Here is a 70271-nt window from a genome sequence, read left to right on the forward strand (position 1 = left end):
GGGTTTTACTGGGCGCTGGTCCTGTGGATGTGCCTGTGTCACCTGTCCTGAGACCCCAGACATTCAGGAGGAAAGCAGCGGTTCAAGTCTGGCTGGCATGGCTCAGTGGTTGAGCATCGACCTATGAACCAGGTGGTCACGGTTCCATTCCCTGTCAGGGTACATGCCCGGATTGTGGGCTCCACTCCCCAGTAGGGGGCATCTAGGACATCATAGTGAGTGGTCGACAGGTGGACTGTCTGCCCCTGGTGGTCAGTGCACATCATAGTGAGCAGTTGAGCAGCCTTAGTATACATTAGCATATTATGCTTTGAATGATTGAACGGCCAACTGGTCAACCAGACACTTAGCATATTAGACTTTTATTATATAGAATATTAAAAATCTCTGTGCTTGTAGATTTTTTTCAGGTTTTTTTTTTTTTTTTTTTACTTTATTTTTATTTTGACACTATTCCTCTCTCCCTTCTGCTCTCTTTAAAAATCAATGGAAAAAAAAATCCTTGGGTGAGGATTAACAACAACAACAAAAGATTGAGGCCCTAGGATAGTTTTCCCTCTTGCACATTTAAAAAGAAAATCTTTATTATTGAAAGCATTATGTAGGTCCCCCCCAACCTCTTGCAGACTCCCCCCCCCCCAGGCCCTCTCCACCCCATTGTCTGTGTCCACGGGTTATGTATACAAGTGCATTGGTTGATCTCTTCCCACCCACCCTCCTCTGCCTTCCCTCTGAGGTTCAACAGTCTGTTCTATGCTTCTATGTCTCGGTCTATTTTTTTTTAAAAAAATATTTTTATTGATTTCAGAGAGGAAGGGAGAGGGAGAGAGAGATAGAAACATCAATGATGAGGAAAGAATCATGGATCAGCTGCCTCCTGCATGCCCCACACTAGGGATCAAGCCCACAACCCTGGCATGTGCCCAGACTGGGAATCGAACCATGACCTCCTGGTTCATGGGTTGATGCTCAATCACTGAGCCAAGCCAGCTGGGCTCTGAGTCTATTTTTTATCTTCAGTTTATTTGGTTCATTATTTGGTCCCCATATGAGTGAGATCATGTGACACTTGCACGCTTGTATCCCACAGTCTGTCAGAGTGCGCATTCGGGGTGGAGGGCTGCTGGGTGCTGGCGGAGGCCATGGGGTGCAATTCTGGACTGAAGGTGCTGGACATCGGGGGAAACCGCATTCAGGATGCCGGAGGGAAGCGGCTGTGCGCAGCTCTGAAACGGCCCAGCTGCACCCTGAACACACTTGGGTGAGTGGGCTAGACCACTGCTCCCTCCTGGGAGGGGACAGACAGCACATGGGCCCGCACGGCTCAGAAGGGGGGACACGGGGAAGGACAAAGTTCTTTAAACTTCTCTTTGCTGTCCAGCTGGTGTGGCTCAGTGGTTGAACATCAATCCATGAACCGGGAGGTCACAGTTCAACTCTGGTCAAGGGCACATGCCAGGGTTGTGGGCTCGATCCCCAGTGGGGGGCGTGCAGGAGGCAGCCAATCAATGATTCTCTTTCATCATTGATGTTTCTATCTCTCTCTCCCTCTCCTTCCTCTCTGAAATCAATTACATATATACACTGAGTGGCCAGATTATTATGACCACTCCATCAGTACTTCACTGACACTTCCAAAAATACTGAATATTGAAAAATTCCTAAGCAAATACTCTCAAGGTTTTATTATTATTATTATTATTATTATTATTATTATTATTATTTGCATCACTTCATTGTACTGATGGGGTGGTCATAATAATCTGGCCGGTCATAATAATCTGATCACTCAGTACACACACACACACACGAGGCCCGGTGCACAAATTCATGCACCAGTGGGGTCCCTCACCTGGTTTGCAGGATGGGGCTGAAACCAGCTCTCCGACATCCCCCAAGGGGTCCTGGATTGTGAGAGGGTGCAGACCAGGCCAAGGGACCCTACCGGTACATGCAATCAGGGCCGGGGAGGGACGTGGGAGGGCATGTCCAGCCCATCTCACTCAGTCCCAATTGGCCAGACCCCAGCAGCAAGCTAACCTACTGGTCAACTGTCTGTCCCCTGGTAGGTCAGTACATGTCATAGCGACAGGCCAACTGGTCAACTGTCTGACCCCTGGTGGTCAGTGCATATCATAGTGAGTGGTTGAGCAGCCTTAGCATATCATTAGTTTATTACGCTTTGATTGATTGAACGGCCAACTGGTCAACCAGACACTTAGCATATTAGACTTCTATGACATATGATATTAAAAATCTCTTTGCTTGTAGATTTTTTTTTAGTTTTTTTTAACTTTATTTTGAAACTATTATGGATATCCCCATTTTGCCCACCTCCATGCAGCCTCTGGCCCTCACCACACTGTTGTCTGTGTCTATGGGTTATGCATATATGTCCTTGGCTAATCCTTTCACTTTCTTTCATCCAGTCTGCATCCCCCTTCCCTCTGAGATCTATCAATCTGTCTCATGCATCCGTGCCTCTTGTTCTATTTTGTTCGTCCATTTATTTTGTTCTCTAGATTCCACATGTAAGTGAGAGATCACATGGTATTTGCCTTTCTCTGAAAGCTTATTTCATGTAGCACCGTATTCTCCAGGTCCATCCATGCTGTCCCAAAAGATAAGTGTTCCTTCTTCACGGCTACGTAGTATTCCACTGTGTAACTGTACCACTTTCATTTCTGATTTCTCAATGTCGGAGAACTTCCACTCACCCTTTCTGCCCGCCCCACGCCAGGCTGGAGAGCTGCAGTCTGACTTCTGCGTGCTGCAAGGACCTCTCCTCGGCGCTCAGCGTCAGAAAGAGCCTGGTGAACCTGAACCTCCTGGGGAATGACCTGGGGCCCGAGGGCGTCAACACACTGTGGAAGTCTCTGCAGAAACCCTCGTGCAAACTGCAGAAACTTGGGTAATGCCCCTGGCTTTTACATCCCCCCTTGAAGTGTGGGGAAGGGTTGGGTAATAGATATTAGGGTCTAGTGCACACATTTATGCACCTTGAAGGAACTATGGGCTGTGAGGCTGTGGTGGGTATAGGGGTGGGTCTCAGCCCATCCTCTGCACTCCCACCCAGCCCCTACCACTGTGGCCCCCGGTCCCCTCTCTGCTGGTAGCCTCGCTCCCGCTGCCACAGCTCCCACATGCTGATGGTGCTGGCCTCACTTGCACCCGCTGATGGCACAGAATGATTGGGGCCCGCACGAGCAGCGGGTGCAAGTGGGGCCAGTGCTGTCAGTGGGTACGAGCAGTGGCTGCTGCCCTGATTGACACTCAGGAACAGGGGGAGGTGGGGAAGCCCTCAGGGGGAATTGGGGCTGGCAGCCACTGCTCGCACCCACTGATGGCGCTGAGAGATTGGGACCGGGTGGGACCACAGCACAGGGGAGCAAAGAATTTTCAGTAACCACCAAAGGCTTACCCTGGTGACAGTGACTGGCTCCCCGCCTTGGTCTGGTGCCCTCGCTCACCTGCTCCACCATCCCGCTGCGGATGATGCCCGCGATGTTCCGTGTGTGTGTGCCCCCTGGTGGTCAGCACACATCATAGTGACCGGTTGTTCGGTTATTCCACCATTTGGTCTATTTGCATATTAGGGTTTTATATAGAGAGATTCTGTTTATTTCTTTGTTTTAACTTTTAAAAAAATATATTTTTATTGTTGATAGTATTACAAATATCTCCCATTTTCTTCCCTCCTTACCCCCCTCCTTCCCCTATTCACTCCAGGTTTTCAGTACCCAATTGCCCATGTTCATGTGTTATGCATATAAGTATATAAGTTCTTTGGTTTATCTCTTTTCATCCTCCCTCCTCCCCCCACCCCACATCAAGGTATGTCAGTCTGTTCCATACCTCCCTGCTTCAGGTATTATTTATTTTTTAAAATATATTTTTAGCTGGTTTGGCTCAGTGGATAGAGCATTGGCCTGCGGACTGAACCCATGAGGGTCATGGGTTCCATTCCAGTCAAGGGCACATGCCTGGGTTGCAGGCTCGATCCCCAGTAGGGACCATGCAGGAGGCAGCCGATCAATGACTCTCTCATCATTGATGTTTCTATCTCGCTCTCCCTTTCCCTTCCTCTCTCTGAAATCAATAAAAAATATATATGTATATAAACAAATGAGGACAAACAGGTGAGCTTTTGTATTTATCCCCTTAGCCAATCATCTCTTCTAATTCTCTATTTTTTTTTTTTTTGGCTTGTTTTCTTGCAGGCTGGAGAAAGACTTATACCATCTCGTAGAAGGGAAGTTGCAGGAATTACAGGAGAAGGGGCATTTTCTGAGAATCCTGTGTAAGTGGGATTTCAATGAGCTTGAAGATAAATGGTGGTGGTGACCAAGGATGCGATGCCCCTGCTTTTCTGTGGAAGGTTCTGGAACACAACCACCAGGAGGTCCTCACCGATGTATTGTTCAGGCGCCTCTGTTTGTGGGATGAATGGGCTGTCGCCTCTATTGTTTTTCCAGTGTTGTGGGCAGCATATTAAACGCCCAACCTCCAGAATCCTCATCAAATACTGTATTCGACCCCAAGAGCCTATGTTGGCTTTAAGTTTTGTTTTTTTGTGGGGTTTTTTGGTCTTTCTTTGGTGTAATGTTTGAAATTCTTGAGTGTGTTGCAAAGATTCAATAAAGCAAAGCATATAAAAATAGATGGAGGAAACCCAAAGCTTCATTTCCTATGGACTGAGCTGTGGTAATGATGTAATTATTATTTCATAATTATTGTACTGTGATTAAATAAGGCAGATGGACTTCCAGAACCACTCTTTTCTCTTTTCCCCCCTATTTTTAAAATTTATTTTATATTTTATTTTCTTCTCTCTTCCCCCTATATTTTATTTATTTATTTACAACCACTCTTTTTTAAAAAAAAATATTTTTTTTACAGAGAGAAAGGGAGAGGAATAGTTAGAAATATCGATGAGAGAGAAACATCAATCAGCTGCCTCCTGCACACTCCCTACTGGGTATGTGCCCGCAACCAAGGTACATGCCCTTACCAGAATTGAACCCGGGACCCTTGAGTCTGCAGGCCAATGCTCTATCCACTGAGCCAAACCAATTAGGGCAATTTACAACCACTCTTAATCCCCATCATGTTTTTGGAATTTTCCGTTGGTCTAGAATTTTTGAATTTGTCAGAGTCCCTTAAATTAGGTCGAAGTATTTCAAAAATGTTTAGAATACTCGAAGATGGCTTCAAAGACGTGTCTTAGTCATATCAAAGTGAGTTGGGGGCCCTGGGATCAACAACACCAGGCCCCCCCTGCCCACACATACCCTTCGGAACGGGAATGCCTGTCATGGGTGTGTGCACCTGGCTCTCAGGGGATCCACACAGCTTCCTGGCGACAGGGAGACTGGCATTGGAAGACTCAGTGTGAGGACAGATCCACCTTCAGCTTGGGGTGGGGTGGTCCTTTCTGCACCACTGTGCCTCCACTGATACCAACAGCTCTGCCCACTGAGGTGTCACATGGATTCCACGCATTGCGTGCTAGTGTCTTGCTGGATCAGAGTTCAGTTCATGGCCGTATGCATCCCTCACACCACACACCTCCCACCTCCCTCCCATCAGAGTATTTTATTTTTTAACTTTATTTTTATTGTTGTCACCATTACAAATGTCTCCACTACCCACTTCCATCCAGACCCGCCCCCCCTTTCTTCTGGCCATCACCAGACCGTTGTTTGTGTCTATAGGTTATGCATACATGCTCTTCACCTTCTTTCATCCAATCCAAGAGAGAGAGAGAGAGAGAGAGAGAGGGAGAGAGAGAGACGGAGAGAGAAACATCGATTTGTTGTTCCACTTACTCATGCATTCACTGGTTGATTCCTGTACTAATATATGACCTGGCGAGGGATTGAACCCACAATCTTGGCATATCAGGATGATGCTCTAACCGACTGAGCTACCCAGCCAGGGCTAGAGTTATTTATTATTATTTTAAAATATCTTTATGATTTCAGAGAGGAAGGGAGAGGGGGAGAGAGAGAGAAACATCAATGATGAGAATCATTGATTGGCTGCCTCCTGCATGCCACCTGCTGGGGATTGAGCCCACAACCTGGGCATGTGCCCTGACCAGGAATCGAACCGTGACCTCCTGGTTCATAGGTCGATGCTCAACCACTGAGCCACACGTGCCAGGTGAGGGCTAGAGTTATTTTGATCCTTCTCTCTGTTGCTTTCATAGTGGCATGTGCTACCCTTGTATGTCTAAGTAACTACCTTAAAGCCTCAGACTCCTGTACAAGACGACATTTGCAAGGTTGTCCATTTAGTGGAATTTATAGCATCAATTATTAGAAACCACCTGAATGCCTGTCATTGTGGAGGAATAGAGCATTCAAATGAAGGACTTACATGCACACTCCCATTGTATGTGTCAGGTCAAAACACAGGGTAGATAGATCGATATAGATCTATCTATCTCTATATATCTTTATCTATATCATAGATATATAGGGTGTCCCAAAATGTATACACACACTTTGAATAATTATAAAGGCAGTGTTTGCCCGGCCAGCATGGCTCAGTGGTTGAGCATTGACCTATGAACCAGGAGGTCAGGGTTTAATTCCTGGTCAAGGGCACATGCCCAGGTTGTGGGCTCCATCCCCAGTGTGTGTGTGTGGCGGGGGAGGGGGGGGGCATGAAGAAGGCAGCCAATCAATGATTCTCTCTCATCATTAATGTTTTTCTCCCTCTCCCTCTTACTTCCTTTATGAAATCGATAACAAATATATTAAAATGTATTTAAAAGCAACAACAAACCCAACACCTACAAATCAATGTTCCTCTCTCTCTGTGAAATCAATAAATAAAAATTTTTAAAAAAGGATTTACAACATGATTTAAGATACAAAACTTTATTGAGGGTTTAACATGTCATTGTGAAACAGGGAGGAGCAGTTACCTCGAAGGCCCCTCCATGGCTTGCCACAAAGTCACAAGGCAAATAAAACCCACATTAATCCACAATTTATAAAATACACCTGAACGGGGTCCCAGAAGAGTCGGGGTCAGTAATTTGCGGCTCCTGGGCACAGAGCAGGTACACGTGTGTGTGTGTGTGTGTGTGGAGGGGGAGGACTCCGATACTTATCCTTGGAAGCCGCTGTTGAGTCTGACAGTCCAGGTTGCTTGCAAGCCCATGCCTGCCCCTCTGGTCCTGGGTCTGACCCGTTACTGATGGGTGATGGTCAAGCAGGGGTTTCTCTCTTCCTCAGCCACCAGGAGTTCCTGGGTTTCCTTGTCAAATTCAGCTTTCTTCAGCCTGGCAAGTAGAGAAGGGGCTCTATTTCACTCATGCGCTTCTTTCCTTCTCTGTGTCTTTTTAAAATATATATTTTTTAATTGATTTTTTACAGAAAGGAAGGGAGAGGGATAGAGAGTTAGAAACATCGATGAGAGAGAAACATCGATCAGCCGCCTCCTGCACACCCCCTTCTGGGGATGTGCCTGGAACTAAGGTACATGCCTTTGAGCGGAATCAAACCTGGGACCCTTCAGTCCGCAGGCTGATGCTCTATCCACTGAGCCAAACCAGTTAGGGCCCTTCTCTGTGTCCTTTAAAAAATATATATTTTTTTGATGAACAAAAACAGATCCAGAGACAGAGAAGCATCAATCAGACCGGCAAACCTCAGAGGGAAGGTAGGGGAGGGTGGGGGTAAAAGGGAGAGATCAACCAAAGGACTTATATGCAAGCATATAGGCCTAACCAATGGACACAGACAACAGGGGGGTGAGGGAATGAGTGGGGAGAATGGGGGGGAATGTGGGGATAAGGACACATGTGTAATAACTTAATCATAATATATATATATTTCAGAGAAGGAGAAAGAGAGAGAGAAACATCCATGGGCTGCATCCTGCACGCCCCCAACTGGGATGGAGCCCAGAACCCGGGCATGCGCCCTGAACGGGAATGAACACTGACCTCCTGGTTCATAGATGGATGCTCAACCACTGAGCCATGCTGGCCGGGCTGTATTATGATTTGTACCCTCACAACACCAGTGCCACCATTCACTGGGCGCTCACAGGCCACGAGTCACTGCGTTCCGCCCAGCAAGGGATGTGAGTCTTTCACTCCTGCACCCCCGCACCCCCACCCCCAGCCTGGGAGCCTCGTTGGCATTTAAACGCAGTGAGACTAGACTGTGGAGGTTCCACACCCGCCCCCCTCCCCTCAGCTCCAGGCCCGACCCCACCCACGTGCAGCACAGGCACCACTCACCCCAGAGTCTGCAGCCCGCACTCCGGGTGCCTCAGGGCAGCGCACAGCAGCAGCACCCCGCAGCGGTCCAAGGGATTCCCAGCCAGGTTGAGTTCTTTCAGGCAACGGCTGCCCGTGAGAACAGAAGCGAGGTCCTCACAGCAGGCGCTGGTCAACCGGCACGCGTCCAGCCTGCAACAGACCGCCGGTGAGAAGCGCCCGGGTCCCTCCGGGCGGAAGCGCAGGAGGTGGCACGTGAGCTGGACGTGCAGCCCAGGCTCGACCCTCGACTCTGCGCGCACCGCATCCAACTGTCCCGCACTTGTGGCGTCGGATTAGGGCTCTGAGGTAGTTTGTGTAATCGGCCACACCCTCTCTGCTCCTCTCTGAAGGAAGGCTCGTGGCAACGGGACTTTGCAGCTCACCCCACTCGGGGTGAAGTCTGTCGCCACCCCTGCATCTGGGCGGGCATCGCCTGGCTTTGGCGAATATGACACGGTGGAGGCCACCTGAGGTGAGCTCTGGGCCGACACCTTGCACATTTCTCGTTCTCTGGGATCCCTGAGATGCTGGTTGTGTCCTTACAGAAGTCCATAGGTGGGTGCTCTGACCACAGCACCCGGAAATATAACTGCATGTGGGGGCGGGGTCTTCACAGAGGCAGGTAAGTTAGGGTGAGGCCATTAGGTTCTGCTCTAACCCACCATGATGGGTGTCCTTTTAAGAAGAGGAGCCCCGGGTGGCTCACTGGTTGAGCTTCAATCTATGAACCAGGAGGTCATGGTTCGATTCCCGGTCAAGGGCACATGCGGGGTTGCAGGCTCAATCCCAGCGTGGGCTGTGCAGGAGGCGGCCCATCCATGATTCTCTCTCATCATTGATGTTTTCATCTGTCTCTCCCTCTCCCTTCCTCTCTGAAAACAATAAAAAAATATTTTTTTTAAAAAAGACTCTGTTTTGGAGTAGGTAAGTTTAGCATGACAGCTAACTGCTATGTGCCCCGATGGGATTTTATTTGTCCCTCTCTTGCTGTCCACCAATCCTCAGTCTTTGGCGCCCCACCAAGATGTAGCCATGCTATTGAAGAGGTACCCACCCAAGATTCTCTAAGTGGCAGTTGGGATGCAGCAGAGCTTCGCACAGCGGCCTCACACCGTCATCTTCTATGTTGTTGTGCCCGATTTGCAGATTTCTCAGGTTTGGGTTTCCCGTGAGGATGGAGGCGAGGTCCTGACAGCCATTGGCAGTTATGAAACAGTTGAACAAACTGCAAGAGAACAGTAGTGATGCCACTTTCCGGGTTACTACTTTTTCTTAAAAAAAATCCTCACTCGAGGATATATTCATTGATTTGAGAGAGAGGGAGAAAGGAAGAGAGAAAGAGAGAGGGAGGGAAAGAGGAAGGGAGAGAAAGAAACATTGATTTGTTGTTCTACTTATTTATGAATTCATTGGTTGACTCTTGTATGTACCCTGACTGGGGATTGAACCCACAACCTTGGGCGTATCAGGACGAAGCTTCAACCAACTGAGCTACACAGACAGGGGCCGTCTTGATTCTATCGTTACTATTCACTGAAGTCTTTCTGTCCTTCTACATATATGGCTCCTCCCAGTCCTCAACCTCATCACAGATATGTTAAATCCTTATATTTGACTAGTAGCCCTTTGCACGAATCTGTGCGCCAGTAGCTTGCTGCCGCCCTTCAGTAGCTTTCCGCCCGCTGCCCACCCTCCTGTAGCTCCCCCCACCCCCTCCCCCTTCATAGCTTGCTGCCCTGCCCTCTCCTGTAGCTCTCCCGCCACCCCGCTTGTAGCTCACTGTCCCACCCTCCTGCTGATCCATGATCCTGTCCTTTCCCAGTCCCACAGTCGGTCATTATGCTTCACAGTGTAACAACCATTTGCACATTACATCTTTATTACATAGGGATGTCCTGCAGGTTCTCCATTACTTATCCTACTAGGGAAAAATAAGGATGCTTGAATCTGTAGATTGGAGTCTTTCTCCAGTTACGGAAAAATTTTAGCCATTAATTCTTTAAATAGTTTCTCTTTCTAGGATTCCTATTAAATGTGCCATACTTTCTTGCTTTACTTCTCATAATCTCTTCTCTCTTTGCCTCTTTTTCTTTCTTCATGCTGCCTCTGGATAATCACTTTCTAGCTTCCATTTTACTCATTCTCTCTTTAATTGTGTCTAATCTACTGTTTGAACCATCTAGTAAGTTTTGATATCAGTTATACTGATCATTTCTAGATATTTCATTTTATTTGTTTTCTCAATTTGCCAATTTTATTTCAGTTGATGGTTCCCTTTTCTTAATATATTTAAACTTATTCTTTTCCTTTAAACAAAGTAAGCATGATGGTTTTTTAGATAATAAGGCTGATTGCTCCAATTTCTGGAGTTTGGTAGGTGTGTTTGCTCATAGTGCTGTACTTCCTGTGTTTCAGGTCATTTTCACTATGTGTGGTTTTATTGACCTTGAAAGATCGTTTTAGGAATAAATTGATGCCAAAGATGATGTTATCCTGTTATCTACCTCCATGGAAGATGTGTACTTGTTTTTTCCAGTTGCCTAGTTTAATATTTTAAAATATTAATGTATTATATTTTATATATAATTTATATGTTATAAAATGTATAAAATACATATTCTGAATAAATACATATCTCAAGGATTTTTGGACAACCTCAAGTGGTCTGCATTTAGTCTACACAGACTACTTCTACATCAGCTTCTGGATGTTTTTAATATTTCAAAATATTATATGTGACTAGAGGCCAGGTGCATAACATCCTGGGGGTGGGGGTGGGGGTGGGGTTCACCTGGCCTGTGCCCTCTCACAGTCTGGGACCCCTCAGGGGATGTCCTACTGCCGGCTTAAGCCTGTGTGGGGTGGGCCAAAGCCGGCAGTCAGACATCCCCCGAGGGGTCCTTAGCATTGCCGCAGAGGTGGGAGAGGCTCTTGCCACCTCTGCTGTGCTTGCTAGCCATCAGCCCAGCTTCTGGCTGAGCAGTGCTCCCCTGTGGGAGTGCACTGACCACCATGGGGCAAATCTTGCATTCAGCGTCTGCCCCCTGGTGGTCAGTGCACGTCATAACGACCGGTCATTCTGCTGTTTGGTTGGTTTGCATATTAGGGTTTTATTATATAGGATATTTTTTAGTATCTTGCAGATCAAGGATTGAACCAGATAACCTAACCCACCATTATGAGATCAAGAATGCCCTGACCATTTTCTCACCTTATTCAACACATCCTTCAAGCAAGGAATACAAAAATTTCTTGAGAGATTAGGTAAAATGATTCTGCCTAATCCCACCAGTCTCTTTATTTCTCAGGGAGAAGCATTTGATGATGAAATGCTATCCCAATGGGTAACCCCAAAACACCACCACCACCACTGGTTATTCAAATATTTCTGTTTTATAACATGAAGTCTTTTCATTCTCTGCTTTCCCCTTACTCTTTTGCTGTCCTTATTCTTTCCTCAAGTATCCCCGATTTTATCCATGTCAATTCCCACCTACATATCAGGTCTCCCATCCCCATGTTTAACTCTTGTACCTGAAATTTCAGCTCTCCTTCTCCAACTGGCAAAACTTATACATCTTGTACAACACACGGCAAAAACATCTAGTCATAAAACTGCCCCTCAGCCCCAGTCCCAATTTCTCTCTCTCAGCCCTTATGTATATACCCCGACGAAGGACCAGTTACCACACATTAAATCCATAACATAGAGTCAAGGTATGGGTTGGTTCACCTGAACACCTCTCCAAGAATCTGAATCAAGTCATTTTTCACCTTCTCAGCTTCATCTCAGTCCCGGACCCTTTGACTTTCTTCATTTCTGAGTGCCTCCCCAAGAACCCAAACCCCTGAGAAGGAGGCTTGGCCTTTCAGGGAAGCCTCCAAAACACTTACCTTAGTGACTTCAGGTAGCAGGATGGCTGTTTCAAGGCCTCACTGAGAAGGTTCAAGTCTTTGTCTTTCAGGTCATTTATGCCAAGGTCTAGGTGGGTCAAGTTCCTGTTACCTAGGACAACGTCACGGAGGTGTTCCCAGCAAGGTTCCCTGAGGCGGCAGTCAACTAACCTGTAGGAACAAATACGAGGGAGAAAAGGAAGGAAAGGTGCCGGGGTCCAACCCCAGCAGGTCCAGGGGTCCCCAAAGGTGTGGACGGAGTCGGCGAAGAAGGAATGACATGGAGACAGTGTTCAGTTGATCAGCAGCCTAGCCAGGATCTCCAGCCAGGATCTCCAGCCAAGTTCTGGTCTGAATCTCCAGAGAGGTTCTGGCTTGGATCTCCAGCCAGGTTCTGTGTCCATGTTCCCTCGCTAGGTTCTCCAGCCAGGTTCAGTCACCAGGTTCTAGTCAGGTTCTCTTGCCAATTTCTGTAGTCAGGTTCAGTCCAGGATCTTTTGCCATGTTCTCTCGCTAGGTTCTGTCTCTAGGTTCTGAGGCCAGTTTCTGTTCAGTATCTTTTGCCATGTTCTCTCCAGCGAAGTTCTTCTGTCTCTAGAGAATGTTCTGTGCCTAGGTTCCGTCTCTCTTGGTTCCGTATTCTAAGTTCTGTGTCTTACTGTCTTATTACATCTGTATTTATACCAGTTGATTCAATCCTATCAATCTCTATTACAAAGGTTAGGGCGTTTCTTATCTCCATTCCAGGGAGTAAAGATTATGTAGCTTAAGCACGATTGTTCGTAGTTAAAGTGATTAATTACCCACCTGGCACTAGTTAAGAGGTTTTATTCCCTTCCTAACTTCAGGGGAAAATCCCTACCTGGGGAAACAACCTTTCTCAGAGACCTTGGTTAAAACACATAGTGCCAAGAAGGTGAGCAAACATATTAAGAACAGTATGCCATATATGCCAGGTCCCTTGAAACAGCAAGCATGGACCGGCTCCCGGCAAATTCCCCCTTTTTTATTTTTTTAAAAGCAGGCATTAAAAAGAAAACCCCGAAATGCTCTCTTGTATCCATTTTAAGAGTAGGATTGGCGCTTTCCACTATTACCTGAGTCCTGATCTATCACCCCAGGGAGAGCTTTGCCAATCCTGCACTTTCCTGGGGTGGAAAGGCTGCAGTGGGGTTAAGGATAAGGCTCCTTGGGCCTACCTCCTCCCATGCCTTTACATTTACCTTTCCTTCCTCAGAAAAGCATGGACATACTTCTTGTATAAAACGTTCTGTCTGACTAGGAGTAACCTTAATTCCTCTGCTAGCAAGCATATGTGTTAAAAGATCAATACAGAGTCTTATTTCTTTAGACTCAGTATGGCACATCTTCTTAATCTAAAGATCAATACAGAGTCTTCTTTCTTTGGACTCAGTATGGCACATCTTCTCAATCTAAGTTCTGTACTATCCACCTTCTTACCCTACTTATCCTCTATAGGGGGGTCTGCAGTACCCTGGTGGAGTCCTATCCGTCCCGAGTGTGGGGGTTCTCAATGGGGAGGGGAGCTTACCTAGGGGAATCCTGTTTCAGGAGTTCCCAAAGGTGTGGACGGAGTCAACGAAGACTATCCACCCTCTTCCTACGGTGGAGTCCTATCCGTCCCGAGTGCAGGGTGCTTACCTAGGGGTCCCTGTTCGGGCGCCATATGCCGGGGTCCAACCCCAGCAGGTCCAGGGGTCCCCAAAGGTGTGGACGGAGTCGGCGAAGAAGGAAGGACACGGAGACAGTGTTCAGTTGATCAGCAGCCTAGCCAGGATCTCTAGCCAGGATCTCCTGCTAGGGTCTGGTCTGGATCTCCAGAGAGGTTCTGCTTTGGATCTCCAGCCAGGTTCTGTGTCCATGTTCTTTTGCTAGGTTCTCCAGGTTCTCCAGCCAGGTTCTGTAGCCATGTTCCCTCGCTAGGTTCTCCAGCCAGGTTCTGTCCAGGTTCTCCAGCCAGATTCAGTCACCAGGTTCTAGTCAGGTTCTCTTGCCCGTTTCTGTAGTCAGGTTCAGTCCAGGATCTTTTGCCATATTCTCTCCAGCGAAGTTCTTCTGTCTCTAGTTCTGTGTAGGTTCTGTGTTCTAAGTTCTGTGTGTAGGTTCTGCCTTCTGAGTTCTGTGTTCTAAGTTCTGGCTCTTGCTGTCTTGTTGTATCTGTATTTATACCAGTTGATTCAATCCTATCAATCTCTATTACAAAGGTTAGGGCGTTTCTTATCTTCATTCCAGGGAGTAAAGATTATGTAGCTTAAGCACGATTGTTCGTAGTTAAAGTGATTAATTACCCGCCTGGCACTTAGTTAAGAGGTTTTATTCCCTCCCTAACTTCAGGGGAAAATCCCTACCTGGGGAAACAACCTTTCTCAGAGACCTTGGTTAAAACACATAGTGCCAAGAAGGTGAGCAAACATATTAAGAACAGTATGCCATATATGCCAGGTCCCTTGAAACAGCAAGCATGGACCGGCTCCCGGCAGAAAGGACTCCATATTTAGAGTATTCCTATCATCCTATACAGGGTGTCCCCCCCAAAAATGTATACACACTTTAACACTGATAACTCATGTGATTTTCAATCCTTTTCAGGTTTAACTGATTTGAAATCATTGGTGAAGCCAGACTAAGCTTTGAACAAAGAAAATGTACCCTAAAGTGCCACTGGACTTTTTTTTTAATGGGGAAGCATAAAAGATAAAGTTTATGGTACAAAACCAGCAACAGTTGACAATACACAAAAACCAAACCGACAGATTCTTGATGTTTGTGATTCTATTGCTTTGTGTTATCAGCAATGCCTAGACCAGAACAGGCATCAGTTTGAAAACAGGCACTGGCAAAAAAAAATTATTCATTTCTGTAGATTCATTAAATTTTTTTTGTTAATCCTCACCCAAGGATATTTTCCCATTGATTTTTGGAGAGAGTGGAAGGGAGGTGGGGAGACACAGAGAGAAACATTAGTGTGAGAAAGACATCGATTGGTTGCTTCCCGCATCCGCCCAGACCAGGGCTGGGGATAGAGCCTGCAACCAAGGTATGAGCTCTTGACCAGAATCGAACTTGGGACCCTTCAGTTTGAGCGCTGATGCTCTATACACTGAGCCAAACCAGCTAGGGCAATTCATTTAAATTTAAAAAATGAACTGTATATTAATAAACACTAGCTTTATAATCATTCAAGGTGTGTGTACACTTTTTGGGACACCCTGTATATATATATGAACTTCTCTCTTATCTGAAAATACATCCCTTTTTTAGCCTCTTACATGATAAAGAGATTAGAATATAAAGCTGACCTAGTCATGTAGAAGTTAATTCTCATTCTACATTGGATTCTGTCTTTGGTCAAGATACTGCTTCCTCATGGATTGGTCATGTGCATTGAATTAACTTTTTCAATTCTGTTATTCTTTCTCTGTAATTATTTAAAAATTTATTGTTGACAGTATTACAGATGTCTCCAACTCCTCCCCCCTTTTTATTTTTCAATTACAGTTGACATACAATATTGTATTCATTTCAGGTGTACTAGTACACTCCATGATTAGACATTTATATAACTTAGGAAGTGATCACCCACAATAAATCTAGTATCCAATTGGCACCATGCATAGTTATTACAATATTATTGACTATATTGCCCAGGCTATACTTTACATCCCCATGACTGTTTTATATATATCAATAGTACTTCTTATTTTATTTTAAATCCTCAACCAGGGATATGTTTTTATTGATTTTAGAGTGAGGAAGGGAGAGAGAGAGAGAAAAAAAAACATTGATGTGAAAGAGAAACATCAATCAGTTGCCTCCTGTACATGCCCTGACTAGAATTGAACCCACAATCTTTCAGTGCATGGGAGAACACTCCAACCAACCAAGCCACCTGGCCAGGGCCCAATTTGTACTTCTTAATCACTCCACCTTTATCACCTAGTCCCCCAACCCCCCTCCCCTCTGGCAACCATCCGTTTATTCTCTGCATCTACGAGTCTGTTCTGCTTGTGTATTTTTGTTCTTTAGGTCCCGTATACCCATGAAATCATATAGTATTTGTCTCTCGCTGCCTGACTCATTTCGCTTAGCGCAATACCACGATAGTTCGTGGCTTTCCAAGGGATGCATGTTTACTTTGGACAATTGTAAGGTACAGCGAAATATGGAGCAGAGGTTGCGAGCTAGTGATGCCTCCATCAGTGGATAGATTTTAGACAGTAGGCCATGGTGTTCAACAGTGGGCACTCCCAAGAGTCACTTACCCCAAGCCCTGCAGAGCACAAGCTGGGAGGCACAGGGCTTCACACAAGAGGGACAGCCCATTGCCCAAGCAGTTGTAGGATAAGTCCAGAATCTTCAGCTTTGTGTTCCTCATCAGGACCTCCTTGAATCCTTCACAATCATCCGCTAAGAGGCCACACCCCACCAGCCTGTGGGGAAGAGGAAATGTCAGATCCCATCAGCTTCTATGTCCCCAATTCACCCCTCTGGCTAGTTTCATCAGAGTCAGGAAGCCCATGTTTTCTGTGCTTGAGTCTCACCCTGAAACCCATCACCGATTCTCTAGACTTGAGACATGAAGTTACTGTTCATACACAGCTTCAAGTTCCCCAATGAAAAGCCCCCAAGACATCACGTGATCAACAAGGCTTCTGCCTGTTCCTAAATCCATGTGGGTCAGCCACAGGGGCCATGTTGAGTTGCTTGACCTCTATCAGGTGTTATTCTTCAAGGTATTGGGTATGTTTGCTGTTCCTCTAATTCCACCCCTCCAACTCCTGAACCCCACTTAGGATGTACTTGTTCACCCTGAATTGTTCTGAATTGCAAAGAACTGCATTACTAGCATTCAGGTCCAGAAACACATCATGTCCATCACCCCTGTCACTTATCCTCACCTCTAACACCATGGTCTTGCTCATCTGTGAACTTTATATAAATAAAATCATATGATATATTTACTAGTACTCTTCAGTGTGTCTCATTTCCATCCATGAGACCTGTGAGATTCATCCAAATTTGTTGCTATCATTATAGATTGTTCACTCTCAGGAAGGGAGTCTATAACGACAGGTCTCTCTCTTTTTTTATTGTTTTATTGCTTAAAGTATTACAAAAAGTATTACATATGTCTCCTTTTCCCCCCCGCCCTTGACAATCCCCTGGCCTCCCCTACCCCTAGTGTCTTATGTCCATTGGTTATGCTTATATGCATGCATACAAGTCCTTCTTACCTAACTGACTATTAGTAGGTATTTACATTTTTCAGATATCATGAATCATCGTCATGAATATTGTAGGTCCTATCTTTTGGCAAACTTATGCATACAGCTCTGTTGGATGTACACCTCAATGTGAGATTGCTAGGTTACACAAGATGTCAGAACCCAAAGAGAGGCAAATGGTTTTCCAAAGTGGTTGTACCAATTTAGAAACTTGAACTCCCCTATTTAACGCTCAAGTTCACGGAAAGGTAAGCTTGTCTATGAAGAATAGAAAAGAGGATGAAAGTAGACAGGTAGGAAAAATGTATGAGGCTGGTGAGCTTGGAGACCTACAGTAACTTCTCTATGTTGCACGCGGGATTGTTCAAAGCATTACACAGCAACTTGAAGTCATCATGGGAGATTCTTGTGTCACTGAGATCCAGGTGTTTTAAAACCGGGCTCTGAGTGAACACCTCAAAGAAAAACCAGCTTTCAGCGGAGAAGGAAACGTTATTCATCCTGCAGAAAAAAAAGAAGGCTTGGTTAGGTTTCTATTCAACAAAACCTGAGAAGACAGCTTGAGCACCTGCTTATTCTCACCTGTGATGTAATATTTTCCACTGTTACAAACTCCCAAGTGTAAGCGAATTAACAAAAAAAGTTGCTTTTCTTCCTCATGCAATGATTCAATGAAGATGTTACTGACTGTTTGGGAGGAGGGTTCCTTTAAGACAATAGCTCTCACCCAGCCAGTGTGGCTCAGTGGTAGAGCAGTGACCTATGAACCAGAAGGTGACAGCTCAATTCCTGCTCAGAGTACATGCTGGGTTTGCAGGCTTGATCCCCAATAGGGGGTGTGTAACAGCCAGCTGATAGGTGATTCTCTCTCATTATTGCTGTTTCTATCTCTCTCCCTTCCTCTCTGAAATCAATAAAAATATATTTATACTAGAGGCCCAGTGCACATTTGTGCACTTGGGGGCAAGGGGGGGGTCCCTCAGTCCAGCCTGTGACCTTTTGCAGTCCAGGAGCCCTCGGGGGATGTCCGACTGCCGCCACCACCGCTGTGCTCGCCAGCTGTCAGCCCAGCTTCTAGCTGAGCAGTGCTCCCCCTGTGGGAGTGCACTGACCACCAGGAGGCAGCTCCTGCATTGAGTGTCTGCCCCCTGGTGGTCAGTGAGTATCATAGTGACTGGTTGTTCTACCATTCCGTCGATTTGCATATTACCCTTTTATTCAGCCTTTGGCTGAAAGACAACAGCACGCTAGGGCAAGGGGAGCACACTTTGGTGGGGGGCACCTAGATATTGCTGCCACACCAATTCTCAGACTAATATCACTCTTGCATATTCCTCTCTCTGGAATCCTTACTCTCCACATCGTGGCAGGGGAGAATCTAAAATCCTAGATTAGAAAGGCTTTCCAGACCACCAGAATCTCAGATTCACTTGCTTCTTTCATACCCACCTCCCACAGAAGAGGATCTACACATTTTATGGTGGGGAACACAGAAACCAACCAAGCCACACGTGACCATATATTCCTGGAGGTCAGGACCATAACTCCTAAGCTCCCTTCATTTTGTGGTATTCAGTACAAAGCCTGCCACCCCACTGGCCCTCAGATATGGGTTGGCACAATGCTCCTGAAGCCGTTTAGGAAGGAGCAGACACAGTAGCTACCAGCAGGGGCTCTGTGCAATCAGCTCCGAGTTCAGAACCCAGCCCTGCCCTCTGTTAGCTTTGTGACCTTGAGCAGCCCATTTCAGTGTGGTGAGTAGGGGTAGAGGCTACACAGCTAGAGACATGGGATGTGAGACTCTGCTCTAGGCTGTAAATCTCCAGGTTGCCCCAAAAGCTAGAAGTGAGATTCATTGATCTCCACAGCAGACTCAGGTCCAGGCGGACCTCCAACTTACTTAAGCTTCTGAAGGCGACACCTGGGGTGCTTCAGATGATTGCTCAGTGTTACGAGGGCCGGCCCGGGGAGGTTACTGTCACTCACTCGGAGTTCTCCAAGGTTCTCATTTGCTGTGAGCATGGAGCAGATGTTATTCCAATAGAGTAACTGGTAACCTGTCCTGGAAGGAATGAGACAGGAAAAGTTCTCCGCGGGTCAGCAGTCACTCCAAGCCGTTCATAACATAGAAGCATCATAAGTGATCTTCCCAGACGCAGGGCATCTGACTCAGAGCAGACTCACCCGTGGTCAGGTCAGCTCATCCTATATTCATGATTCTCAACCAGGGGCCATGTTGTCCCCAGGGGCTGTTGGGCAATGTCTGGGGACATCTGTGGTTGCTCCCACTTGGGGAGAGGGGTGCTTCTGGAATCTAGTGGGCAGAAACCAGGGATGCTCCTCAACATACTAGAATGAACAGAACACCGTCCGCCCATCCCCAAATGTCAATAGTGCCAGACTGAAGAACTTTGGCGTATCTGCCGGGAATTCGATAGGGAAAGCTGGAGCCGTAAAGCATAGGTGTTAATGAACCTCTAGCAAGACACCTACGCTCACACTGAGCCTTGACCACTTCCTCACTTGGACAGCTTTCGAGATATCATTGCCTCAGTTTCCTTGCTTGTAACATGATAATTAAGAGCCACCTATCTCGGGGGATGAGAAGAGATAAATCAAAGAACTTATATACTTATATGCATGGACATGGGCAATAGGGTAGTGAAGACATGGGGAGTAGGTATGGGCTGGGAGGAGGAGGTTGAAGGGGAGGAAAATGGAAAATGAGAAATACCTGTAATACTATCAACAATAAAAAATAAATTTAAAAAGTGGAGGGAGAGAATCTCTCTTATATGATTTTTTTTTATTAAAGTAAGTTAACATTTGGAAGATTGTTCAAAATCCATTTAAAAGGTAATTGCGCCCTAACTGGTTTGGCTCAGTGGATAGAGCATCGACCTGGGGACTGAAGGGTCCCAGGTTTGATTCCAGTCAAGGGCACATACCGGGGTTGTGGGCTCAATCCCCAGTAGGAGGCATGCAGGAGGCAGCCAATCAATGATTCTCTGTCATCATTGATGTTTCTATCTCTCCCTTCCTCTCTGAAATAAATAAAAATATATTTAAAAAAATAAATAAAAGGTAATTGTTAGCTGGGAAGTCAAGAAAGAGTGTGGTCCTATGGAAACGGTATGAGAATTAATTTGAGGACCTATCAGCAAATACTCGAGAATGTGTAGGAAGACACTGCACAGCCTGTCCTATTCGGTCTTCCTAGCACCTCCCAATACGGCAGTTCACATTGTTGCCCTTTTTACAACGAGGCAACTTCAACAGAGAAAGACCACCTTGCGGACAAGGTCGCCTGTTTCCTAAGGAGTGCAGCCAGGATGTGAGCTGAGGTCTGTTTGACAGAAAAAGGTGAGGTCCCCAACCCCAATCTTCTATGAAAAATGCCGGGAGCGAAACCCACTCGGGAATACAGACAGATGCTAAAAAGGCAACAGAAAGAAAGTCACTGAATGGACTCACATGGAGGTGTCTACGAAGACATTTTGGATGGAAAAGTCAAGTTTCCTCAAGGCCGAACAGCGTGTCAAGCAGTAGGCAAGGACCATCAAGTCTGTCGGGTCGGTGATCAAAAAGGACACCTCTTGGAACAGGTCCACCGCCCACCGCACGAAGGCCTCGTCCTCCATCTCGAACAGACAGTAACACAACGTCAGGAAATTCAGCTGCCCCCGAAGGCGCTCACTCTCACTGACGCCCCGTAGGTGCTGCTCAACTGCCTGCCGTACCTCCTCCTGGCACAGGTGGGCGCCAAAGAAGGCACCCAGCTTCCGCTGTTCCTTTTCGTTCAAAAGGCCAAACAGGAAAGATGGCAGAAAGATCCACTGGGCTTTGGTTCTCTTCGAATGGGTCGCCAGCACAGCCTCGGCACAGCCCACCGCTGGGATCGGGTGGTCGGTGTGGTTCTTGATGAAGTAGAACAGGGCGGCGCAGACCTCCTGGATGCATAAGTGGAGGAACGTGTAGGAAGCGTTCCTGGTGCCCCCGCCCTTGCGAAGGGCCTTGATGTCCAGCAGTGCAGGGATGTCAGAGTCTGCCAACCCGTTTCTCCGGAGATCCTCCTCCCCGAACACAAACGTGTTGCTCCACATGCCCTCGGCAGCCAGGGAACACAAGCCCTTCAGCCGGACTAGGCTTTGCTCATCCGGACAGCGAGCCCCCTTGGGCGTGAACAGGTTCAAGACAAACGAGGAATACAACGAGATGGTCCGCCGGCAGGTCATCGCCAGGTCTTTCCCTCGTTCCATCTCCTGCTTCAGACAAGTGCACGCGGCCCAGCACAGGACGGGGATCTGGCACATGGAAAACAGCTGCTTGTTGCTTCTGATGAAATGGAAGGCTTTGACGCCTCTCCACCCCTTCCGGAACATGCAGCTGAAACTCAGCAGCATCTCGTCCTCCGTGAATCCCAGGAGCCTTTGGATCCTTGGGTGCCCCAGCCTGTCCTTGATGAACCGTGTGTACCCAGGCACCGTGGCCACGAGCAGGGAGGACTCCGGGAGCATCTTCTTCCTCAGCAGGCTGCTCAGGACCACCTGGACGGGCCGCTGAGCCATCCAATCGCTGCACAGATCCGACTCGGGCTCATTCAAGTCATACATCAGCTCTTCAAAGCCATCGAGGATGAACAAGAGCCTCTCTGGTTCGGAGGTGATCTCCGCAATGGGGGCGAGGGAGTCGGACCAGTCTCTACAGATCAAGGCGGCCAAGCTGGTCGCGGTCACCTGCCTCACCTCCCGGCAGCAGAGGTAGAATATGTAGGAGAACTTCTGCTGGTAGAGCTTGTCCTCTGCCCAGGCCAGCATCAGCTTTGCCAGGAAAGTGGTCTTCCCGACCCCCTGAGCCCCTGTAAGGATCCCCGTGCGTCTCCTGGGCTCCTTGGGAGCAAAAAGAAACTCCAGGCATTTGCGCTCTTTCTGGGTGAGCTCCTTGTCAACGTGCCCATAACAATGCATGACAGGGTCTCGGAACCACGCCTCGCTGAATTTCTCCTTGACATGAGCGCGATACGTCTTCGTGTATCCTGAGTCCGTGAGCCCGAGAAAATAAGACAAAACACACATGTTCGAGTGAAAACCCCAGTACAGACGTTGGCATTGGCCCTGCCATTTTTCCCTCTCACTGCGTCTTCTCAGGGATCTGAAAAAACTGTGGCCCACCGCCAGAGCTGGTCAACAGTCTGTGTTGTAAAAAAAAAAAGTCCCTGGGACTCAGTCATGCTCTTTGCTTATATGTTGTCTACAGCTGCTTTGCCACTACCTGAAACTATTGTAGTATTGTGTGCAACTATTCAGGTACCACAATAGAAAAGTCAACATAATATCCCAACTGTTATTATAGCAAGATGGCATGCATTCCAATATTTTTTAAACTTCTTGTTTTATTTGAGAGAGAGAGAGAGAGGAAGGAAGAGATAGAAACATCATCAATGATGAGAGAGCATCATCAGTTGGCTGCCTCCTGCATGCCCCACCCTGGGGATCGAGCCTGCAACTGGGGCATGTGCCCTGACTGGGAATTGAACCATGACCTCCTGGTTCATAGGTTGATGCTCAACCACTGAGCAGCACTAGCTGGGCTGCATTCCAATATTTAAATGCTCCAATAGGGCTACTGTGAGGATATAATGTAGCTGCTGAGAAAATTGCATTCTATGTGAACATGATCCATACACAAACGCCGATGGTCGTCATGGTGATCAGAGAGCATGGCAGGTGTTACTATTGGGGCTATCATGTTGAAAAAATGGTCAAATCTTTTTTCAATATAATCCTTAGCCCAGAATATGACTGTTGATTTTGAGAGAGAGAGGAAGGGGGTGCAGAGTCGGAGAGAAACATAGATCTGTTGCCTCCCATGCGTGCCCTGACCAGGGATCAAACCCACAACCTTTTGGTGTACTGTATGATGCTTCAACCAACTGAGCCACTCTTGATAGAACAAAATACAATCTTCCCTTTTAAAAAATTGGCCCTTAAGGCTATATCGCATGTAGGCCATAGCTCCTCTGACATGAACATTTGCTTGTTAAAGATTAAAATGCATCCATACAGGACAGTGACTTAGAAATCTTCTTCAATACTGGCATTCCATAGCTGCTTTGGATAACTACACAATGACACCAAGTTAACCTTAGCTCAGTGTGTGATCCACAAAATATGTTAACTATGATTTTTGCTCAACTGTAAAGTTCGTAGTTGTTGTGATACAACTTCACCTTAGAGTTTCTGGCTTGGATGCAAGGATAAATAATCAGTAACCCAGCCCTGGTTGGTGGGAGCAGTGGTTAGAGTGTCAGCCCATGCACTGAAGGGTCTCAGGTTCAATTCCTGGTCAAGGGAACGTACCTGGGTTGCAGGTTCGAGCCCTGGCCCTGGTCAGGGTGTGTGTGAGAGGCAACCAATTGATGTTTCTCTCTCTCCCTTCCATCCCCCTTCCACTCTCTCTAAAAAGCAATGGAGCCCTAGCAGATTTGGCTTAGTGGATAGAGCGTTGGACTGGGGACTGAAGGGTCCCAGGTTCGATTCCAGTCGAGGGCACATGTCCGGGTTGTGGGCTCGATTCCCAGTGTGGGTCATGCAGGAGGCAGCTGATCAATGATTCTTTCTCATTTTTGATGTTTCCATCTCTCTCTCCCTCTCTCTTCCTTTCTGAAATCAATACTAATAAAAAAAAGCAATGGAAAAAATATCCTCGAGTGAGAATTAAAAATAAATAAATAAAAATAACAAAATTATCGGTAACTCAGGCGTGCAATTCAGGTGAAGACATGGCACCCAACCACATTTACCACATGGAACCACTGTCTTCTGTGGACAAGGATGACACGATCCCCTAGTACTTGCTGAGTCTGCTGTAGAGAGCGTTAGATGGAGATGATAGATGGAGATCATTTATCAAAATTATGTCAGGATCCTTGAGATGAGAAGCCTTGTCCCCATGCTCCAACCCCAGACTCCCTCACCTGTACACTCCTTCTTGGCCTTCTGGCAGAGGTCCTCCCGGTTGATCTTCTGGAAGATGGTGAAGGTCACATCCCAGGCTTGTGTTTCCTTATAATGCTTGACCAGCAGGGTTGCCAGGACTTCCCGGGTTGCCTTCTTCACATTAGCCCAGGGGATCTGCTGGAGTCCCAGGTGCAGAGTTTCTTGCTTGAGCTTCTCCTTAAAAATGTTAAACTCGTTCCTGCTGAGCTCCTTCAGGTACCACAGAAGGCCAAACTCAGAAAAGAAAGATGATGCCATCTTGACCCGGACAGAGATCACAGTCTTCAGAGAGAGAGAGAATTCCAGGAACGAGGACTAAATGAAACCTGTGTAAAATTCAGAGCAGTTCCAAATTATCCACATTATTCTCTGGACCTCATCTCTGTTCTCCTGCTTGTCTCAACAGGTATGAATCTAATTTAAAAAAGAAAACTCAGCCCTAAGCTCCAAGTTCTCCCATCCTCATGATGCCTTTTGTGCATGAATGTCTTCCTGTGTATTCGAGACCCCCCACTCTTCCCACTGGTTGTAGGCTGAGCTAATAAGGAACGTACAGGCACACACACAGTTCATCTGGTCTACCAGGTTAGAGTAGAAAAAAAGTCAGTTAAGTGGAGTAGGAGGAGCCTGGCTGGGCCAGTGTTGGAGCATGGCACTTTATGTTATTAAAAAAAAATTTTTAAAGCACTGTTCATGACCTGTTGGCTGGGCTGTGGCTAACGGGTTCCATTCCAGTGCTACAGCAGCCCCACTGCCAACACACTGACCGCCTGATGGTGGCTCTCAGTGTCAGGTCTTGGACACAAGCATGGGGGGAAAAATAATTTTTTTTATCCTCACCTGAGATTTTTTAGAGAGAGAGGAAGACAGAGAGAGAGAGAGAGAGAGAGAGAGAGAGAGGGAGAGAGAGAGAGAGATCCATGTGAGAAAGAAACATCAATCAATTGCCTCTAGTACATACCCAACTGGGATGGATGGAACCCAAAATCTAGGTGTGTGCCCTAACTGGGAATCAAACCCATCACCTTTTGGTACATGAAACCATGCTCCAACAAACTGAGCCCTCTGGCCAGGGCTATTTAATTTTTTAAAAAATTGATCTTAGAAAGAGAGAGATCTCAATTTGTTGTTCCACTTATTTATGTGTTCACTGGTTGATTCTTGTATGGGCCCTGACCGGGGATAGAACCGGCAACCTTAGGGTATTGGGACAATGCTCTAACCAACTGAGCTACTGGGCCAGGGCCGAGCTATGGTACTTGAATAGAGCGTCCCAATAGAGGGTGAACACCGTCATGGCAGGGGTCTTTCAACTGAAATTTCACGTGTTAAAGGGTCAAAATCCAGGGCCATGGTTAAGGTCACAAGGACTGCTGTCTGGGTGGTCAAGAAAAGAGGCAGGACAAAGGGGGAGAACGCAAAGACTTGCAGTGACAAAGCAGATAAAAGAGAGACTGCAGGGCAGTCTCTCCGCTGACTCACCACTCCAGGTCTTCCTGGTGGGTCCTTAATGAGTGGCGGCTGGGACTGGGAAGAAATAGGCTACGGAGCCATATGATTGGCCAGTGAATTGCTCTCCTCCCATTGGCTCAAGGGTGATGACCAGGCCTAAGAATAGGTGAAACAAATTTTTTTTTTTTTTTTTTTTTTTAATATCCCCACCTTGGGTGTGGTCTAGCTCTTTGTTCCTGGTTTCCTACCAGGATAGATATTTCAAACCAAGATTCTGATTGTGGAGTCCCAAGGCTTCCGGTTGTGAGAAAGTTCCTTCTGGTCTCTCCAAACTGGCTAATTTAGGCAACAGGGATGACTCTCTTCTCAGTGGTTCTCAACCTTCTGGCCCTTTAAATACAGTTCCTCATGTTGTGACCCAACCATAAAATTATTTGCTACTGTTATGAATAATAATGTAAATATCTGATATGCAGGATGGTCTTAGGTGACCCCTGTGAAAGGGTCGTTCGTCTGCTAAAGGGGTCGCGACCTATAGATTCTAAATAATTATGAAATTCGTCTAAATGATTGGCTCCTTCCCACCTCTGAAGCTCCATGAGAATGTTATTGTGCCAGGGCCATTCTTCTGTCACACAGAAAAGGCACCCAATGATTCTGAGTATGTACAGCAGGACTCACCTCATGTGTTTCACATGCTTCAGGCGTGGTTTTCTTTCTTTAAGAATTTTTTAAATTTATTGTTTGGTGAGAGAGAGAGATAGATAGATATTGGTTGCTCCACTTATTGATGCATTCAATTAGTTAATTCTTATATCTGTCCTGACCAGGGACTGAACCCACAACCTTGGTGTATCTGGATGGCTCTCTAACCAACTGAGCTACCCAGTCAGCGCCTTCAGGTGTGGTTTTCACTCTGCCTTGGCCTTCCCTGTACTCACCGCAGTCACCTCTGATGTGCTCTGAGAACTTCAATGTGCTGCGAACTATACTCATTATAATTTTGCTCCTTCTTCACAAGAATCCTGTGAACTAAGGACTGTTAGTCAGGGGGTGGGGTGAGGTTGTGAAATATGATATATAGAAATGAAGACAACATAGTGGAAAACTTAGGGAATGGCCACAGTCAGAACACCAAGATCTCTGGTCCAGAACCTACGTTAAGAAATAGGCATGTAGGGCGCATGTCAAAGGTATGGTGATGGAAGGAGACAAGACTTGGGATGATGAGCACACAATGCAAAATATAGACGATGTACACCTGAAACCTGTATAATCGTATTAACCAACGTCACCCCAAAATGTTTAAGTTTAAGAAGAAATAGACATTATTAGGTCCTTTGCCGGCTCTGCCTACCCAGCCCCAGCTGCATGCCCTCTCCACACTCAATATTTGCCAAATGAAGTGAATTTTATGTTAATTATCCTCCCCCCCGACTTTATATTTTCCCCACTGATAAATGTTCCCCTAAGAGATATATTTAGTTTTCCCTGATTTGAATTTTATAATGAAAAGATCCTTCTAAGACTTTTTCTTTCGCTCACTGTTTGTTCTTGAGATGCAGCAGAGTTAAATCTGTGTGTGCAACCACTTATTTTTTTTCCTGCCTTACAGTATAACATGTATAAATATATCACAGTTTATCCATTCTGCTTCTTTCTTTCAGATCCATCGTCTCGTCCACTGAACTGGCTATACTTTGAGAATTACGTTGAAGTAGGATTAGTGACAGAGGGCATGACTGTCTTGTATCTTAAAGGGTATTCTTTCAACATTTAAAAAATATGTTTTTTTCATTGATTTCAGAGAGAGAGAGAGAGAGAGAGAGAGAGAGAGAGAGAGAAATATCAATGATGAGAGAGAATCATCGATTGGCTGCCTCTTGCATGCCCCATTTTGGGGATCAAGCCCACAACCTAGGCATGTGCCCTAACCAGGAATTGAACCATGACCTCCAGGTTCATGGGGGATGCTCAACCACTTAGCCACACCAGCTGGGCCTTTCATAATTTTTCATTAATTATGAGGTTTTATGGTTTTTTTCCCCTATTTTTTTAAATGCCCACCCATGGATATGTTTTATTGATATTTTTTGAGGGAGAGATAGCAGAAGAGAGAGACAGAAACTCCGATTTGCTATTCCACTCAATGCATTCATTGGTTGATTCTTGTATGTGCCCTGAACAGAGATGGAACCTGCAACCTTGGCATATGGGGAGATGCTCCAACCAACTGAGCTACCCAGCCATCTTTAAAGGTTCCAGGTGAGTGGGTTTGGGGCTGAGGAGTGCCTCCACGACACCTATCACCTGTGTGAGGCCTGTGTCTTCTGATAGCATCCATTCCGATCCTTACCTCATCCCCCTGTTGACAGGCTCCTCGTCAGATCCCGATGTAGCCCGACCAGAGTTTTCCTCTTACGTGGTTGCTGGTATGGATGGTTACCTGAAGTTCTTTCCCTCAGCACAGCCCAAATCAATGGTTGGAGGGTTCTCAGCTGGGTGCCCCAAGAGCTCCGATATCACCACTTGGGTGTGGACCACCGTGGAGTCATTGGAGACCGAGAAGGAAGGAGAAGGGATGAGAAGGAAGGAGAAGGAAGGAGAAGGGATGAGAAGGGAGGAGAAGGAAGTAGAATGAAGGAGAGGAAGGAGAAGGAAGGAGAAGGGAGTAGAAGGAAGGAGAGGAAGGAGAAGGAAGAAGCTGGAGAAAGACAGGTGAGCCCCGAAGCCCAGGTGAAGCAATGTCTCCCTTCCCCGGTGAACCTGGTCATCGAGAACCCACCTCAGCCAATAAAAAAGGAAAAGGAAGCTTTGAGTGCACTCAGTTTTTCGCTTCTCCTTCCTGGCTTGCGTGGCTGAGGAACTGGCCCCCGAGACGAGACGTGGTGTCAGAGTTGGTGAGTTCCCTTCCTTGCCAGTTGGCTTCTTTTGACTTAAAAAACCCTTTTCTTTATATTGTTGAAGTTCTCCAGTTTCCTTCCTTCCTTCTTTCCTTCCCTCTCCCTCTCCCTCTCGCTCCCTCTCTCCCTCCCTTTCTCCCTCCCTCTTTTCTTTCTTCTTTCCTTCTTCCCTTCCTCTCTCCCTTCCTCCCTGACTCCCTCCTTTCCTTCCTTCCTTCCTTCTTCCCTTCCTCTCTCCCTTCCTCCCTGACTCCCTCCTTTCCTTCCTTCCTCCCTCCCTCCCTTCCTTTTTTTCGGGTGTGCTGTTTCTCTTAACCAGAAATTCATCTTTGTGGCCTTAGCTGGCCACCACCTTCCCTTTGGTGTGGGACCAGTTCAAGAGGGCTGGGATGTTTTCAATGGTCAGGTTTGGCATTCCATGTCTCCAGGGATGCTCACTCAGGCTCAAAGGCACTGGCTCTTGAGTTTGGCTGTTCCTTGAAGTTTTCTGGGGGAATTCTAACAAAACAGAAACAGACTCAAAGACACAGAGGGCAGACTGACGGTCGCCAGAGGGGAGGGGGTTCGGGGAGCTGGGCAAAAAGGTGAAGGGATTAAGAAGCACAAATTGGTGGTTACAAAATAGTCACGAGATGTAAAGTACAGCACAGGGAATGTAGCCAATGATATTGCAACAACTATGGATGCTGGGTAGTAGACCTACTCAGGGATGACTTTGTAAGTTATATAAATGTCTACTCGCCATGCTTTACACCAGAAACTAATATAATATTGGGTGTCAATTGTAATAAAAACACACACTGTGGAGTGTTGCTGAAGCCGGTTTGGCTCAGTGGATGGAGCGTCGGCCTGCGGACTGAAAGGTCCCAGGTTCGATTCCAGTCAGGGGCATGTACCTGGGTTGCGGGCACTTCCCCATTGGGGGATGTGCAGGAGGCAGCTGATCGATGTTTCTCTCTCATCGATGTTTCTAACCCTCTATCCCTCCCCCTTCCTCTCTGTAAAAAATCAATAAAATATATTTTTTTTAAAAAAAAAAAGAACCACAGTGTTGTCTGAGTCCAACTTTTAAAGTTTCTAGCTTAACAGGTCTGGTATTTCTGGGCATTGGGCCTCTCAAAAAAAATTAATAATCCCAAAACAGCCCAATTTAAACCACCAGGTTAGTAAGAGCATTCAGTCAGTGTTTATGGGGCCTACGGGAACATTTCACAAACTGGGAGATTTCAAATCCACCCCGAGGCGAGGCTTGGAGGCATTGACGTTCCGGGGGCTCATGGAGTGAGAACGAGGAAACTGTTCACCCTTCACAATCCTTGCCTTTTACAGCAGGGTTTCCAGGTAGCAGGGGCTTTGGTGAAAGGCAATGACCTCCTGTCGTCCTCAGGAAGCCGGCTTGAAGCTCCTTGCAGGGTTCTCGTAGGCATTTGCGAGAAATAGCTCGTGCTCATGTTTGTGAAATGAGCCAGGTTTGCTTATGCTGGTGTGGCTTAACTGACTTCATCTGCTCAGAATTCTCCAGTCTGCTCTCCATTTTGCATTCTTTTTGTTTGCTTGTTTGTTTGTTTTTCTTTTTTATTGAGTTTACGGGGTGGCATTGGTTAATAAAATCGTACAGGTTTCAGGTGGACAATTCTACAACACGTCCTCTGTAGATTGTATTGTGTGTTCACCACCCCAAGTCGAGTCTCCTTCCATCGCCATTTGTCCTCCTTTACCCTCTTCTACCTGCCCCCACCTCCCCTTTCCCTCTGGCAGTCACCATACTGTTGTCTGTGTCATGAGTCTTTCTTCTTTTTCCCTTTGTTCAATGCCTTCAACCTTTCACCTAGCCCCCAACACCCTCCTCTCTGACAGATGTCAGTCTGTTCTGTGCATCCATGAGTCTTGTCTCCACTTCGTTTGTTTTAACAGGTTGTTGTTTTTCAGTCCTCACCTGAGGATATTTTTCCCCATTGGTTTTTAGAGAGAGTGGAAGGGAGGGAGGAGGGAGTGGTAGCAGGGGAGAGAAGAGAGAGACATCAATGTAGGAGACACATCTATTGGTTGCCTCCTGCATACACCCAAACTGTGGGCCTGGGAGGTGCCCTTGGCCAGGAATCAAACCCACCACCTTTTGGTGTCCAGGACCATGCTCCAACCAACTGAGCCACCCAGCCGAGGCTATAAGAATGTTGCCTTTTAACACAACTGATATCCCATTTTTATCTTTTAAAAAATACATCTTTGTTGATTTCAAAGAGGAAGGGAGAGGGAAAGAGAGACAGAAACATCAATGATGAGAGAGAATCATTGATTGGCTGCCTCCTGCACGTCCCCCACTGGGGATCAAGCCCACAACTCAGGCATGTGCCCTTGACCAGAATCAAACCTGGGACCCTTCAATCCTCAGACTGACGCTCTATCCACTGAGCAAAACCAGCTAGGGCCCACTTTTATCTTTAACTCAGACATCTTCGAAGGTCAATTGCTAAGGTCATTGCCCCAGAAAGAAAGCCTTGAGATCTCCTTGTTTAATAGACTATCAAAAAGTACCTCCTATTAGGCCACAAGCGCTGTTTTTGCCTTGTTTTTGTTTTTTACTCTGTCCACTTCAAAAGAACGGGTGCCCCTGTGGAATGATTCTCTGATTCCCTCTTGGTTTTCTAGACCCCATCTTCTTTGATCCTCAAGATTCTTGCTAGAGACACAAGATGGAAGAATCCGATTCTTCTGACTCTGACCTGCTGTGGTATTTAGAGAAGCTCAGCAGAAAGGAATGTCACAGTCTGAGGAACCAGCTGGGACAAGAATGCATGGAGATTGGACTCCCACCCATCCCCAGGCTCGAGCTAAGCGAAGAAAATCCAGACCTGGCCAACCAGTTGACAAGGTTTTACGAGGCTCAGCACCTCTGGAATTTAATGTACAACATCTTCCACAAGATCCCACGGAAAGACCTCTGCGAGAAGATCAACGCTAGGCGGAACCGTGAGTCGTGGGTGGGGGAGGGAGGGGCAGTGTTTAGGAAGGCTGGTCGTTTTGATAGAGTGATGTCTCCATTCCTCCAAAGAGGACCAGTGATGGCTTGGGTGTGGGTCTTGCCCCACCTCATGACTTTCTGCTTCTACCCATATTTTCTTCCCTCATGCCGACTGACTTAATGAAAGGAGCTGGATGAAGGGTTAGACCTACCCAAAGAAAGTGCTGTCTGTAGCCTGGCTGGTGTGGATCAGTGGTTGAGCATCAACCCATGCATCACAAAGTGAATAGTTTAATTCCTGGTCATGGCACATGCCCGGGTTGTGGGCTTGATCCCCAGCAGGGGGCATAGAGGAAGCAGCCAATTGATGTTGATGCTTCTCTCTCATCGATGTTTCTATCTCTCTCCTTCTCCCTTACTCTGCCTCTAAAATTAAAAAAGAAAACAACCCCCCCCCCTTTTACAGTGCTGTCTGTACTTAGAGGAGATTGCAAGCATGATGCTTTGGGATAGAACTGTGAGATTTGGCCAAAGAAATCTGAGGGGCTGTGTGCAAAGATTATGGAGAATTAACATACTAGGTACTCTGCTAAGCATATCATGTTCATGGGCTGCCTCAGTCATTACCAAACAACTCTTAAGTGGATGTAATTGTATACCCCAGTGGTAAGAAATGAGTGTATGAGAGGCTAAGAGAAATTACCAAGATCATGGATCTAGTTCAAAGTGCCCCAGAGCTGAGAATCTAAGCCAAACATAGCTGACTAAATGCCAGGGTCTTTTCTCATATTTTTTCCCATTCCTTATATGTTCTCCATCCATCTGGAAAGACTCAAAATATTTAGAGGGAAAGTCAGGTGACTCATGGCTGCAAAGGAGTCACCATGTCTAGACCAAACATGTCTTCAGGTTAACTACCATCCCTTGATCCCCTCCAGACAGTTACAATTCATCTTATGGAAGAAATATTTCAGATCCTCTCTGGTCTTAGCCCCAAATAAGTGATTGGGCATCCACTACTAAATTGTTGCTGATTTTTTTTAGCATAATAATGTGGTCCCCGTGTTTACCACACCTTCTGATGTGAGACGTAAAATAGGAGATTGGTAACGTTTGTTGCGTCTTTCAACACTTAATTGTTGACAAAATCTCTCAAATGAAAAAGTGGATTGCAATTCAAGCAAAATCGTTTTATGGGCAGGGTTTGGGTTTAGCACTGCGGACATGCTATCCACCCCTATGTTCATTGCAGTGTTTCCAATTCGTGTTTTGGATTTCTTTGGACAAATGGCCAGATGTGAGATGACTGGGTCATAAGGTAGTTCTATTAATTTTTTTGGGAACACTCCATACTGTTGTTTTCCATAGTAGCTGCACTAATTAGCAATCCCATCCACACTGCTTGAGGGTTCCAATTTGTCCACTTCCTCACCAATGTGTGCTTGTGGATTTATTGATGATACCATCCTGACTGGTATGAGGTGATATTGATGTGCATTTTGTGGTCTTGATGTGCATTTCTCTGATAAGTGACACTGAACATCTTTTCATGTGTCTGTTGGACATCTGTATGGACATACTGCTCTTCGGCCACTCCTTATAGTATTATAGAACTTGCTTCCATATCTTCTGGCATGAATATTTCTGGAGAAATCATAGGAAAACATGTTTTGGGTTGTTTTCCTTTTTCATAACATTTCCTTCCTGAAGGACTCTGAATCTTCACATTTCTTCTTTTTCTTTTTCTTTTTCTTTTTTTATTTGTTAATCCTCGCCCAAGGATATTTTTCTATTGATTTTTAGAGAGTGGAAGGGAGTAGGAGACACAGAGAGAGAAACATTGATGTGAAAGAGACACATCGATTGGTTGGTGGCCAGGGATTGAGCTGGCAACTGAGGCACGTGCTCATGACCAGAACTGAACCTGGGACCCTTCAGTCTGTGGGCCGATGCTCTATCCACTGAGCCCTAAACCAGTGTGGGCTGTCCCACTTTTCTTTATTTGTTCCTGATAGTGAATATCTTGTCATTGTGTTTGTGATGAATGCTAGGAAGGAGAGACACTGGGTGAAATGGGTGTTTTTGTGTGGTCATGTGTGTGTGTGTCTCTTGAACTTTCATCTCTGTTCTGCATTTCTCTGCCCGGTACTCACTGACTCAGGGAACAAAGAAGCACACAAGATGCTCATCAAGAAAAAGCTCCAGGGGGAAAGATGCCTTCATAACCGTATCCATGACATATTCTGTCAGGACATGATCCTAGAACTTGTCGACAAATTTGATTTTGTCTTTCGTCATGTGAGTCCGGAGGCTGCCAAGGCCCTGAATGTGTTTCTGATAGGACAGGAGGCATCTGGGAAAACGATGGTTCTAAGAGGGGCGCTGTTTGAGTGGGCCAATGGCAACATCTGGGAGGATGTGTTCTCTTACGTGATTCACCTCTCTTCTCACGACATCAACCAGATGACCTCTGGAAGCTTGGTGGCGCTGATCTCCAAGGACTGGCCCGAGGGCCGGGCTCCCGTCGCCGACATCCTCTCCGAGCCCCAGAAGATCCTGTTTATCCTTGAGGACTTGGATGACATGGAACTCACGTTCCGCATAAGCCCGCAGGCTCTGTGCACCGACGGCAGGCAGCAGGTGTCCACGCCCGTCCTCGTGGCCAGTTTGCTGACCAGAAAGCTGGCCCCGGGCTGCCGCTTCCTCATCACGTCCAGGCCCCAAGGCCAGGCTGTCACCTGGACGCTCATGAAGAAGACCGACATGCTCATGACTCTGTCATTCTCCCGTGAAAAGAGGCACAAGTATTTCACCTTATTCTTCAGGGACGGTCAGAGGGCTGAGGCGGCCTTCCAGCTGGTACAGAGGAATGAGCTCTTCTTGCACCTGTGCCAAGCCCCCATCCTCTGCTGGGTCACTTGCGTAGCCCTGCAGCGGCAAATGAACCAGGGGGCTGATTTGAAACGCTCGTGCCAAACGCTCACCGACATCTACACTCATTTTCTGGCGGACACGCTGACCGCCCAGGCTGCCGACCAGCGGCCCGTGGTCCCCCTGCAAAGTCTCTGCTCACTGGCACTGGAAGGGTTGCTCCATAACACATTGCACTTCACCGAGGAGGACCTCAGGAGTGTGGGGTTCACCCAGGCGGATGTCTCCACGTTGCAGACCCTGGAGATTCTCTGGCCCAGCAGCCACCTGAAAGGCCGTTACAGATTCATACACTCGAAAGTCCAGGAGTTCTGTGCAGCCGTTGCGTTCATGCTGCCGCTGGCTGAGCACGGGATCCCCTCGGCCTGGGGGAGGTGTAAAGGGAAACGGGAACTATACGATGATTTCAGTCCCGTCATTGCTTCCTTGTTCGGTCTTCTTAACAAGGAGAGGAGGAAAACTTTCGAGGCGGCCCTCGGCTGCCGTCTCCTGACAGACTATGTCAGCCAGTACCTCCTCACGGAAATGAGGTGTTTTGGTGATAATTTGAAAGCCATTGGGCACCACACACCTATGTTTCATGGTCTCTTTGAGAACCAGGAGGAAGAATATGTGAAACGGATCATGGACTCCTTTTCAGAAGCGAATATTTATGTTAGAGACCATCGGGATCTGATGGTTTCATCCTACTGTCTGGGGTACTGCCAGCGTCTACAGAAACTTAAGTTGAGTATTCAAAACATCTTTGAAAAGAGGTTTAATGAGCAACCAACTCCTAGGTGAGTCTTAAAATTTGTTCCTTTTGTTGTTATTGTTGATACGATTACAGAGGCCCCCATTTCCTCCCTGTGCCCCCCTACCCAACCTTGGACCCCCCTCTTCCCTCTGGCCATCCCCACACTGTTGTCTGTCTATGGGTGATGCCTATAGGGCAGTGGTCAGCAAACTGTGGCTCGCGAGCCACATGCGGCTCTTTGGCCCCTTGAGTGTGGCTCTTCCACAAAATACCGACTTCTGCTCATGGGCCACAAAGTTTCAATCGCACTAGACATGCGCATTCACACGTGGTATTTTGTGGAAGAGCCACATTCAAGGGTCCAAAGAGCCCCATGTTGCTCGTGAACCGCAGTTTGCCAACCACTGCTATAGGGTCTTTGGCTTCACCTTCTTTCATTTTGTTATTTCCTGTATTTCTAAGACCTGCCCATAACTCTAGTGCTTGCTGACCATCCCGGGGCTGAAACTAAAGGTAATACAGTCATCTCTAATGACTGGTGACTTTTTACAATCTCTCAGCTGCAGTTTACATGAGGGTTTCTGGGTTGAATATCAGCCTCATTGACATCTGGGGCCATCAATTGTTTGCTGTCCTGTGACTTGTAAACAGTTACTTTTTTAAAATATATTTTATTGATTTTAGAGAGGAAGGGAGAGAGAAAGATAGAAACATCAATGATGAGAGAGAATCATTGATCGGCTGCCTCCTGCAGGCCCCCCACTGAGGATCGAGCCCACAACTCAGACATGTGCCCTTGGCTGGAATCGAACCTGGGACCCTTCAGTCCGCAGGTCGACGCTCTATCCATTGAACCAAACCAGCCAGGGCAATGTAAGCAGTTTCATAGTATCTCTGACTTTTACCCATGAGACACCAGTAGAACTGGCTCCCCTAGTTGTGACCATTTAAAAAAAAAAAGGCTTTGGACATTACCAAATATCCCAAATCGCCCCTCGTTGATAACCACTGGCTTAACCTAAGTTCTTCTGACCTACTGTGTGGATTAACTGAAATAATCCTTATAAATTTCTTCAGGATGTTCTTAATAGCATAGACTATGAAAAATGTACCATCAATACCAGTGTGATCATCGATATAGGTTCCAGGGATAAGGACATGGACCTTTGTGGGTGGGGCATTATTCTGCTTACTATAGATAATTAGGGGGAAAGTAATACTTGGCCAAAAACCTGAACTAAGTCAGGGAGATGGGGAAAAGTGTTGTAGACAGAGGAAATAGCAAGTACAAAGGGCCTGATGTGGGAGTGTGCCTAGGGTGTTCAGAAAAGAGTAAGGAGGCTGGTGTGGAATGAAGTGTGTATGTGGGGGGAGGGGTGGAGAATAGTAGGAAATGAGGTTAGAGAGATAATGGGCCTTCAGTCCGCAGGTCGATGCTCTATCCATTGAGCCAAGCCAGCCAGGGCAATGTGCAGATATTACAGGGCCTTGTAGGTCACTGTAATAACTGGCTTTAGCCAGAAAAGGTGGAAAACAAATAGAATGAGACTGTTGCTGTGGTGAGAACAGACTTTGGGGTAAGGGGGAGGGTGAAAGCAAGGAGGCCAGGTAGAAGGCTACTGCAATAATTCAGGTGAGGGTTGGTGGTGGCTTGGATATAAAGGAGGGTGGGTGCCCAGCCAGGGTTGAGCATTGATCTACTAATCAGGAGGTCACGGTTCAATTCCTGGTCAGGGCACATGCCTGGGTTGCAGGCGTGATCCCTAATGTGGGGCATGCAGGAGGCAGCTGATCAGTGATTCTCTCTCATGATTGATGTTTCTGTCTCTCTCTCCCTCTCCCTTCCTCTCTGAAATCAATAAAAATATGTTAAAAAAAATAGAGGGTGGTCCCTGGCCAGTGTGACTCAGATGGTTGGAGTATGGCCCCATGCATGGAGAGGGGGCTGATTGATTCCTGGTCTGAGCACATGCCTGGGATGTGGCCTTGATCTTCAGTAGGAGGCACGCAGGTGGCAGCCAATTGTTTTTCTCTCTTTCCCTCCCTCTCTCTCAAAGCAGTAAAAACACATTAAACAATCACTGGTGTTTCTTAATAGTGAACATCATCACACTCAAAAGCGCCGCACTCAGGACTGTCCCTTGCCTGTCTACAGACTCATCCATTCCTTTTGTGGGTCTGGATGTGTGGAGAGCAGCTACAGTGTTTGAACAGGTTCAAGCCTCGGACTAATGAGAGTGCACAGTCCTCTCATTTCCACGTGCCAGTCCCAGCTTGGAGTGCAGAACCCTCCCAGCACAATTATAGCCAACAGCTATAGTTGTAAGCTTGAACGTATGGTCCAAACACGTGGCCCCATATGCCTGAGTGATGTGGACTTGATCGAGTTCAGGTGCCTGTAATTGAGTAGGATCGCAACCCACAAGAATGTTGTAAACATCTGGACCACTCCCTTGCTTTGCCTCGTGGAATCTGACTATAAAATAAAGACACGGCTTGTAGTTCGTGGCGCTGTCGCTAGCTCTCCATCAGAGAGGACAGCGTCCTACCCAGACCCAGCTTTCATTCTCTTGTCTGTCTTTTCTCCATCCTTCACCGCCCCGTCTCAGGCTCACAGAACCTGGCTGAGCTGGCTCGGCACATAAGGCGCCAAACGTGGGGCTGAGTATGCCATGGCCGTGCCGGCTTGCCACATGGATGTTGTTGTTTTACATGTGGCCACACTTTATTGCCTCCCCCCTGGCTCCAAGTGTGGGTTGGTTAGCAGTGGCTCTCAAAAGATGTCTCAGTGAATTCCTTGTCTTCTAAATTGCTGGAGAATTGCATTTTTCCTCCATGTAGAACAATAAGGAGCCTCGTCCACTGGAGAGATGTGTGCAGTTTACTCCACACCAGGGAGACCCTCCGGGAACTGGAACTCTGTAACACTGACCTTGACGATACCTCTGACAGGGTTCTGTGTAAAGCTCTGAGCCATCCCGACTGTCAACTTCGGACACTCAAGTAGGTGTTATCTCAATCCTTTGGGGAACAGGAATAACTGGTGTGGATTTTTAAAAATTCCTTTTAAAAAAAATCTTTATTGTTGAAAGTATTACATATGTCCCTTTTTCCCTCCACTGACCCCTTCTAGCCTGCCCCCTCTGCTTCAGGCCTTCACCACCATATTGTCTGTGTCCATGGGATATCTATAATAATAAAAGTGTAATATGCTAATTAGATTGGACAGCTGAACAACCTTCCGAATGACCTTCCGTATGAAGATGGGGCTGCGAGGTCCAAGGCAACCACTGCAGCTGAGAGGGCTGAGCCCCTTGCACCAATTTCGTGCATCGGGTCTCTAATATATATATTCTTTGGTTGATCACTTCCCACCCAGGCTCCCTCCCCCATAAAAATTCTTGCTCTCAGAAATTGCATTCCAACTGTATAATGAAAATGTAATGTGTTAGGCCCTAGCTGGTTTGGCTCAGTGGATAGAACGTCGGCCTGTGGACTGAAAGGTCTCAGGTTTGATTCCAGTCAAGGGCACATGCCTGGATTGTGGGCTCGATCCCCAGTAGGGGGCATGCAGGAGGCAGCTAATCAATGCTTCTCTATCATAAATGATGTTTCTATCTCTCTCTCCCTCTCCCTTCCTCTCTGAAATCAATAAAAATATATTTTTTTAAATGCAATGTGCTAGGTAGTGTACAACACTATGAAAAGAATAGTACAAGAGTATAGATGCAATCTTTGGGCGGTCTGGGGGGAAACTGAGTTGATGCTTGATTAGGTACCAGAAAGAAGTAGGGAAGCTGGCTACATGCGTGGTAGGAAAGCATTCCTGGCGGAGAAGATGGGCCGGCAGAGGCACTGTGGTGTACAGGGAGAGTAGGAGGAAGTGAGGTCAGAGCCCTATTCGCGCCAAATCATGAAGACCTGGGCTGTCCACTTAAGGTGCTGGATTTTCTTTAAGTGAAAAACGATTTGTTAACTTATTGGTGTTAGCCATTCTGGTGGCATCTCCTTGTGGTGTTAATTTGCATCTCTCTGATAATTAATGGCCTTCAGCATCTTTTCATATATCTATTGGCCATTTTTATGTCCTCTTTGGAGAAGTGTCTCTTTAGGTCTTTGCCCATTTTTTAATGGGATTATTTGTCTTCCTGGTGTTGAGTTGAATAAGTTGTTTAGATATATAAATTTGGAAATTAACAAAGGTGAAATAAAACAGTCAGAGAAAGACCAGAATCTAATGAACAAAGTAAATTGGCAAACAAAATAGAAAGAGAGGCATGGATACATGGAACAGACTGACAGCTGTGAGAGGAGAGGGGGGCGGGGGACTGGATAAAAGGTGAAGGGATTACCCCAAAAACATATATACACAGCCCATGGACACGGACAACAATGTGGTGATAGACAGTGGGTAAGGGAGGTAGGGCAGGTGGAGTAGGGTAAGGGGGGGATGGGAACAGAAAGAGACTTTGCTTGGGGTGATGGGTGCACAGTGCAGTGTGCAGATTATGTTTTGTTGAGTTGGACACTTAAAACCTGTATGGAATTGTGAACCAACGTCACCCCAATAAATCCCATTTTAAAAAATACCACTTCAAAGCTTCGAGCAGACGAGCAAGATCTTGTACTTCACAGTATCCCTGTGGCTTTGGGTAGATTGAAGATCATGGGAGGGAAGGTGGAAGGGGGGACACTAAGTAAAAGGCTCCTGCAAGGATCTGGGGGAGAGAAGACGGAGGCCCGTGTGGGTGGTAGAGGTGGAGATGGTGAGAAATGATCAGCTTCTGCATTTATTCTGCAGGTAGTGCTGACAGCATTGGCCTTCTTTGGGGTGTTCTGTTCTTAGGGGAGGGTGTTCTCCACTTTGGGGTAGGATCCAGGGATTCTGGGACACTTGTGTTTTCTTCAGTAAAATTGTGAACTATTAACGTGTGCATCATCCTGTGGGTGCATTAGCCATGAGCATGTATGGCCTTTACTCTCGTGGGATAGACACATGGTTTAATTTCACATGAAGACAGGTGGGTGTGGTTTCTTGGTGTCACTTATGGGTACCATTGGTAGAAAGCTAATATGGTAAAAGACCCAGAGGATTATTTCCAAGTCAACAGTCTGATTGGGGGATTAGCAGAGGTCAGTGGACTTGCTAGGGAATCTAAGATGCTGAATGGTCTGGGAAGAAATGGCCCGCCCTCAGAAATGTTCTAGAATGAAGTAGGGCAGGCAGGGAAAACCGCAGAGATGTGCACATTGCCCGAGGACCTTGACTGGAACTCTTCTGCTGTTTCCTCTTTGGTAGGTTGACCTATTTCTCGGTCGACACCAGGTTTGAAGACATGTTCAAGGCAATTGTTCACAACCGGAACCTGACGTGCCTTTGCCTGAGTTGCATGCCCATCTCTTCAAAGGTGTTTTCGCTTCTGCACGAGGTCTTGACCAATCCGATGTGCAGTATCCAGCATCTGAGGTGGGTCGCCACCCAACTGAATGTACATTGTGTGTGTCGGCAGGAGTGGGGGGGAAAGAGCTGGGTGTTCTGGGGGGCTCTTTGAATAATACCTCCTGTTACTTCTCCTTGAGGCCACGTTCCTAGATTTTGGGCTCATGGTTTATTTCTCTCCTACCAGCGTCAGAGTGCAGAGAGGGAAGATGGCATCGTGTGGGCAATGAGTAGAGCATTAGACAAAGTCAAAAAGTTGGTCAAGAGCCAATTATGCAACACAACACAGGTTATGCCAGGGGGAAATCAGAAGTCACTGTAAATGTGATGGTATTCTGAGTGTCTCAATACCTGAGTTAGAATTCTGAAACACAGTCAAGATGCATATCAGGGGTGATGTAGGGGGTGGGGAGCGGGGAAGAACTGCCTACTCCATCTCCAAACTTGCCCGAATTTGAACTTGGAGAATTCTTGTGGGGCAAGATGGAGAAGCGGAAGGATCTGTTTGTTGCCCATTTTTAGGAGGTGTCCTCTCCCTTGATTGGAGCTGGTTTCTCTTGAAAGAGACATGGCTTGGAAACCTGGGCAGCCTCACCCCATCCGTGTGCATTTCCTCCTACAGCTTAATGAAGTGTGATTTGGAAGCCAGTGCCTACCAAGAACTCGCCTCTCTCCTCCTCAGCAGCAAGAACATGAAGAAACTGACCTTGTCCAAAAACGCGCTGAGTAGGGATGGGATGCAAATTTTCTGTGATGCTCTGTTCCATCCAGAATGTGTTCTCGAGTCGCTGGTGTAAGTCGGCTTATAGAATGCCACCATGTATGCTTTTGGACCTGAGCATGAATGTCTGAGCATGTGGTCAAAACACGATCATGGGTGTGCCAATGGCTGTCCCAGTAGCTCCGTTGGATAGAGCATCATCCTCATAGGTCAAGGTGGCTGTTTAGATTCCAAGTTAGGGCACATGCCCAAGTAGTGGGCTTGATTTCCGGGGTTGGGGGTGCAGGAGGCAGTTGATCAATGTTGTACTCTCACATTGATGTTTCTCTCTCTTTCCCTCTACCTTCCTCTCCTCTCTCTCTCTAAAAAAACAACTCACTATAAATTTTTTAAATAGTAAAAAAAAAAAAATGGAAATCTGAGGCTGAGTCCAACTTTTAAAAAGACAACCAATGAAAGTATAAGTGAAACAAATTGATGTTTCTCTCTCTCTTCCTCTTTCTCTCTCCCTTCTCTCTCTCTCTCTCTCTCTCTCTCTCTCTCTCTCTCTCTCTCTCTCCTTCTCTCTCTCTCTCTCTTTCTCTCCTCTCTTTCCTTCCTCTCTCTCTCTTCTCTCTCCCTTTCTTTCCTTCTCTCTGCCTTCCTCTCTCTCACTCTTCCTTACTCTCTTTCTCTCTAAAAACCAATTAAGCCCAGGATGGCATGCCTCAGTGGTTAGAGTGTTGCTCTGACACCAAAGGGTCTCAAGTTCTATTCCCTGTCAAGGGCACCTACCTGGGTTGCAGGTGGGAGAGGCAACCAATCCATTCCTCTCTTACATTGATGCTCCTCTCTCTCTCCTTTCCCCTCCATTCCATTCCCTCCCTTCCACTTCTAAAAACTCAATGAAAAAACATCCTCAGGTGAGGATTAGCAATAAATCAATGAAAAAAAAAAAAAAAACCCCACATATATAATGAGGGGAAGTATAATGGCTGAAAGCATGGTGTTCAGAGTCAGGCAGACCTGAGTTGTTACTCGCAATGGGCAACTTATTGTGTTGGCCACAGTCTACGTAGCTTTTCTCAACTTGCCTTTCACCATCAGGGGAATGGAGTCATCACGCTCCCAACCCTATGGCTTTGGAAGGTGAGGTAAATAGGGGGTTGCGTAGGCTCCAAGCACGTATGGGCCATGGCAGCTGACTTGATAAGAGTGAGGAGTTACTGTTACTTTCTCAATAAATAGCTGTGATTGGTGTCATGAGGAATGTGATGTCACTGAGGGCACCAGGAAGGATGACGATAAGAGGAAGGTGTGGAGATACATTGCCCTGAAGTAGGGACTTCTGTTTATTCTAGTTTCTACTTCTTTCAAGATAGTAGACAGGGGGCTATGTCCACATTTCTTTATTTATTTTTATTGATTGGTTTTGAGAGAGAGAGAGAGAGAGAGAGAGAGAGAGAGAGAAACATGGATTTGTTGTTCCACATATTTATGTATTTTTTTTTTTTATTCTTGTGTGTGCCCTGACCAGGAGTCAAACCCTCAAGCTTGGTGTATAGGGATGATGCTCCAACTAAATAAGCTATGGGCAGTGCATAGCAGGTGTATTGTTGTTGTTGTTTTTCAGTAGTCAGAGGATTTCAAAACACAACACCGGGAAGTAAAACAACTCTTTATAGACATTATTGTTCATGTATTGTCCTGTAGAAAAATTCATGTGGTTGATTGTAATATATCGTCTTCTTTTTTAGGTCAAACATTTCCAAATGTTCTATTAATTCCTTCTGTTCAAAACTGTATAATTTTCCCCTCATCTTTGTCACTTAAAAATTCTAAACCTTTGCTCTGGCTGCTGGGTGACTCCATTGGTTGGAGCATTGTCCTGTATCACAAAAGGTTGCAGGTTCGATTCCCAAGCTGGGTCATAACTAGATGCTGGGTCATAACTAGATTGGGAGGGACTCCATCCCTGGTCAGTATGCTGATAGGAGACAAATGATGGAAGTATCTGTCTTGTGTTGATGTTTTTCTCTTCTCTCTCTCTCTCTCTCTCTCTCTCTCTCTCTCTCTCTCAATAAAACCATACCCTCAGGTGCATTTTTAAAAAATGATAAACATTTCATAAAGTCATTCAAGCTTGTAATCAAGCTGATTATCTCTCCACCTGTGAGACCCTAAGGCTCCTAGCCCCTAGCTCTGTAATTTAGACTTAATGGTCTTGCTCAGTGATTTAAGGAGAGAGGATAATACATGCTCTTCTTTCTAACTCCAAGTCTCAAAATATATATATAATTGTCTTCAAAGCCTCGTTATGCTAGGATCTACCTGGTCCCTGAGGAACCTAGTAAGTAATTGCCAGTATTGCTTAGTTTACTTCTGTTCAAAAAAGGGCCAGAAGTTATTGGCTCAGTACTGACACTCCCAATAGGAATAATGTCGCCTCAGGATGCCATCTTCATGATTTGTTTCCTGTTTGATTTTTTCGAACAGATTTGAGATTTGATTCACATACCATATTACGCACCCATTTACGGCTTACATTCAATGCTGGCTGGTGTGTACCAGTGGTTAGAGCACTGGCCTGGGCACGGAAGGGTCTTGGATTCAAATCCCAGTCAAGGGCACCTATTTGAGATACAGGTTTGATTCCAGGCCCTAGTAGGAATGCATGCAGAAGGCAACCAATCCATGGTTCTCTCTCTCCCTCCCTCTCCCTTCCAGTGTCTCTCTTTAAAAAAAAATCGAAGGACTTGTATGCATGCATATGAGCATAATTAATGGACACAGACACTGGGGGGAGGGGGGGCATTTGCCGAGGGTAGGGGAGGCTGGGGGGAGGTCAATGGGGGAAAAAGGAGACATATGTACTATTATTTGTAATACTTTAAATACTAAAAAAAAAAGGAAAAAAAAGAAAAAAATCAATGAAAAAAATATCCTCAGGTGAGGATTAACAAACAATAATGATAAGGTATACATCTAATGGTCTTTCGGTACACTCAGGGTCCTAGAACCATTACCACCATTAATTATAGGATATCTCAGGTGGTTGAACTGTGTTATTGACTCAGAATCTTCTTCTTCTTCTTTTCCTTCTTCTCCTTCTCCTCCTGCTCCTTCTTCTCCTCCTGCTCCTCCTCCTCCTTCTTTTTCCTTTTCTGATTCCCCACAGGTTGCTCTTCTGTTGTCTCACATTACGTTCCTTAAGCTTAATCTCGAGAAGTCTCGTCCTCACCGAAACTCTGAAGCACCTGGATGTGAGCGTGAATAACATACGAGATAACGGAGTGCTGGTGCTGATGATGTCCCTGGTGTTCCCAACCTGTTCGGTTCAAGAGCTGGAGTGAGTCTTGCCACCGCTGTGGTCTTCCTTGGACAACCGTGTGGCTTCTGCAAAAGGGTTTGGGGATGGGAGTTGCCTTGTTTTACTGTTGTGACTCCTCACCTGAGGATTTTTCCCCCGTTACTATTTACAGAGTGGAAGGGAGGCAAGGAGGGCAGGGGAGAGAGAAAGAGACAGAGAGAGATTGATGTGAGAGAGACACATTGATTGGTTGTCTCCAGCACATGCCAGGCATGGAACCTGCAGCTCAGGTACATGCCCTTGACTGGGAATGAAACTCTCAACCCTTCGCTGCATGGGCTGCGGCTCTGACCAATGGGCCAACAGCAGCCAGGCAATGATGTTGGTTTTGGACATAAGTAGGGAAGGTAGAATGATGAGCATCAAAAGAGCTTGCCGAGAACAACTCCTTGGAGCTCAAGTGTAGCATCACAAAAACACAGATTAGAAATGGTATCTGATCACTTCATCAATCACATAATTGTCTAGCAACTATGCTGTACGCTGGAAATGGATACAGATTATTGAATGTCCATTGTAATTAAAAAAAAATTTTGGTATCTGAGTCTTCAGACAAAAATTGTTACAGCCCAGCTGGTGTCGCTCAGTGGTTGAGCATCAACCTATGAACCAGGAGATCATGGTTTGATTCCCAGTCAGGGCACATGCTTGGGTTGTAGGCTTGATCCCCAGTAGGGGGTGTGAAGGAGGCAGCCGATCAATGATTCTTATCATTGATGTTTCGATCTTTCTCTCCCTCTCCCTTCCTCTCTGAAATCAATAAAAATATATACAAAATGCTTACAGTGTTCTGTCTGTTTCCCTGGTTATAAAATCATGATAGGAGCTGAGTTAGTATTCAGTTAGAACTGCGAATATTACCTGACTGTTCTTTTTCTAACTTTTATTTTTGTTGTTCACACTATTGCAGATGTTCCCACTTTCCCACGTTGCCCCCATCTACCCAGTCCCTGCCACCCCTTCCCTCTGGCCATCACCACATGCGTGCCTGTGTCTATGGGTGATGCATATATGTTCTTTGGCTAAGCCATTCACCTTCTTTTATGGATCCCTCTTCCCCCTCCACTTTGACATCTGTCAGTATGTTCCCCGCATCCATGGCTCTGCTTCTATTTTGTTAGTCAATTTTGTTCATTAGATTCCACATGTAAGTGAGATCATGTGGTATTTCTCTTTCGCTGACTGGCTTATTTCATTTGGCATCCTAATCTCCAGGTCCATCCATGCTGTTGGAAAAGGTAAAATTCCCTTCCTTTTTACTGCCACGTGGAATTCCATTGTGTAAATGTGCCACAACTTACTTATTGATTGATTGATTGATTGATTAAGGTATTACATATGTGTCCTTTTCCTCCCAATTGTTCCCCTACCTCCCCCGCTCACGCCCTCACCCCCCTAGTGTCTGTGTCCATTGGTTAGGGTTATATGCATGCATACAAATCCTTTGGTTGATCTCTCCCCTTTCCCTCACACTCCCCTACCTTCCCTCTGAGGTTTGATGGTCTGATCGATCCTTCTCTGTTTCTGGATCTGTTTTTGTTCATCAGTTTATGTTGCTCAATCTATTCCACAAATGAGTGAGGTCATGTGATATTTGTCTTTCTCCAACTGCCTTATTTCGCTTGGCATAATGCTCTCCAGGTCCATCCATGCTGTTGCAAATGGTAGGAGTTAATGTGCCACAACTTTTTTATCCACTCCTCCACTGAGGGGCGCTAGGGCTAGTTTCCAGATCTTGGCTATGGTACGTAATGCTGCTGTGGACATAGGGGTGCATATAGTCTTTCTAACGGGTGCTTCGGGATGCTTAGGATAGGTTATAGGTTACTGTTGTCTCTAGGGAGTCCCTTCTTCATGGACATCATGAGGGAGGTTCAAGGGCACTCACCACTTCATGCTCTGAGAACCTTTGAGACGGGCAGTCATGATTCCAGTTCACCTCTCTCTCTCTGCAGGATATCCGGCTGCTTTTTCACGGCTAAGGCCTGTGAATACATGGTCTGTGCTCTGCAAAATAACCCCAATTTGAAGAGCCTGGAGCTTGGGAGCAATAACGTCGGGGATGCGGGAATGGAGCTGCTGTGTGGTGCTATGAAACATCCCAACTGCAAGTTGGAGAACATCGGGTAGGTGCCTGGGCAGGGAGAGAGCTCTTGTGTAGACTTTGGAAGGGCTGAGGGGATAAATACAACTGGAAATGGGAAGTGGAAACTCGGTTGTATTGGTCTGGTGTTCGGAATGACGCTCTATGGACACATTCTCTAGTGCACAACTTGGGAGGGAAGTGTTCGGGGCACTAGTCCATACCCATATGCTTGGCCCACCTTGGCTCCCCAGGGACTGGGCCCAGCTCCCGTGTGCGTCTCTCCTCACAGGCTGGAAGAGTGCATGTTAACCAGTGCCTGCTGCGCATCCCTCGCCTCCGTCCTTATCAGCAGCAAAACTCTGAAAAAAATCAATCTGCTTAGAAACAAGTTGGGCAACGAAGGAATTGTGCAACTTCTGGAGGGCTTGGGACACCCAGATTGTGTCCTCCAGACAGTCGGGTGAGTGGGACTCTGTACCCCTTGGCGACTGGGACAATTCTGTGATGAGATGGTCCAGGGAGTAAAGGTGATGGCAGATGCTGTGGCAGCGTCTATACCTAGAAAATGAGCAGAATGGTCTTCTCTGTTGGGATATTGAAAATATATGTAGCCCTAGCTGGTTTGCCTCAGTGGATAGAGCATTGGCCTGCAAACTGAAGGTCCCAGGTACGATTCCGGTCAAGGGCGCATGCCTGGTTTGCGAGCTCCATCCTCAGGAGGGGGTGTGCAGGAGGCAGGTGATCAATGATTCTCTCTCATCGTTGAAGTTTCTATCTCTCTCTTCCCCTTTTCTCTCTGAAATCAAGAAAAATATATTTAAAAATATATATGTAGAATCCTTAGAGCTAGAACCCAGTCAATGTGAGTAAAAAGTAACTTTGGACCCTAACGGGTGACTCAGTTGGCTGGAGCATTATCCCGTACATGAAAAGGTTATGGGTTTGATCTGCACTCAGGGAACATGCCTAGATTATGGGTTTAGTCTCTGGTCTGGGCACCTATAGGAGGCAAAATTTCTCCTATAGGAGATCAATGTTTCTCTCTCTCTCTCCCTCCCTTCCTTCCTCTCTCTCAAATCAATATCCTTTAGTAAGAATTGAGAAAGAACAATTGAAAATTCCGCAAGGCAGTAGAGTGTTAGCCAGGCAAGAATAACTCTTACCTACTCTTGCATGAAGGGAATGGCATCACCTCATTTTTGCCTATTGGTTCGGAGCCAATCACAGGTGCCTCCTCCACTCAAGGGCGTGAAGACCATTGAGAACCATCTTGGAGGTTGCCAACCACCATATCTGTAAACATTGTGTCCACACGTCTGCACACCTTCTCACAATATCTCGCATGCTCTTCCTACTTGCCTTATTTTTTTCTTTGGTTTGTGTTTTTGTTGGTTCAATATTATCCCCCCCCGCCCCCACCCCCCCTGCAGGTTTACTGGGGTGTCATGGACATGTAACATTGTGTAATGAGTTCACATATGTATGTATTTGGAATTGATGACCACGATACGAGTAGTTAACATAGCCATCTCATCACTTATAGTCACCACTGGTGTGGGTGTGAGAACTTTTAAGATCTACTCTTAGCAATGTTTTTTACTTCATTATTATTATTGACACTATTACAGATGTCCCCATTTTCCCTATCTTTACCCACCTCCTTCCAGCCTGCAGCCCCCATCCCCTCTGGCCATCACCACACTGTTGTCTATGACCATGGGCTATGATGCGTATATATCCTTTGGCTAATCTCTTCACCTTCTTTCTCCAGTCCTCCCTCTTCCTTCCCCTCTGAGATCTGTCAGCCTGTTACATGTATCCATGCCTCTGTTTGTATTTTGTCATTTTATTCAGTTCATTAGAGTCCACATATGTGACATCATATGGGATTGTGTTTCTCTGCCTGGCTTATTTCATTTAGCATAATTCTCTCCAGGTCCATCCATGCTGATTCAAAGGGTGAGGGGTTCTCTTAGCAAATTTCAAGTCTACAATACGTATTGTCGAGTCCCCTATAGTCCTCATTACTTAGGCCTTTTCCATGTCTTGGCAATTGTAAATAATGCTGCAATGAACATGAGGGTGTAGATAGCTCTTCAAGATATAATTTAAGTTTTTCAAGTATAGAAGTGGACTTGCTGGGTCATATGGTAGTTCTATTTTTAACGTTTCAAGGAACTTCCGAACTGTGTTCCATAGTGGCTACACCAACTTGCACTCCCACCAACAGTGCACAAGGGTTGCCTTTTCTCCACAGCCTCACCAGCACTTGTTGTTTGGATATTTATTGAGGATAGCCCTCTGACAGGTGTGAGGTGATGACTTGCTGTGGTTTTTACTTTATTTGCATTGTCTTCATGATCAGGGATGTTGAGTAACAGTATTTTGGTTATCAGGGGGGAGGGGGTGGGGATTGTAAAGGGTAAAAGTTGTGAAATATATGGTTTTGGAAGATGATCTGACTTTGGGTGGTGGGTACACAATGCAACATACAGCTCATGGATCATAGAAATGTACACTTGAAACCCATATGATCTTATTAACCAACTAGAGGCCCAGTGCACGGGATTCATGCACTGGTGGGGGTGTAGCCTGTGGGGATCAGCCTGCAATGGGAGCACCACTCATCCTGGTCAGCTGATCAGCTGTGGACCCGCCAGCTGAGCTGCACTCCCATTGTGGTAGCACACTGACCACCAGGGGAAAAGTTCCTGCGTTCAGCGTCTGCCCCCTGGTGGTCAGTGTGCGTCATAGTGACTGGTTGACTGGTTGTTCCACCATTTGGTTGCTGGGCTTTTATTATATAGGATGTCACTCCAATAAATTTAACTTTTAAACAATGAATGAAAGAAATGAACCTTGTTTCAAGTGTTATAGGTTGTCAGTACTTACCTGCTAATTGGGACGTTTACATACAGAGAGGGCACAAGGAAATGAATGTGCCTCCCAACCCCCGTCCTTGCTTCAAAGAAATTGAATCAAATGCTATGATCATGGCGCTGGAGTAAGTGCTCCTCTATTCTCTAATCATGTAAACGTACATAGTTTTTATTTTTTATTTTTCAATTACAGTTCAAGAGTATATGGGTTTCTGGCGTACATCAGAGTTGTTAGACATTTGTATAATTCACCAAGTGATCCCCCTGAAAAGTCTGGTCCCCCCTGGCAGCATCCATAGTTATTAACGATCTGATTGACTATTTCCCCTATGCATGTAATCATATTTTAATTAAAAAACTATGACCCTCCATGTCATAATCAATAAATTATTGATGGTATCATTTGTGGTGACCACGTAATGCTACATGCATGGGAAGTATTGATTATTGAGTTCCACAGTGTCAGTGGCTAGTATTAATTTAAACTCTTCTTCCAATGGAATTCTGGCCTTGTAATCCAATGCGTAATGGAGGCCACTCTGTCTACTCCCAGAATAAGAGTTTTTAGTCTATAAGATAGTCTCCTTTTCCCTCGGAGTCCACATCGAAGACTCCCAAGAATGCCTGAAGAATGACATATGGGGATAAGGGTCCTTGAGGCCACAAAGCCGAACTAGAGCACGGAGGATTAACAGAGTTCTCCCTCGATATTTTCTCAGGCTCGACATAAAGGATATGAATGCAGAAACCATGATGTTGTTCACGACTGTAACAAACAAAAACACCCACCTGCATGTCACGGACCAATCTTGGGCGAAGAAGGAAGGCAGAGAAGTCAGTTGTAATCTGGGGGACGTAAGTCTTTCTCGGTCCGTCCTGCGGCTGCCTGACCTGCCTTGGCATTTAGTCTCTTCAGACTCGAGAAGAAATCAGCCACTGTTCTGAGGACCTGCCTCCGTCCTGCCCTCCCTACAATGTGTTGGGCAAGAATTCCGGGCGCGGCTGGGAAAACGAGTTACGGTTTCTTGTCAATATTTGTTTGGGGACTTGATGGAGTCAACCACTTTCTCTATAAAACTCCTACACTGTGCACATGAGTGAGAAACGCATTCTGTGAAGTAATAAAAAGTCACAATGCATCGGGAAAATGTTCCCTTCCTTCTATCCAGGGGCTGAGTGGAGTCTCTCATTGAATTGGAGGCCTGTGGTCCCTTCACTCCTGTCCAGGGAGAGCTGCCAACAGGTACCCCTCGGCGTCCCTTGAGAAGAAACACTTAGGTGCCATTCCCACCTTTGTGTTTCTACATCAACTGCTTCATCCTGATTTCCTTACCCTCCAATGGAACTGCTTCCCTTATCTCACCCGTCTCTGCTCAGGAATGTACAGGTGTCCCATGGGGCACAGAGTGACTCGCCCTAAATTCCAAGATATGTGAGATCCATGTAACCTCATTAAATCCTCTCCTTTTATTATTTCTTTCAAAGGGGAAGTGGGAGAGTTGGCATCTTGAATAACTTTCCCAGCTGTGACAGCCCATGTGTGGCACCACATTGGGAAGCATTGGGGGACACAGTAGGAGTGCCCAACCAGTGAAAGGGAGCCGTCATGTAAGTTGGGTAGTTTGAGGTACACAAGGGCTGAAAATCTCTTTCTGGAGAACAAGTACATTCTCACCAACATGGGTAGGGGTTGTCTTTTTACACACTTTTGCCAACAGGCGTCTCTCCGTTTGGTCCATCTGTCCTTCTGAGCCTTTCACTCTCTCCCTCGTCCCATGTGTGATCTCCTGTCATCCGGTCGGTGACGCTCAGCCTCTGACTCCCCCTGACACCCCATCCTGCTCTCCGTCTCCAGGTGCAGGGAGTGCGGCCAATGCATTTTCCACCAGGTTTGGAATAACTTACTTTCCCACCAGGAACATATGAGAGAGAACGAGTCCACATTCTTGTGAACAATTGGTTTTGTCTGACTCTGTCATTCTCAATGCTGGGAGGTGTGCAGCAATATCACATTATGGCTGAATTTCAGTTTCTCCTCTGACTCAAACTGTTGGGCAATTTTCCTAACTGTATGGACCATGTAACCATCCTCAATAGGACGATGGACTGGACATGGTTCATGAGTGAGTGGGCCTCTGGCAATGTGCCAGCATCTTCAATTATTGGGACACTGTTGTTATGAATGGATCTGAGAAGGTGTCTGGTCTTTGCCCCTGGCTCCTGGCACTGAGCTCCTAAAACCCTGGGCATCTCCTGAGTGACAAGTGTCTCTGGGACGCTGATGAGATGGCTCTTGGCTGAGGGCCCTGGAGGCTTCAGGGTGGGGGCTGGTCCCCAGAAAGACCAAGCTGATCAGAGGGTTGGAATCTTCAGGCCCTAGAAGGAGGCAAGAGCAGGAGGAGCCTGAAAATGCATCTCTCCACACCACAGTCCTGTGTGCAGGGACCCCTGGGCCAGCGGGACAATGACGGCAAAAATGAGCCCTGATACTGTCAGACAGGGACACCCAGAGAATGAGACCAAAACTCCTACACAAACACAGTAACAGGCATCACATCCACCAAAGCAAAGAAACAACAAACACCCAGAAGAGAGGTTCTGAGGGCCAGACCCAGACCTGAGCCTCGGATGACGAGGGGCCTGGAGATGTGATTCATTCGAACAAGTGACAAGGCCCGTGTGTCCCTGTGAGCGCAGGTCCTGGTGGGACAAGGAACACTGAGGGACAAGGTCAGAGGAGCAGAGAGGTGACCGGCCGAGGAGTGACCACGTCAAACCCACGATGCACTGAGCACCACCTGGGCACAGGCACCGACCACACTCCGTCCTCACAGCCTCTCCCCCCCCCTGCAAAGAGCACAAAATACACAGGAATCTGCAGAACCCTTGGTGCTTCCATTTATTTCCTCTGAGAAAATAATTAATTAAAGGATCTCCTTTAATTACCCGTCACCAGTCACGGCAAGAATTAAAACACGATGTCAATCCACAGTCTCATTTCAATACAAAGCAGGAAGTTGCAGCTCAGAGCAGCAGGGAGTAACGGCAGGGATGGGGAGGACCCTACCTGCCTCTGCTGACAGGAAAGCATGGGGAGCAGGGCGGGGCCAGCCCCCCATCAGAGGTTCTTGAGTCAGGAAGTGGGAGCGTGAACACATCTTCCATCACTCAGTCCCCACAAGGCAGCTGCCTCACGCTGTGGAGGACAAGCATCATGAACACATTCAGGTCAGTGGCTGTAACTGGTGACATTCTCAAAGCCCACTTCATGCTCACAGTGTCCCACAGACTCCCCACCACCCAGTCCTCCCCTCTGCCCACCCCTCCCCACGGCAGGGTCTCCCCTTTAGAAGCCGAGAGAGACACATCAGAGCCCTGGGCGCTGTCACTGCCTGGGGGGGACACACCAGGACGGGGTCAGAGCCCCAGGGCAGGAGACTAAGGAGGAACTATGGGGGGAAGGGAGGTCCCAAATGGGCTTCCATCTGCACTGTCATAGGGTCTCAGGGGTAACCCCTCCATACTCACTGGCAGCCTGAGCGTAGCTCCCTCCTTTCCCACCTGCGGGAAGAAAATATCCCCTGAGAGACCAGGGAGGAGGCAGGGCCATGAGATCCTAAAGGAAGCCCAGGTCCTGGGTCCCAGAGAAATTTCCAGAGCCCTGTGTATAGACCCAGGGCAGGACCAGGAAACCTGAGGGAAGTGCATGTGTGGGGACTGGACCCACCGCCCTCCTGGAGGTCTGTGCTCAGCAGGGACCTGCCCTCTGACCTGGGGCTGCTGGGAACGGGGTCCCCACCACCAGCATCATCAGGTGATAAGTGGGTCCCTCATTTTCCCACGGGCCTCACTACAGAGTAAGTGTGAGCACAGAGCCCCACACTGGCCATCACACGTGTGGGGATGGTGCTTCCCATGAATGGGGCGGGACACACGTCTACCTGGGCTTGAACCCCCAGTGGGACAGACACTCAGACCCCACCCCTGCCCACCTGAGCGCCTCCTTCCCCACATCACAGCTCCAGCCACAGCTCCCAGCAGAACCAGGCCCCCAGCGATGCCCATGATGAGGAAGATGAAGGTCTTAGAAGGCAGCTCTGGGGGGAGAAGAGAAGGGAGGGTGAGGGCCCTGACCCCAGGCCTCAACCCCAACCCCACTGAGGTCCCCAAGGGCCCCTACTGCCCTGAGAAGAGGCTCTGTGCCCACGGCCCCTCCTCACCCCATCTCAGGGTCAGGGGCTCGGGCAGCCCCTCGTGCTGCACATGGCACGTGTATCTCTGCTCCTCTCCAGGGGGCACCCCCACGGCTGCCCACTTCTGGAAGGTGCCGTCCCCCGCAGGCCTGGTCTCCACCAGCTCCATGTCCTGGGTCTGGTCCTCCCCGTCACGCTGCCAGGTCAGGCTGATGTCCGCAGGGTAGAAGCCCAGCGCCCAGCACCTCAGGCGGACCTCACAGTCAGAGACGGGGTGGTGGGTCACGTGTGCCTTTGGAGGGTCTGAGGGGAGGGGAGAAAACGCGGGAACTGTGCATCCGCCATGGGACACTCCAGCAGCGCCCATGTGACCATCCTGAGAATGGACAGCACACCTGGGTGGGGAGGGAGCACACAGCCCACACACCAGCCTGGACAGAGGCACCTGGAAGGACCTCCTAGTCTTTAGAAAGTTCTAGAATCAGAGACACATCCCAGGGCAGGAGGCAGGTCTCTGGGGGAGAAAAGGGATTTGTGGTCCTGACCTGGATGGAGGCCACGACACTCAGAAAAGCTGGGGTGAGGCCTCAGACACAGTGGGTGTGGGCAGCGCACAAGGCCTGAGAGAGAAGGTCCCCGTGGGTCCCAGAGCCCCTGCAGGGCCATGGGAACCGCTCGAGTTATTTCAGGGGGTCTCCCTGCACCCCAGGAGAGCCTGCACCCCTAACTGTCCCCGAGAGGAGGGGGTCCCTCTCGTAGCTGACCTGACATCCAGGGGGGCTCCCTCCCTGACCCCAAGGAGGGGTGTCTGACACTGACCCCCTGTCCTGTCTCCTTGTAGCAGCCCCAGCCCAGGGAGAGGGGGCGGCCCCAGGGCCCCTGGTACCTGCGCGCTGCAGGGTCTCCTTCCCTTTTTCCAGGTAAATGAGTAGTGACTCCACACACAGGCCCTCCAGGTAGCTCCTTACACGCTCTGCCACTCTCGCCGCCTCCCACTTGCGCTTGGTGATCTGAGCCGCCATGTCGGCCGCGGTCCAGGAGGTCAGGTCCTCGTTCAGGGCGATGTAGTCGGCGCCATCGTAGGCGTACTGTACCCGCGGCGGAGGCGTCCGTGGGTCCCACGTCGCAGCCATACATGACCTGGAAGGTGTGAGACCCTGACCCCGCCCCGCGGTCAGCCCCGCTCCGTCCGCCCCGCGGGGACTGAATCTAAAACTAAGTGCCATCGGGTCCAAGTCCCCGCGGGCTCCCCCCGGGTGGCGGCTGGGCGGGTCCCGCCGCCTCCGGGTGACGCTCGGACCCGGACCCTCGGGATGACCCCGGCCCGTCCGTGGGGAGGGGGGTGGTGACGGGCCCGGCGCGCGGCTCACCGTCCTCGCTCTGGTTGTAGTAGCCGCGCAGGTTGTGCAGTCCATCTCGGAAAATCTGGGCGGCTGCCTTGTAGAGCTGCGTCTGCTCCAGTTCCAAAACCCCGGGTACACCTGCTCCACCCACGGCTGCTGCATCCACGGCGCCCGCGGCTCCGCCCTCGGACTCGCCGCGTCGCTGTCGAACCGCACGAACTGCGTGTCGTCCACGTAGCCGACGGCGAGGAAGCGGGGCTCCCCGCGGCCGGGCCGGGACACGATGGTGTAGAAAAACCTCAGGGAGTGGGGGCCTGGGGGGCGGACGGAGGGCAGGGCCGGGGCTGGACACGCGCCTTCCGGGTCCCGCGCCCCCGCCGGGTCCCCTCGCTCCTCCCGCACAGCCGCCCCCTCCGACCCCGCACTCACCGGCCCAGCTGGGGGTCAGGACCAGCGCCCCCAAGAGCAGCAGGAGGAGGGTGGGGGGCCTCAGGACCCGCGCGGATCTTTGGGTCGGGGGGACCATCTGAGTCAGGCGCTTTCGCGGAGGAATTACAACCGGGAGCCGCGGGGACGCTGATTGGCTGCCCTAGAAACCGCTCAGCCAATGGGAGTGAGAAATGGGGCCGCGTCACGAGTCTCCAGGACGGAGGCGCCAACACAGGTTGGGAGAGAAGTGAAACGAGGGCGCTGGGGAGCCCCCAAGACGGAGCTGCCCCCCCAGACTCTGTCCCCTGCGGAGACCTGAGCTCAGGCCTGGGCCCTGGGACTCGGTCCTGACCCTCCTCCCGCGCGGGGCGCCGTCACCCTGTCCCCGAGGCCTGGCCCGGGCGCTGTGCTGTTCAGGGACTTTCCAAGGTTTTGGTGTCACCATCTCTGTGCGGCCTCACACAGGCAGGCGCCCAGATAACCTTGTGTGTGTGGTGACGTCATCATAGTGACCCTCACGGGGTCACACAGGGTGAAACAGTTGTTAATCCATGTCGCATGCCCACTGCCTGTGAGATGCTAACAGAAGTCATGTTTTTAAAAAAATATATTTCATATTGATTTCAGAGAAGAAGGGAGAGGGAGAGAGATAGAAACATCAATGATGAGAAATAATCGTTGATCGGCTGCCTCCTACATGCCCCACCCTGGGGATGGAGCCCACAACCCAGGCATGTGCTCTGACAAAAAGTTGAACTGTGACCTCCTGGTTCATAGGTCAATGTTCCACCACCGGCCCGCTGGCTGGGGAATATTGAATATTTCCTGTTCTGTTCTGTCACAGTCCCCAGGGCTGTCTTGCTGGGTGACTCTGGTCCTCATGGAGGTGATGTAAAGTGACGCCCTGTGTCTCTACGTCCTAAAGGTCTTCCCGTGCTGATGCATTTAATGACGTCATCAAAGCTCACAGGTGTTGCTGTTCCCACAGAGCCCCCTAGAAAAGTGTGTCAGCGCTGGGGAGCGGTCTAGCTCCCGTGGTGGGACACACCTTGTTCCAAATTCTGGTTTTCTCTTGGGGGCTGACATTTTATCAAGACAACAGGACTGTCCGTTGTCACCTGCCAGGTGATATTTCCTGAAGGAGAAGCTCATGTTCATGTTTCAATTGGATGTGAATTTTCCAACTCACCAAATCTCAGCAATCCCAGTGTCTGTGTCATTCATTCTTTTACCTCAACATGGGCGGGGCCGGGTGTGGATCAGTGACTGAGCATTGACCTGTGAACCAGGAGGTCAGGGTTCCATTCCCTGTGAGGGCACCAGCTGGGATGCAGGCTCGATCCCCAGTGAGGGGCGTGCAGGAGGCAGCCTATCCATGAATCTCTCCCTTCATGGATGTTTCTGCCTTTGTCTCCCTCTCAGTTCCTCTGTGAAAGCAATTTTATTAAAAAAGCAAACATGGTGCAGGGCAGCACCCGGGTGTCCCTGGACGCGGGGGCCGGGGCAGCCAGGGTGGTGCTGGGAAGCTGTGCAGAGCCGGGAGCCCTGGCCTGGAGCCTCCGCCTTGGGGACCGATTCTAGGATTGGCAGGAGATGGATGAGTACAATGGGGTGACCCCTCCCCTGCAATTGTTATGGCTCATAGAGGGTCTCGGGCCTGGTGGCAAGTAGATCTCAAACATTTCATCTGACCTGTTGGCCTGGAGCCCAGACCAGCCCTGGCTGGAAGACCCATCCGCATAGGAGACCAGCTGGTCCTGGAGAAAGACTATGATGAGACCTCCATCCCCAGTGAGCAAGCAATCCTTGAATTTGCCAGAGAGACAGGTATTGATCCCATCCAGGAGCCGGAACGGATGTGACCAGTCCCGCCACGATGAGCTGCAGAGCAAAGGGTCCCAAGGCTCCGAGCGGGAATCCCCTTCACTCTGTACGGGGAGCGGCTTGGGAGCCCCCGGCACAGCCAGGCCCCTGCTGGGCAGCCCGCGCGGCGGGGACACGGGAGCCCCCGGAGCGCTCTGCACGCAGCCCCCTCCCCCCCGAGTCCCTGCACAGGGATCTCCAGAGCTGTGGCTCTCCCAGAGCAGCTCCCAGAGGCCGCCCGAAGGCCACGGAGGAGGCGGTGGCTCAGGAACTGGAGCAGGAGCAGAGGCGGCGCCTGGAATGAAGCGGGAGAAGGTGCAGCAGCTGCGGCAGAGGCTGCGGCAGGAGGAGGGGAAGGCGCTTCAGCTTCCACAGCGGACAGAGGCGCCTCGGAGGCCCCTGCAGGAGCAGCTGCGAAGGCCACTGCGGAGGAGGGACTCAGAGAGAGGAGGAGAGCCCGGCTCCGGGCCCAGGTCCAGCCCAGCGCAGGGGCAGATGCGGACCGAGTCAGGGCCGAGCACCCGGCTTCCCTGCAGAGGCTGAGAGAGGAGCTGGCGGCCCTGCAGGAGGCCGAGAGGGCCCGCTTGGAGCAGCGCAGGCAGCGCAGGCTGGAGGGGCTCCGGGGAGAGATGGAGGCTTCGGAGAGGAGCGAGCAGGCGGGCCTGAATGCGAGAAGGAGAAGGCCCGGCAGCAGCGGGGGGAGCAGCTGGAAGGGGAGGGAAAGAGGCGGCGGCAGCGGGGGGAGCAGCTGGAAGGGGAGGAAAGAGGCGGCGGCAGCGGGGGGAGCAGCTGGAAGGGGAGGAAAGAGGCGGCAGCGGGGGGAGCAGCTGGAAGGGGAGGAAAGAGGCGGCGGCAGCGGGGGGAGCAGCTGGAAGGGGAGGGAAAGAGGCGGCGGCAGCCGGGGGGGGGCAGCTGGAAGGGGAGGGAAAGAGGCGGCGGCAGCAGCGGGGGGGGGCAGCTGGAAGGGGAGGGAAAGAGGCGGCGGCAGCAGCGGGGGGGGGGAGCAGCTGGAAGGGGAGGGAAAGAGGCGGCGGCAGCAGCGGGGGGGGGGGGAGCAGCTGGAAGGGGAGGGAAAGAGGCGGCGGCAGCAGCGGGGGGGGGGGGAGCAGCTGGAAGGGGAGGGAAAGAGGCGGCGGCAGCAGCGGGGGGGGGGGGGAGCAGCTGGAAGGGGAGGGAAAGAGGCGGCGGCAGCAGCGGGGGGGGGGGAGCAGCTGGAAGGGGAGGGAAAGAGGCGGCGGCAGCCGGGGGGGGGGGGGGGGAGCAGCTGGAAGGGGAGGGAAAGAGGCGGCGGCAGCGGGGGGAGCAGCTGGAAGGGGGGGGAAAGAGGCGGCGGCGGCAGCGGGGGGAGCAGCTGGAAGGGGGGGGGAGGGAAAGCGGCGGCAGCAGCGCTGGAGACAGAGCACAGGGCTGAGCTGGCGGCTCCTGTCCCCCCTGGAGGCCAAGCACAGAGAGGCGGCCTCCGGCCTCCAGGAGGAGGGTGAGGAAGCTCAGCAGAGAGAGGAGGCCCAGCGGCGGGAGAGCCTGGGGTGGGCGGAGCGGGGAGCTCGCAGCTGCTGGAGGGCGAGCAGGAGCTCAGTGGCCTCCTGAGAGAGAAGCGCCGGAAGGTGGACCGGGAACACGAGGGGAGGATGGACAAGATGGAGGAGGAGCACCGGCCAGCCGTGGCGGAGGCCAGAGAGCAGCTTGAAGCCGAGGAGAGGACACAGCGGGCCACGTTGCTGGGCACCTGACTGGGGAGCTGGAGGCCGCGAGGCAGGAGCGGGCCAGGCAGCTGGAGGGCCTGGGGCTCCGGCACCGGGAGCAGGAAAGGAAACGCCAAGATTTAGCGGTGGAGCTGGAAACCAGAGCCAAAGAGGTCAAGGCCAGGTTGGCTCAGCTGGACGTTCGGGAAGCCACAGCCACCCATCCGCACCCAGAAGAGGCACAGCAGGAGCCCACGCACCGGCTCCAGTCAAACGGGCAGCTCCGAGGGAGTCTGGGCGACTGCGGGCCCGCAAGCCGGAGCTGGAAGCCCAGGTGGACCCGCTGCCGGCCCAGGCCCAGGCCCGGGGGCTGCAGAAACGCATCAGCGACCTGGAGGCCGAAGCTCAAGGAAGCAGGAGGCGCTGAAAGGGCTGGCAGTCCAGGCAAGCAGTGCTTCCCCCTGTTGTGAGCCGGACCTCCATGTCGAGGACCTGAAGACACCACCAAGCATACCAAAGAGGCACCCCTTCTGTCTCCCAGAGCCCGGAGGTCGCCAACTCATCCTCGGACAGCTTCCGGCACGACCTCTCTGCCGCGGGGGTGGCTCTCCGCAGAGCCAAGGCCTTCCTGGTGTGGCATTCGCGCTCGTGTGCAGGCGCAGGCGGCAGGCAGCCCTGAAAGCCGCCCAGCAGCACTGGGGCCATGAGCTGCCGCCATGGACCTGCTGGGCACCAAGGCCCTGGGCGACGACCTGCGCCAGGGCTTGGAGGAGGCAGCCAGGCACCGGGGGAGATGCAGTCTGCCATGCGGAGAGGCCGCGGCCTGCTGCAGAGGAAGGAGGGGAAGCGGAGCGAGCTGGAGGCCTCTCTGCAGGACGAGGCTCTAGATGAGATGAGGACACTCTGAGAGGGCCCCCCACCAAGAAAGTGGTGACCTTTGACCTCAGCGACACGGAAGACACTAACAGTGGAAGCTCAGAGTCCTGAGCCCTGCCTCATGGCAGCGGGGCCAGCCCCGCCTTCCCCGACAAGATCCAGTTTGAGGTCAGCACCCAGGCCATCGGGACCCTCTGCGCCCTGGGGCGGCCGCTGCCTCCTGCTGCCCAGGCCCGGCCCGCAGGGGGCGCTGCGCGGGCTCTGCCACCATCTCCGCTGCTGCTGCTGGGATCCGGGTGTTGTGGGCTGTGTCCCGGGTTCATTCTCAGCGCTTCTGCTCCGTGTCCCCCTCCCCCGCCCCCTCGGGGAGGAGCCCCTGCACTGGCTGCGAGGCCGAGGCCCGGGACCCGCCCCCCAAACGCGGACAGGACGCGGGCCAGGCGGGGCCAGGCTTCCTGGGCCCTGAGCTGCAGCGGGGCGCCCACGGGGTCCCCGAGTCCTCAGGCCCCGGAGGCCACAGAAGCAGCCTGAGGTCGTGGTTCCCTCTGCCGGGGCCTCCCCAGTGGCGCGCGGCTCCCTCAGCCCCCCACGCAGCACCGAGGCCCCACGCTCCTTGGCGCCCCCCACCCCCCGCTCGCGGGTCTGCAGGGTCCTCAGGGCCGCCTGGGACTCGCCTGTGGCCGGGCCCGCTGGGCCCACAGCCGCCCACGGTCTGTAGCAGCTCAGCTGCAGGTGGGACTTGGCCTTGAGTTCCAAGTGCGGCCGGGAGGCAGTGTGGATGGGTCTCCTGAGCCTCCTCTCCAGCTGCCACGGGCGGCCCAGGGCGCGGGCACCTGTGGCTCCTGGGGCACAGCTCCTCCCTGTCGGGGTGCGTTCGCCCCCAGGACCCGCCTCCCCCAACCCCTCCCCGCAGGGCTGCGCGGCTCCGGGCTGTGCCTGTGCGGGTCTCCCGCAGCTCGTCCAGCTTCCCCAGAGCAGAGCGGCCCGTCTGCCCAGCCCGCAGTTCAGGCTCCGTCTGTGGATGGCCCGCGGCCCGGGTTCCCAACCGTGGCGCCCGCGGCCCAGCCTGGCTCCCCCCCCCCCCCAAAGGCCTCGCCCTGAGGACGGTCCCAGAGGAGGGCGGACCTCAGACCTGCTGAGCCCTGAGAGCAGCAGCGGGGGCAGCGCTGTCCCCCTTCAGGCCCCAGAGCGGGACCAGCGGCCCAGGAGCCGGGCCTGGTGCTGGGCGGCTCCTCCTGGGCCCCGACCCGCGGGGGCCCCTCCCAGGAGGGAGGTGCGGGCGCCTCCGCGGGGTGAACGCGGCTCCGGGTCCCCAGCTCTGGCTGCGGGCAGCGCAGGAAACTCCACTTCCCTTTGGGGTTCCGGTCCCCACACCTGGTTGCTTCTCCCCCAGGGAGTCTGCGGGGGGAGGAGGGGGAGCTGGGGCCCCGTTGCTCTGACACCCGTGGAGGTGGGGCCTCTGACCCCTCCCCCATCGGCCTCCTGCAGCTCCCGCCTGCGGGCACCTTAGTGTGAGGAGCCCGGGAGCTGAGTGGGAAGCGTCCGCCCGGAGCTCCTGGGCCTTTAAAGCTTCACCGGAGTCGCGGGCCTGTGGCGAGTTCCCTGTGCAGAGCGCCCCCCGCGGGAGGGACGCGGCTCCTGCAGCCACACCTTCGGGCGCCCACAGGGGGCAGCAAAGGGCATGTTCACCCCAAAGGCCACGCCTCCCAGGGCCCAACCTCAAGGCTCTAAAGTGGGGGTGTGGTTTGTTTTCTCTGTAATGTGTGTGTGGTCCCCATAATTGAAATGCATTCTCCCTGAGTGTGAGCCTCAGGGCACTGACCCCACAGGCACCCATTTCGCAGGATCCTGCGCGTTCTGGGCTGTGTGTGCGGCCATGGCCTCTCCCTCTGTGATCAGGACAGTTGATCAGTGCGGCTCCTTTTCTCACTGAAAACTGTGCTCAGCAGGAGGGAGCCCCTCCCTCTCTCTCAGAAAGAGGGGGCTCCCCCGGGAGCCAGAGCTGGTGGCCTTGCTGAGGGGCCGGGGCGGGTTCCCACGGGGACAGGGCAGAGGGGGAGGGAGGGAAGCAGGGGCGTCCCCAGCCGCGGCCCCTCCAACAGGCCTCCAGCTGTGAGACTGAGAGGAGGGCGGCCCCCAGGCGCGTGGCGACTTGGGGAGGAGGTGACTCTGTTGGGGGAGAAGCCCCTTCCCCTCCACACGGAGCGGCTCCTGCTCTGAGCCACCGCCCGCGTCTCTGGGACTCGCCATCGCCCAGCGCAGCCCGTCCCCTGCGCGTCCATGGAGACAGCACAGCGCACGCCGCTCCCAGCACCCGCCGCCTCTGGGGACACAGCGCCCGGGACGCGAGGGGCCCCGCGGGGCACAGGGCGACCCAGGAAGCCTCCCCGGAGGGGGCAGCGGGCAGGACACGCCCAGGACTCAGACCCACAGAGCTGCTGGGAGCCGCGCAGCCTCCTTTCCGGGTCCCCGGCCGCCCAACTGTCCCTCCTGGGACCCGCCCGTCCCTCCACCCGCGTCCGGGACGCGTCCACCGTCCTTCCTCGGCTCCTCGGTCACGGCCTTTCGGGGCCCCGGAGCGCGAAGCCCCCAGACCCGGCGCCCAGCGAGCAGCGGGGGCGGCCGCGGGGACCCGGCTGGAGCCCTTCTGGGGACGCGGCCCGGAAGTCGCAGGGAGAGCTGGGCCTGCGCCCGCCCCGCCTGAGGCTGAGGTTGGGCCGGTGCCCCCCGCACCCCGGTGAGCGCCCCGACGCCAGCGTTACCGCTCCTGCCCCTCGGCCGGAGCCCTCCCGACGCCGGGGCGGCCTCTGGTAGAGACAAGCCTGAGTCGGTGTTGGGGTCAAGGTGGGAGTTGGGGGCGGGGCTGAGGGGACGCCAGGGACTCCGGGGCGGCGGCGGGGACCCTGGTCCCGCTGCCCCTTCCTGGCCCCCGGCCCGCAGACGCTCACACGGCAGGCCCCCCCCCCCCCGGCGTCTGAGCGGACGGTCCTCGGGGTTGGCGGCGGCCCCGCGGGGAGGATGGGCGGCGAGGAAGCGAGCGCTATGGCCGCAGCCCGCCCTGCTCTGTCCTGTCTTTATTGGCGCTGAAGGTGTGATCACCTCCCCACAGGCACCTGAGGGACACTCACATGAGATGGTCCACACACACACACACACACACACACACATGCACACACACTCTATACACACATACAAACATACACGCACACACACACATACACACGCACACACCCTCATCCAGTGATTTACCTCTTTTCCTTAGAGAGCGCACAGGGAGGAGGAGCGGGAGAGGGAGAGAGGCCCCAGGAAGGAGAGTCCCAGGGACGGGTGCCTCCCACGGGAGGGCTCTGGGCCCGCCGCCCAGGACTCTGTGGCCTGAGGGCTGCGCTCTAGTCGCTGGGCGGCCCGGCCAGGGCAGCAGCCTCTGTGTCATGGGACCATCCCCCAGGCTCTCTGACCATCAGCCTGTCAGCCACGACCCCGGGTGGGGGGTCAGATGGTGGGGTGCCACCCCTCCCCCCACAGTGCGCAGGCTCCCAGACAGGCTCCCCCAGGAGCAGGTCCCCCCCCCATCAGGGGCAGGAGGCCAGCGGGAGAGGGGTCTCTCTCCCTCAGTCTCTCCCTCCTGCCCTCTCTCTAAAGAGTCGCCCCTCCCTTCCCGCTCAGCTCAGTGCCTGCCCCTCAGAGCCTGGCTGTGGGCACAGGGCAGCCCTGGGCACCCTCCTGGCTCAGCCCTCACCTCCTCAGGCTGCACATGCCCTCAGAGTGCCCCCCTCACCTCCTGCTGTCAGTGCGCCTCTTCCTCCCCTTTGCAGCCATTAGTTAAATATTTTAATTAAAATGTCCTCCATTTCTTCCCTCACTTCCCCTCACTGTGCAGGTTTTTGGGTTTTGTTTTTCCAAAGATGAATCCACACTGTCCCCTCCCACTTGTTCTTCTGTGATGGGTCCTCCCACCCCTCCCACAGGTGGGCCTCCCTCCCCTGGGACCTGTGACCAGCTCTGGGGACCAGAACAGGACGGAGGGGACAGAGCCTCACTTCTGCAGTTCGGACATGAAGGGCCTGTGGGTCTGACATAAGGGGCTGTGGGTCTGACATGAGGGGCCTGTGGGTCTGACATGAGGGCCTGTGGGTGTGACATGAGGGGCCTGTGGGTGTGACATGAGGGGCCTGTGGGTGTGACATGAGGGCCTGTGGGTCTGACATGAGCGGTCTGTGAGTCTGACTTGTTCCCTTGGCCCTGGCCGCCTGGAGCCAGGGGCCCAGCTGGGAGCAGCATTCGCCTCACGGCCCAGGGACCTCCCAGCCAGGAATCAGCACCAGCTGCAGCCCCTTAAGGGACTCTCTGTTCTGGTCTGGCTGACCTCCAATGACCCCACCCCAGCCCGTGTCACTAGGAGCAGAAGAGGGGCCGCTGAACACAGTCAGCCCGCAGAACAGGAGGAGTCAAGGCTGTGACTGTGGGATTGTGGTTTCCGGCCACAGATGCCGGGAGCACAGCCCATGTGAGTCACTGCTGTGCGCGTTCCCATCATTCCCTGTCCTTCCTGTCGCACTGTGAGCATCAGGAGAGCTGGGGTTTGTTTTGTTTGTTTTTTTTAAAAATGTTTTTATTAATTATTAGAGAGAGTAAGGGGGAGAGAGAGAGATGGAAACATGGATTGGCTGACTCCTGCAAGCCCCCTACTGGAGTTGGATCCAGAAACCCCTGCATGAACCTCACAGGGCATCAAACTGGGGACCTCCTGGTCGTGGGTCCATGCCCAGCCCCAGAGCAACCCCCGCCCAGCAGTGGGCTAGACCATTGAGGTGTCAGGGCCCTTGATGTTCGCACAACGTCAAAGGCACAGAAGCACCTATTTCTCAGAGGGTCCCCATCCTTAGGCGGCGCAGGGATGACTGTGAATGGATGGAATGCATCAGAGCAGCGCGCTGTGCCCCTGAGCCTTCCGGTGCTCCCTGTCAGTTACACCTGAAGCCCTTCTAGAAGCTCCTGCGGACTCCCTGTGCCACACTGGGTTCCCGCGGAGCCTCCCGGTGCTCCCTGTCAGTTACACCTGAAGCCCTTCTAGAAGCTCCTGCGGACTCCCTGTGCCACACTGGGCTCCCGCGGAGGAGCCCTGAGCAGCGTCGCTGTGATATCACAGCAACTGCCATCCACAGGTTAGATCGTCAATAGTCACACCCAGCAGCACAGGGTCCCAGGCGCTCCACGACCCTTAAAATCGGCAGCAAGGGACACAGAGCAAGGAGGCAGGAAGCAGGACATGGCAGGTCTGCGTCAGCCACGTGAGCGTCCCCTGAGGCAGGGACACAGAGAGCAGAAATGAAGGACAGCACGTGGCAGTGGTAACTGGGGCCACCGGCCTCGGGGTGCTGTGGGGGCCTCTGGTCTCAGGGGAACTCACATGGGGGCCTTGCAGGGGAGAACGTGCCGCAGGCCAGGGGGTGACTCTGTGCAGGGATGCACCGTGGAGACACTGGCTTGGGCCAGGTGGACAGTGAGCATTGCAGCAGAGATGGACCCCAAGATGGCAAAGCTCATGTTGCACCCCGAGTGGGAGCAGAACCCTGTGTCTACATTTCAGTGACGAACTAGAAACCCAGGGGGCACCTCTATCCCTGGCACCTTCCACACTGTCTCACAGGGTGTATCCATCTCATCAGCCAAATTAGAGGGTCAGCCGTGTAAAAACATGCAGGTGTGAGAAGCAACTCGCTGAAAACCAAGCTCCTACCTTGATTTTCTCTGTAACACGACAGAATCTCACAGAAATAGGAATGGACTAAACATACAGAAAATGGGTAAAACAACCCTTCATTCTCCAATGTGTTTATCTTCCTCTAGAAAATAACATCTCCACTCACGCAGGAGTGATGTGACCCAAGTCCAACATCAGACATGTGCCCATGGAAGGCGGGTATTGCTCATATCCACCCTGAGGTAAAATTTACATAAAATCTTCAATATTCCTTAAAAAAGAGAGACTTCTTTCAACAGCTGCACTGCTCAAAGGGAAAACGTATTTCCTGAATAATTTCCATGTAACTTTATTAACCTCCTTAGATTAGGAACTGACTTTAACATCTCACAGGGCAGCATTCATTTCACATTGATTGTTGGGGATTTAATATGATAAATGGTATTGATGAAATGATGACCGAATAAGGATCATGATTGATGATGTCTACATATTTATCATCTCAACTGTGATTTCACGAACCCAGGAGTTCCAGGGCCCCTCAGGAGCAGCAGGGAGGGGCTGACAGGGGAGAGCAGGGCCCTAGAAGGAGGCAGGAGCAGGAGGAGCCTGAACACCCATCTCTCCACACCGCGGGGTCCTGTGTGCAGGGAGCCCTGGGCCTGGGGGACAATGACAGGGAACATGTACCCTGTGCTGTCAGATGGGGACACCCAGACAGTGAGACCATAACTCACACATGAAAACAGTAACAGGCATAATATCTACAAAATCCAAGAAACAACAAACACCCAGGAGATGAGAGCCGAGGGCGGGACCCAGGACTGAGCCCAGGCTGATCTGCCCCAGGAAGGCCTCGCTGTCCAGGGTCCTGGAGATGCGCTGCATTAGGACACAGGACAAGGCCTGGGGGAGGCCTGAATCCCTGTGACCACAGGTCCTGGTGGGACAGGGTTCCACTGAGGGACAAGGTCAGAGGAGCAGAGAGGTGACCCGGCCAAGGAGTGACCACATCAAAGCCCAGGATGCACTGAGCGCTGACCATGCACAGGCCCCGGACTCACTCTGTGCTCACAGCCCCTCCTGTCCCACCTGAGACAGGCTCAGCACTGCAAACACCTGGCTTCTGGAAAGTTCTCAGTGCTTCCATCCATTTCCTCTCAAACTTTAGGATCTTCTCCTTTAATTAACCCATCAACGCTCCATGGCAAGCAATGAACAAAGTCACATCAGAGTCTCATTTCAATGTGGGAGAAAGATATTGTAGGTCAGAGCACCAGGGAGTAAGGAGAGTGATGGGGAGGGCCCAGCCCACCTTTGCTGGATTTTTCAAGCTGCGTCCCCTCCACCAGGCCTCCAGCTGTGAGACTGAGAGGAGGGCAGCTCCCAGGCGCGTGGCGACCTGGTGAGGAGGTGACTCTGTTTGTGAGAGGAACCCCTTCCCCCTCCACATGGAGAGGCTCCTGCTCTGAGTCACCTGACCGTGTCTCTGGGACTTGCCATCGCTAGCGCAGGCCTGTCCCCTGTGTCCATGGAGACAGCACAGCGCACAGAGCTCCCAGAAACCGCCGCCTCTGGGGACACAGCGCCCAGGACGTGAGGGGCCCCACGGGGCACAGGGCGACCCAAGAAGCCTTCCCGGAGGGGGCGGCGGGAAGGACCAGCCCAGGACTCAGACCCACAGAGCTGCTGGAAGACACGCAGCCTCCTTTGTGGGTCCCTGGCCACCTGACTACACACCGGTCCCTCCAACCGTGTCCGGGACACAGTCTGCAGTCCTTCCTAGGCCCCTGGACCACGGTCTGCCAGGGTGGCCCTGGCAGGGATGAGTCTGAGTCGGGGTCAGGGTCTAGGGTATTAGTTGAGGGTGGGGCTGAGGCAACCGCAGGGGCTCCTGGGTTGGGGTATCATGGACATTGTGTCCACACATCTACACACTTCTGACAGTATCTCGCATGCTATTCATACTTGCCTTGTTTTTCTTTGGTTTATGTTGGTTTCATATTCTTTCCCCTAAAGATTTATCGAGGAGAAATCAAGATGGTGGCATAGGTAAACACCGGAAATTGCTGCCTCTGACAACAATTTCAAAAATACAACTACAAGACAAAACGGACATCATCCAGAACTACAGGAAGGCTGGCTGAGTGGAAATTCTACAACTAGAAGGAAAGAGAAAAGCACACTGAGACTCAGAGGAGCTGCAGAAGTAAAGTGCAGAGGTACGGAGGCTCGAGCATGCGTGGAAAGGGGCTGGCACCTGAGTATGCGGCTGTCTTTTTGAATCAGGAAGGAGTCACAAGCTCCCAACTGCTCTGAACTCCAATTCTGGGAAGTGTCTGGGGACCCAGGACTCATAGGGGGAGAAACTGGACTGTCTGGCAGCAGGCAGAACTTGGAACTTGAGGGCGGCTTTCCCTCAGAGGTGCTTGCAGCAATTACCGGGACACTGAGATGCGGGGCCCCTTAGGGGAGGGCTGAGGATCAGCTGCTTGCTCCACCCTGTTGATTCCAAGACCCCGCCCCACCCAGGCTGAGGCAGAAGCTTTTGCATATGAATGCCCTGGCCCTTTGCAATCTGAAAATTACCTAACAAACTGCAGCTGGGCCAGACAGACCCAGAACTTCCAAGAGAAGGCCCAAAGCCCCACAGCAGCTTGCATTGCTTCACAGCTGGGCCTCAACTGGGCACCTCCAACCCCCCCCAAAATGAAGGCGAATCTGCAGATCTCTTTGTAGCCCCTGCTGGGTAGCCTCAGGAAGAGGCTAAATTAACACCTCCTTAGATCCAAGAGCCAGTGTACCCAGGGGTGAGAGTGGGACCATCCAGATTACAACTCCTCAGATCCATAAGGAACACACTCGGGGGCAGACTCAGTGAGCACCAAAGCCCCATTGAAGCAAGTCTTGCCCCAGAAGGGTGTCTCCAGGACAGAAGTTCTCCCACTGCAGACACAGCTGATTCTCACCACCAATTGGCCTGGAGGTCAATTCCTCCCATTGATACCTACAACAATCAAGGCTTAACTACAACAAGACTGTGCACAAAGCCCACAGGGGGGTGCACCAAGAGTGTCCACCTCAGGTAATTGGGGAGGCTGAGCCACTGGGTCCTATAGGACACCTAGCACACAAAGCCACTCTACCAACACAGGGAAGCATAAAAAATGTGGAGACAAAGAAAGAGGTCACAAATGACAGAAATGGAGGAAAGCAAATGACTGGATATAAAGTTCAAAACCACGGTTATAAGGTTTTTCAAGAATTTTCTGGAAACCGCCAATAAATTTAGTGAGACCCTGGAGGATATGAAAAAAGACCAACTAGAAATTAAGCATACACTGACCGAAATAAAGAATATAATATACAGAGATCCAACAGCAGACAAGAGGATCCCAAGAATCAAGTCAAAGATTTGAAATACGAAGAAACAAAAAATACCCAACCAGAAAAGCAAAAAGAAAACAGAATCCAAAAATATGAAGATAGTGTAAGGAGCCTCTGGGACAACTTCAAGTGTACCAACATCCGAATTATAGGGGTGCCAGAAGAAGAGAGAGGGCAAAATATTAAAAACCTATTTGAAGAAATAATGACAGAAAACTTCCCCTACCTGGTGAAAGAAATAGACTTACAAGTCCAGGAAGCGCATAGAACCCCAAACAAAAGGAATCCAAAGAGGACCACACCAAGACACATCATAATTAAAATGCCAAGAGCAAAAGACAAAGAGAGAATCTTAAAAGCAACAAGAGAAAAAAGGTCAGTTACCTACAAGGGAGTACCCATATGACTGTCAGCTGATTTCTCAACAGAAACTATGCAGGCCAGAAGAGAGTGGCAAGAAATATTCAAAGTGATGAATAGCAAGAACCTACAACCAAGATTACTTTATCCAGCAAAGCTATCATTCAGAAGTGAAGGTCAGATAAGGAGCTTCACTGATAATAAAAAGCTAAAGGAGTTCATCACCACCAAACCAGTATTATATGAAATGCTGAAAGGTATTCTTTAAGAAGAGGAAGAAGAAAAAGGTAAAGATAAAAATTATGAACAGCAAATACATATCTATCAACAAGTGTATCTAAAAACCAAGTGAATAAAAAATCTGTTGAACAGAGTAAACTGGTGAACATAATAGAATCAGGGGCATGGAAAGGGAGTGGACTGACAATTCTTGGGGGGAAAGGGGTGTGGGGGTGCAGGAAGAGATTGGACAAAAATCGTACACCTATGGATGAGGACAGTGGGAGGGGTAAGGGCAGAGGGTGGGGGGGAACTGGGTGGAGGAGAGCTATGGGGA

At 50.2% G+C, this 70271-nt stretch overlaps 3 protein-coding genes, 1 non-coding gene and 1 pseudogene across 4 annotated transcripts in view; 3 read left to right on the forward strand and 2 right to left on the reverse strand.

The window, feature by feature from the left end:
- The window catches only part of NLRP13 (NLR family pyrin domain containing 13), an 18476-nt gene extending 15561 nt beyond the window's left edge, over positions 1-2915 (forward strand). Inside the window, exons 7-8 of the mRNA XM_036306534.1 lie at positions 1091-1261; positions 2741-2915. Coding sequence (XP_036162427.1) covers positions 1091-1261; positions 2741-2915 — 346 coding nt within the window. The remainder of the gene's footprint in view (positions 1-1090; positions 1262-2740) is intronic.
- A 4288-nt stretch (positions 2916-7203) lies between these two features.
- On the reverse strand, positions 7204-24677 carry NLRP4 (NLR family pyrin domain containing 4). Its single transcript, XM_036306535.1, has 9 exons — positions 24398-24677; positions 20910-22456; positions 19322-19509; positions 17755-17922; positions 16459-16626; positions 12176-12346; positions 9336-9506; positions 8261-8431; positions 7204-7294 (listed from the first exon to the last, which is right to left on the reverse strand). The coding sequence occupies exons 1-9, from the start codon at positions 24675-24677 to the stop codon at positions 7204-7206; spliced, it is 2955 nt and encodes a 984-aa protein (XP_036162428.1).
- A 424-nt stretch (positions 24678-25101) lies between these two features.
- Positions 25102-25227, forward strand: LOC118655207. The gene has a single exon (XR_004967213.1). It is a non-coding gene; the product is annotated as a small nucleolar RNA SNORA54 (small nucleolar RNA).
- Positions 25228-31467: 6240 nt separating this feature from the next.
- Positions 31468-48748, forward strand: NLRP11 (NLR family pyrin domain containing 11). The gene is made up of 9 exons (XM_036306537.1): positions 31468-31744; positions 33898-35446; positions 40703-40870; positions 41466-41569; positions 42614-42692; positions 44722-44892; positions 46869-47039; positions 47289-47459; positions 48667-48748. The coding sequence occupies exons 1-9, from the start codon at positions 31468-31470 to the stop codon at positions 48746-48748; spliced, it is 2772 nt and encodes a 923-aa protein (XP_036162430.1).
- A 4012-nt stretch (positions 48749-52760) lies between these two features.
- The window catches only part of LOC118655163, a 21979-nt pseudogene continuing 4468 nt past the window's right edge, over positions 52761-70271 (reverse strand).

This window comes from Myotis myotis, unplaced genomic scaffold (assembly GCF_014108235.1).
Source record: "Myotis myotis isolate mMyoMyo1 unplaced genomic scaffold, mMyoMyo1.p scaffold_m19_p_42, whole genome shotgun sequence".
NCBI lineage: Eukaryota > Metazoa > Chordata > Mammalia > Chiroptera > Vespertilionidae > Myotis > Myotis myotis.

What these genes read in the sequence shown, in the direction of transcription:
- NLRP11 (XM_036306537.1), top strand. Translation starts at nt 31,468, where the DNA reads ATGGAAGAATCCGATTCTTCTGACTCTGACCTGCTGTGGTATTTAGAG. An exon ending in GATCAACGCTAGGCGGAACC is followed by an intron (nt 31,745 to 33,897) that starts GTGAGTCGTGGG and finishes TCACTGACTCAG; the next exon opens with GGAACAAAGAAGCACACAAG. An exon ending in TGTGTCCTCCAGACAGTCGG is followed by an intron (nt 47,460 to 48,666) that starts GTGAGTGGGACT and finishes ACCTCCTTCCAG; the next exon opens with CCTGCAGCCCCCATCCCCTC.
- NLRP4 (XM_036306535.1), bottom strand. Translation starts at nt 24,677, where the DNA reads ATGGCATCATCTTTCTTTTCTGAGTTTGGCCTTCTGTGGTACCTGAAG. An exon ending in GGCCAAGAAGGAGTGTACAG is followed by an intron (nt 22,457 to 24,397) that starts GTGAGGGAGTCT and finishes TCACGGACTCAG; the next exon opens with GATACACGAAGACGTATCGC. An exon ending in TGCCACTTAGAGAATCTTGG is followed by an intron (nt 8,432 to 9,335) that starts GTGGGTACCTCT and finishes GGTCTGTTGCAG; the next exon opens with GCTGGACGCGTGCCGGTTGA.